Raw genomic sequence first — 71,558 nt, forward strand, 5'->3', positions numbered from 1 at the left:
TCATCCTTTGGTACTTTCTTTCCTTCAACTTCTTTTGTGATGATATAGGATCTATTCTCTATGGCTCTCCATACAAGAATCTTATGTTCACAAACAAAATTTTTAAACCTACATTTTCAGAATGAAAAATTTTCTCTATTGAAGTATGGGAGTCTTGAGGTATTCATGCCTTCTAGTGGTCCTTAGGTTGTGGCCATGATCTTTGACTCATTTAAGATAAATTAGTCTTATATATTGAGCTCTCACACAGATACCAATTGAAATAACCTAGAGGGGGGGTGAATAGGTTATACTAATGAAAACTAAAATCTTTTTGAATATATTGGATTCCCAAATGTGATTATGAAATCAAAATTAATATGGAATAAAAATTCACAATCACACTACACCGAGAGTTATAGTGGTTCGACTCAATCCGAGTCTAGTCCACTCCCTACAAGATCCTCTTGTAAGTTATTCCACTAGTTCTCCCTTTCAGTATAGTAGGTAGGAAAAAAAAACATTTTACACAATCTCCTTTACAGGTAGAGAGGTACTTTTAAAATCTCCTTTACGGGTAGAAAAGCACCCTTACAATATCCTTTACGGGTAGAGAAGCACCCTTACAATCTTATTTAGACAAGAGAATCCTACACTAGCCTAAGTATAGTCTAGACAAGTGTAATAGAGAAAATTGGAAGAAAGTTTTGAGTTACCTCGTGTGGTGTATACTATGAATATGAAATGAATAAACAATTGCACCTTAGTTGTCTCCTTTTGTATATGAAGGTTCATGGAGACTTCTAACCAACACTTGAGTTCCTTGAAACATGACAAAGTTGAAACCCAAAGAATAATGCTTGACTGCCACTCAATGGTTTTGATAATGATTGTTTAATGCTCACTTAAATTGTTATTTAATAAAGCCATTAGTGGGGTATTTATATGGGAGAGGGTTGGGCTTAATTTGGGTAACAATATCTTCAATTTAGAAATAAGTTTAAACTCAAATGGGCAAAAATTGCCTCAACTGGTAGGTACCGGATCATGTTATCGTTGCCCACATTATAGCCATTAGACTCATAAAATTAGCCATTGTGTCCAAAATATAGCCGTTAGTGGTATTCAGGAGGTATCCGGTAGGTATCGGTTCAATCCAGTAAGTACCAAATGGCCTCTGTTTTGTGTTTTTAAGTGTCTATCAAATATGAACATGAGACCAACTTCTTAGGTTGCACTAAAGGTCTTTCTAACACGTATATGTATGAGTGTGGTGCGTGTCAGTGTGTGCTATTACAACCTATTCTAGAGACGAGTCTCCAAGTCTTTGTTCACTTGCTTCAAGTCTTCGAGTCTTTGATCACTTGCTTCAAGTCTTCATTCGGTTTTGAGCTCTAATTTCTTATATTTCTCCATATTATTGAGCTAGAGGTCAAGTAACCTTGTGTCTTGATCCTTCACATCAAACTTGGTATGAAAATGATTAGTTGCACACACACTTGTTTGTTATCATCAAAATCGGTATGGAGAGTGGTATTCCCAACATATATTGCATCAACGCTTTAAGACGATGTGTTGCAGTGACTCAAAGGTTGGGAACAATCTGAAATAGGTAAACAGCCAAAAACTAGATTACTTATCGATTTTAACAGCCTAGAAGATATTCTTCAATAATTTACTAAAATTATAAAAGAAGAATTCACGAGAGAAATTGGTGAAAAATTCTTTAAGAAGATGCAAATTATATTCTTTTAAAATTGAGACTGTGTTATATTTTTCAATTTAAAGATTTTTCTGAAATATTTCAAAAATATTTTTATCTACTAGACTAGTCAGGTGAATTTTTTTTGTTGCCACAACTTTTTCATAAACTCCCAAGCCAATAAGATGAGTAATTTTTAAAAGGTTATTCTGAATTTTTTGAAAATACAAATAAGCAAGATACTTTAGGATTAAGAATTGACTATCATCTGAGAATTATAGTAGATCACTGTCTTGAGGTAAAACCTAAAAAGCAAGTTAAAATCAAATTAGTACAACCTATAATTAAAGGTGTTGTGATAAAATCCTTAAAGAAAATGGAAATAGGTTGTCATATTTCTAAAAAACGTACTATAGAAAGTATGAAACGTTTTAAGTGGAAATTATGGAAGAATAATAAGTTTCAAAAATTAAGAAGTATATCAAAATACAAAAAGTTCTAGGCACACCTTTTCATGACCACATTTTTATTGATGTACCAGTGTTCAAAATTTCTTCAATGTTTAATTAATTCCATTGGATTTATATAATTTTGTATTTGTGGTAAGATAACCATTCTTCCACCATCAAACAATATTTTCAAATATAATTATTTATAATTTCTTCGTATTTTAAGCTTAATTTTCTTAATTTAAGATATCTTCTAATTTTTAATTTATAGGATTTTCTATCTAATAAGTTGATCTCTTATTTGTCGTAAATATTTGAGGGTGCAATAAAACAAATATTCTCCATACTTGATATGATTGACAAAACCTTGTAGGAGATGGTCTCTTAGCTAGAGCCGAATAAATATATACCCATATGTTTGATCTAGTGGATCCTAACTAAGTTACTGCACATTTTACAACAATTGACAATTAGTCTAATTGACCAGAGCTATTCCTATCTATTTTTAATAATGATGTTATTCCAAGTTCTATTGCTTGGATATTAAAATTAGTTGAATACCTCATAATTGAAGTATTTAATCCATCTCTGAATATTAACCGATCATACCTTTCTAGTAGATCTATGATCGATAAGTACATTGCTCTAATAAATATATTGTTTCTAACTTTGTCTAATTGAATTACCTTTTGGAGGGTAGTGGCTTTGTTCTCTTTTTCTTTTTCCTCATTTTTTTTTCTTTAATACTTGAATCATAACAATATTTAAGCTTCTATACACATGCTTTTCTAGCAATGATATAAATACCAACTCACTTTTCTAGAATTAGTGCAATTGAATTATACTGAATATGCATTGGTAAATAACTTTCAAGAATATCACTTTCAAGAAGAAAATGATCTTGCATATTAGGAAATGATAAAATTTTTGGAGTAATAATTTATCTTTATTAAATTAAATAATTATATTTTTAGCCTATAATAAATTAGAGCTTCCTTATTGTTAATTTTTTTTTTTTTTTTTAACTTAGTTTTTATAACTTCATCCACTTTTCTGAAGGTAAAGCATTTCACTTACAAGCACTAGTGGTAGAGCCTATATCAACAACAATACACATATTACATGACTTATAACCTGTATAATTAAATGTACCTAAGATATAATTATATTTTTTTTTATTTATTCTTGACATGCTGTTATATTATCAAATTTACTGAAATTTGTTCTTGGCGAATTAAAAATTTGTACAATTTGTGTTGTTGATGAATCTTTTTTAGATTCAGTAGTCTTATTTTTCTCTTTTTGTTCATCTTATTTTTCAAGATTTATATTAGAATTAGACCTTGACGTTGATTCATTAAGACTAAACTTAGAGAAAGAACTTGTCCAGTTATTTTTATTGGAAGATTCTCTCTTATGCAAAGAGTTTTTTTTTTTTTCTAAAACAAAGATTTTTTTCGTGTAACTATAATTTTTATTAGCTTATGAAGTTCCTCACTATCTTGAGTGAACTCACTGATGAACCATTCTGCTGGGATTGAAAATCTTTCGGATTAATCAATCTTGATTGAATTGTAGTATCAAAACTATGTGATTCATATAACTCAACAAATCTTTTTTTTTTTTTCTAAAGATTTATGAGCGATTGATGTGTGTGTTATTTAATTTAGCTCATGGATTGTTTTTCAATAAACTGCATCATAAAATAAAATCAGATTACAGATTTAAATCTTTTGTCATAATTTTGATTCTACTAACTTGATCCATGTTGGGATCATCAATTGAGACAAAATTTAGCCTAATATTAAACCAAACCACACCATTCACTAAATTAAATTCTATTCCACCAATTAATGCTCTGCTTGTCTAAAGCTACAATTAATATTGGACTACCCATGCCTTGTCTAAATAGAAAAAAAATTAGCTGCAACCCCCAGCTGGCAGCCAAAGAAATAGAATATTCACTTCCCCCCTAGGGTTCACAAATACCCTCCTAGGTTATAGTATTTTCCAAAATGGACCCTTTTAGATTCCATTTCTTTGGCTGTCACAGGGGTTGCAGCCATTTGGCTACAACCCAGGCAGCAGCTACTTGACTGTAACCTCGGCAACAGCTAAATTTCGTCCGTCTAAACAAAGCGTCAATATAACCTGTATATTATAAAAAATGAAAATATTGGATAGACATGTGGTCATGAAAGAATCTAGATACACCTTTTTGTAAGACCTCTATAAATAAAAGATGGTTGACCATTATTTTTATTCTCATTTAAAGGATTTCAAAATTGTGAATTTTTTTTCTCTTTTTTTTCCTTTCTTTGGTTTTGTTGAGTATTGAGTACAATCCATAGTGTAATTGGATGGCTTAGTGAATGAGTGCAGTACTACTTGATAGCCTCACATTTTGGGGTTGATTGATAAGTAAACTGTTAGCACTATTAGAGGACCTCTACAACCTTAAGGAGAGTGACCATTGGGCTTGATTCAACTTATATCAATGTTGCAGAATCTAAATCAAGTGAAGTTAATACATTCTTTTTTAATTAGTGGATGTTACTACATAAGAGATATGTCTTATATTATGTTGCTGTTACCATATTATTACAACTCTTAAGGTGGTAGATTATGCTTATAAGAGACTATGGCTTCTTCTACCATGTTTGCCACAGCTCTTACCCCTGCCATGGGCCCATGATCAAACTAAAAAATTGTTTTATACTTCGACTAGATGGAGCCATTCAATGACAAAAGCTTTAAATAATAGAAATAGATGTTGCTATTTGCATTAGCTCAATTGGGGGTTTCTTTTGCTTTGTTTGAACCAAATCTTGATGAGAGTGATGACCTTACACTCAAGGCTAAGACTAGAAGTTTGGATTCAAGTGTGGACAATCAATGCAATAATAGCATACTGAATGTTCTTTTGTTCAATTATATATTATTTTATTCACAATATGAAAACGCGGTGGTGAATAAATATGAATGTGGTGATCAATGTAAGAGGCAATTAGTAAACTTCATTGAAGAAAAAGAAACATAACTTAATCAAAGAGATGTACAAAGAAGAGTTATCCATCAAGACCATCACCCACAATGAAGATAAAGGAAGAATCTCTTCACTCATGAATTCTAATACTTGGATGAGACTTTCAACAACAACCATAACGTTCAAAGCCTTATTCCAACTTAATGGGATCAGTTACATATGGATTCCATGCAAGAATGAACACAAGGATCCATGGAAAAAGATTGACAAATTATGGCAAATTATAATAAGTGTCAGCTGTTAACCTGATGCACCACTACAAATCAACCACAGACTTATAACGACATACTATAATAAGGTACTGGCTATCTACCGGACGTACCATATAAATCGGTCAAGCCAAAGCGTCCTATATGCATTATGTCTACCACCAAGATAATCCATCACCCTAGATTTTTTATTTTTTATTTTTAATCAAATGAAAAAAAATTTAAGATGGATTATTGAAAATATAGTGTTTTGGGATATAAATATACATCACGTTTTAGCTAGTTTGAAAAAAAAAAACCTCATTATAAGGCCTGAGACAAAAAAATAAAGTTTTGTATAGATTTATACACATCCAAGAAAAGGGGTGCTATGCTCAAAGGCCATAAGTTAGTGGTTAGGTCAAAAGACAAGTTAAGTAGGGCCTTTGAATTGCTCCAAACTTCCTTCACCTCCCACTTCTCTTGTAATGCATGTTGCACCCCAAGAAGTAGAGCTCTTACGTATCCTTCAATGATATTACATGTCAATAGGTAATCTATCATTAGCAGGGAGCATTTTCCTTCAAATAGAAAACATACTGCCCACCTGATCATATTGTTAGTGGGGTTGGAAATTATAGCACATATCATAATTGTGTAGTTGAGAGTTGGGACTTTGGGAAGCATAGACCTATAGGGAAAAGGAGATACCTGATTTTGGAGATACTTGATTTTGTGATGGCTCATGTGTGGAGGTGTAATTTAAATTAGTCCACCTAAGCGCCGGTTTTAAGATTAGAAAAGGATTATGTTTTTGTTTATTAAATGTTATATTATTTCTATGAGACCAAATGAAATAAGAGAAAGTAATAAAAATAGAGAAGAAGAAGTTCTGGCCATTCCCAGGGATTGAGAGAGAATTAAAGAAATACATAATTAAGTTTTGAAAGGATTGGGCACAAAGAGAAGTAGTTTGTAAACCCAGTGGGCTAGCTGCCCAGATGTGTTTGGTAAATTCACATGAGAGAAAGATATACCACACAGTCTCATATTGGTTGTTGTAAAAGACACAGTTAGTGTCAACATCCATCACCCAAGCTATTTTCATAAAAAGGAGGAATGAGATAACGAATTCTTGATAGCCTTGCTAAGCAAGAGAGTAACAATTTGAACACACAACTCTACATTGAAAAATACATAATTCCACACAAATCCACATTAAACGCTAGATACACAACACACAACTCCATGTTAAAGACTAAAAATGTAACTCACAACTTGAGTCAGAGGGATCTGTGAATAGTAATTCAATGCACCAATATAAAGTCCATCATCACAAGCAAACCAATTGCAACTCACATGCGTTATGTCTACTACCAAGACGATCCACCATCAACCCTATTATTACGTAATAAGGATTTGGTAGAAGAAAACTTAATAACCCCACTAGGACACCGAATAAGAGGGAGGACATTATTCACGGGATAGAGTCATAGACTACGTCATCCAGTCTCGGGCCCATTTATGGTTGATCCGACCCGAAACAACCAGGTTGTTGGGTCGACGAGGAATGAGAAGTGAGAGGCAACAGTTTTCAAAGTTCAGAACACCTAGCCCCCACCCAAAAAAAAAAAAGAGCGTCAAAGCTCTTTCTATCACCCGTTCATCACCTCGCGTTCCTTCTTTGTATCTGCAACCTATCCATTATTCTTTAACTGGATTTGCTTTCTTCTTCGCATCCTTTCCATTAATTTGGGTTTCTGGCTCTATAATGGTGTATCGATGGCGAAGCGGTCACATTTGACGGAAGTTGGCTGCATCGCCTGTGAAGAATTGTCCGAATTTGGGGCTGGCAAGGAAGGGTGGTTGGTCGAGAACCCCTCCCTTCTCGCAGCCCTAGACACTCATTCTATCGCTCTTTCTGATCGTTCTGTCGTTCTCATTCTCGACTGGAATGAAGATGATCCCTTCAATCGTCCCGTTAAGATCAGACCCTCACTGCCCCCAGCTGAGGGCGAGATTACCGCCATCGAATGGCTTGTCTTTGATGATATTCGTGTAATTTCCCTGGGCACCTCTAATGGGTATCTGCTCATCTACTCCGTGGGAGGCGATCTAATTCATAAACAGGTATCTTCAATGTCGAAGTAGATTCTTTCCTCTTTTGGGTTTGTGTGTGGTTGGGTGATGACACGATTCTTTTGACTCTATAATTCACAATTCGATGCTACAATGGAAGGGATGACACTGAGTATATGATTGCTTGGGAATTTGAATTTCGATAAATTTGAACATTGTTACTTGTTAAAAGGAATGTTCTTGTCTCTTGAAATTTTTTTGTTTAACGCACTTAATTTTTTTATTTTTTGGGAGATTATATTCTTTGTAAATGCCAAAATAAGGTTGCTTGGGACTGTGAATTGTGAAAGGACGATAATAATAGTTGCATGTTGTTTGTTGGAAGGTACACTACAATGAGATATGATGTTTATACTTCACTCTTAACTGAATTGGAACATAAGATCCTGTATACTTATGCTAAATCTATGATAAAAGAATGTAGTTGTTATGTAGCAAGAACTTAGTTTATGTAACTAATGCTATTTCCCAGGAGGATTCTTTGTTATCCACGGTAATATTGCTTTCTGAAGCACATTTTTATAATTAAGATAGTGAGTACTGTATACTTTTTGTATTGATAAAAATGCCCTTAGAAGAATTCCATCCATTATATAAGAATGCCTCTTCAAATTATTATTTCCCTCTGAAAATACTGCGCCAGTTGTAGCATTCCGGCTACAAAATTCGCTGAACACTAATTGTAAAGAGACTGATAATTCAGAGTGCAAAGCAATTTTCCTTTTTAAACATGTGTTTGGCATTAATGAGGCTGACCATTAATCCTCCCTGTCACCTAACTGAACTATGGGATACATTTCAATGAGCTAGATGGCTTTCCATATAGAATTTTAGTGAGATTAAAAGCTTCCAGATAAATTCTAAATTATACTCAGCAATATTCTTGTAACCTCATAACGTTCGTCTACTTTTAATTGCTTAATCTGTCATTCTAACGGAGCAATCGAGAAAATCAACAAACATTCTGCAGCAAAGTTTCATACCATTTTTTTAATGGTCTTAAAGTTTCATATGAACTTTGAAGCCAATATCTTTGTCATAACCATTCTTATAGCTGGATCTTTTGACATGCTCTTGATTTGAAGGCTATTGATGCTGCATAAATCAACAATAGTCCTTGAGAGAAGATTGATCTCTGCTTGGTTATTGCTAATGTTTGAACTGACTTCTTTCTTCCCTTTGTGGGTAACATGCTTCACTGGGTGAAGTAAGAGGATATGGAAAGCAGATCTAACCTTATCTGGATGAGTGGAATTCTTAATGGCAAAAAGCTTTCACAACATACTTTTCCTTGTTTACGGTAGGCACGGAATTAATTGGATCCCTTTCAATAAATTTTGACATTGTTGAACTTGAGTTTTGAGTTTCTGGAAACATGTTAATTCCCAAACAGAATATTTTACAGTATTAGGTTCTCCTGACAATGAGATATTCTTCCATTTGTTCAATCTTTCTGGCTGAGGTTATAAACTTTGCACCCTTTTGTTTGGATTGGTGACCACAAGAATTTTATTAGGAAGGAGAGGTGGAAAGGAAAAGAAAAGGCCGAGAGAACTGCGTCCAAACATGAAAGGGAAACATGACTCACATTCCCCATCATTCCACGTTCTACCACAGATTTGAATCCCCCTCCACCTACTAGCGTCCTCTAATTACAGAACCTACAGAAAATCACCGCAGCTGAAACAGCCCTTAAAGCACCCAGAACAAGTTCATTAAGGAAAGAGTTTTTTATTATTTTTTTATGATTTTTTTTTTAAAATTTTTTATCTGAAGGAAAATAGACAATAGCAAAGGAAAAAAAAAATATTGGCACTACATTGAGGATCTTCACTTACCGAAGAGCAGTTTTTTCTCGCTGCATTTAAGGTTTTCTTTTTGATCTGCCATTTTCCCAGGCATCTAAATCAACTTCACTTTCTTACCCCAAAAAAAAAAAAAAAAAATACTCTCTACCCCGACTTGATCTCAAATGTCTGTCATCCCAAGGTCCTTGCCACCTAGGACAATCATGCCAAATTTCTTGCCCACTCCTTGGGTAATAGAGACCATTTTTTTCTCACTCCTCTTTCTTGTCTCTAGAGAAGTTTTCCTTCATCTTATCTATTTCAATGTGGGGGATTCACCCGTCTACACCTTCTACTTGGATTGACCCCTCCACATCTCTAGTGCCCTATAAGTGTAACTCTCCATTTTTGCACCACAATAGAGACAAGAAATATAGAGATCAAAGCCAGTAGTGCTGATACCATGTGTTCATAGTGTGGAAATAAGTAATTATGGAAAAAGAGGGTCAATAATGAAGAGGATTACACCTTTTAAAAGATTTTCTTTATCATCTAGAGAGGATTGAATTAATGAATTTGTATTTCATATGTCATCATTCTTGAATAATATTATTGGGCAAGAGAACCCTGCCCGCTTGTGCGCGGCTGTGCTAGCAGGCCAATGGGAAGCCACGTGGAGGGATTTGGGCGGGGGGAGGGGGCATAGAGACACGCAAGTGGGAAGGTTTTTTTTTCTCCAGTATTATTTTACTCTAAGTCTGTATCGTTCTTCAATATTCCATTTCTAATCTTAGAAGTGGAAGACCTTTTATTTATTTATAAATTTTTTTAACTCTTTGAAAGACCTTTTATTATTTATAAATTTTTTTAACTCTTTCTGAACTTGGTTATGTACAGATGATATATCCTGGACGTGTACTTAGGTTGAGAGCCCGTGGAACCAGGAATGGGTTTTCACAAAATACATCCTCAGAGGAGGTTTCTATTGTTATGCCAGGTGTAATAGCACGCTTTGATGGATCAGATATTCAGGTATATCTTGTCAGTAATATGTAAGAAGTGCTGTGATAATATTGCATTTTTGATATGTCAATGACTAACTAGCACCGGCAATTGTGAGTTGTCTTTTTTGAGAAGGGAACTGTTATCACTTGAAAATAGACTTACGAGAATAGGTTGAACTCTATTCACTGCAATATTTTATCTATAAGCTGTATATTTTTTTAAACTGAGACATCTTGAGAGCTTTCTGACTAGTGCACCTAACAAAAGCTACATGCTTGGGATGTAGAACTTGCTCCAACGGTGGTTACAAGAAGCGCGCTCACAGTTTTGGGATCAGAAATTGCAAAAACAAGATCCAGAGGATCCAGGAAGTTCATATGGTAGACTGCGACACCAGCTGTGGAATGTCAGCAAGTATGGAACGTGTCTTGATGCGGCAATTACAGGGATAATGCCTCCTCCACTGATGGAAGTCCAGGTTAAATAACTTTTTATTAGTTTTATGAGTTGATTGATGGTTATTGAAAAAAAAAAAAAAAAAAGCCGGGATCATGGGCTCTGGACTAGTCTCAACTGGCTATGCCTTTTCCGAACTACTACTGGTTGGCGACATGAATTCTGTTCCACCAATTTCCTCTATTAAGCATAGTTCTGCTGTTATGTCGTGTTTTCTTGCCACTTTGACCGAGGTTGTTTTCAGTCTCAATTTTGTTGTTTTAAAATTTTTTATTTGCACCTCCATATTACTCTTCATGCTTAAAAGTCCTCATCAGACATGTTTGAACGACCTCAAATGACTTTCTTCATCTCGGCACATATTGGTTTTTCTTCCCTTGGATTTATTAACTTTTTGTTTTTTCGTTTGTCTTGCTGCTTATCCATCTCAACATCCTTCCTTAGATATGCCCATTATGTGTATTTGTTGTTTCTTCAGCTTTGTGTATTTTTTCTGGTCTTTAGCCATTTTATGAATGTGATCATTGTTTTCAATAAAATGTATTAAACACATAATATTCCAGAAGCTTCTCAGTTAATCTGCCTGCAATGATTCTAAAAGCAGCAACCTCTTCAATTTCTCCCTCCTTCATTGCTTAATTATGATTTAACCAATGTAATTAAGACACCAGGCATCTCTTGATCATTAGTCTTTACCACCGTTGCATTCCTACTCCTATTTTTATCATTGTTTAGTTGTTTACAGTCAATGTTGTGTTTGTACTGCTACTCTTACTTATATTTTATTTTTAGTCTCACTTACCTCAAGTCCTCTGATTGTAAAGCATTTCCTGATGGTTTAAATTTGGCGTGTACCCCGTGGTGAGGTTTACTAGACTGAAGAGAAACACTAGAAAACCCATTAAAAAAATCAGAACCGCAGACCAAATTTGAGAACATTAGACGGAAAATTGGAAGGACAATATCTCCCAATCTACCCAACTGGTGAGGCTGCAACCATGGTCGAATGGAGGTCCTAATAGGTCAATGTAGTACTGATTTAGAGGAATAAAACAGTACCAAACAGGATTGGAAGCAGAAAATAAAATTCCAGATTATGGAGGAATTCTGACAACTCTAGGGAAGGGGTGAAACCATAGAAATTAGGGTTCAGAAAATTAAATTAAGTTACTGATTTCAGTTATGGTGTATTCCAATATCAGTAGCTTAATCGAAACCTGCAAACAGAACTGGTTATGGAAGATGGAAGGCCTAAACAGTGTTCTAATGAGGGTAGGGGCAGAATTGGTATTATCAACATATCTCCAGTTGAATACAATCGGATGGCTGAATTGCTTGATTCGAAAAAACATACATCCAACCTTCTATTCTCTTATTTCTGCTGCTGTCAATTAAGTATTATTTTTAATTTTATTCAACTTGACCTTTGGCTTCCGAAGAATGGAGGGTAGGGGAATGGCTATCTCAGTTTGGGTGTCTCACCTCAATTATCCTAGTTGATCAACACAACCTATCTTAGACAAATATTTGCAAATAGCAAGAAAAAATTTCATTCAATCCATTCGTGTACAAGTAGCCCCTTACAACCTTATATAGAATACTCAAAACAGACTGAAACACTAAAAAATAAAAGCCTAATCCAATTCTTAACTAATTGGGAAACTGTTTGGCAAAATATTATGCAAGTGAACCTATGGAAGGTTTGTATTGGGATTGTAGATGTGCTAGAGTCATACAGATTTGAGAATGTGTCTAATCAAGAGATGTGAGCACTCCTTTTGCCTCTATGGCTCTTAGAAATTTTAATGTTCTTTGCTAATCGTGATGCATGGATTGAAAAGATAAGGACAAAATATGATAAATTAAAGACAAAGATGAATGGATTGTGTGATTTGTTGTCGTTCAACATACCAGAAACGTGATCTGTTGTCTCTGTTAATGTTTAACATACCAAAAACGTGATCAGTCCACTATAAACCATACAATGTAAGTAACAAGATTATCTACTAGTCAAGAATTGATTGGTTTATTGATTCTACACTTTAGAACTTGAAAGGAAATACAAAACTGAAAGGAAGTGTCAATGTACTGAGTAAAACTAAAAAGGCAATGAAAAAAGGAAAAACAAGAAACATGAAATAAAAGATATGCTTAATAATTTGTGTGATTAGTTTGATGATGCTTTCTTTCTCCTGCCAAAATTCCTTCTATAGTTTTTGAGAGATCCTGCTCTTTTGGCAGTTTCCTAACTATAGGGACCTACATTTTATGTCCTTAGTGGGACAATTATTGGATTTCCACCCCCTTCATTGGTTGTAACTGCCTTAACCACTTAAACCACGTGTTTGCAACTTCCTTGGAATTGAACCACCTCAGTACGGATTATGTTGACCGAAAATTGGTTAAGATGACCGAAAAGTCAGAATCAGTTAAACTAATTGAAAATTTGAAATCGATCAACTAATCGAAAAAATTTGTATTCAACCAACTAATCCAAAAACATCAAAATCGGTCAAGTTGACCGAATATTGGTCAATTTTTAATATCGGTTCCTCATTTATCGGTCAAGTTCATAGTTGTTACGGCGCCAAGGCGAACCAAGGCGGTGGAGGGTTGTCTAAGTGCTTAGGCGAAAAGGCGCACGGCTTGAGGCTACCAATTGTTATTTTTTATTTTTCCTATTTTCTAACATTATTTAGTAAGCTATATATACCTTGTATCATAAAAAATCAAGATTAAGCAACATCAAGTCATTAAAAATCAACATTTAGCCATATTAAATCATAAAAATTAACATTAAATCATATTAAGTTATAAAAAATCAAAATTTAGAGAAATGCTCTGGTTCTATAATAAGTTTGACTGGTCAAATGATATTATTTTTACATGAGACTTTTTGTATCAGTTATAATATAAACCAACTTTCCAACAAGTCTAAGATTACTTAAATCTAAGTTGTAATGACAAAGTTATGTTCCGGTCAAACTTATTTTTAAGTGCGCGAATGCTGTTAAAATCGTCTGAATGAAAATAATTTTATGGATATCAAAACAAAAAGTTATTTTACCGGACTTTTGGTTTTTAGCAATGTTTTAACGTGATAGAATTTATAAAATTTTCATAATTGAGAAAAACTCCAACATTTAAAAGTTGAAAATTGCTCCTATAACCAAAATCCAGTTTTTCTTCTTGGACTGAGGGGTTGACTTTTTATCCTTTTGGAATTTGATTTTTAAACTATTTTTATTGGATTCAAATAGGGGGTATTTGCTTATTTATGAATAATATCTTAAGTAAATGAAATAACAAAACACAAGGCGACATGCAGTGCAATTGTCGCCTTGGCGATGCCTTGACAACTATGGTTAAGTTGACCGAAATCTTTCCTGGAACCAACTTACATTGGTATGTATTGATCGACCTCGTTGACTAGCTTAGCTCACATACTCTAATCGATCTCTTTAATACAAGTTTCTTATCATCAGTCAAATAGATTGAAATAGGGTGTAAACAATGCCTCTCACAATCCTTTGGATGATTCTATTTATCAGTTAGTGGGTAGTCTAATAAGGATTATAGATTAGGATAGCTCGATCTATCTCCTTTTGGCAGGCCTCTCCTTGATTGATAATTTGGACAAATCTACGCTAAGCATGTTGAATGATGGGAATGGATTTTCATCAACTAATTCGGCTTATAATAAGTTCCCATGGATGGTGCTTTTCTTTGCCCTCTTCTTTGAGGAGCAGTTCATAATTGGTTGCTTGTATAACCAGTTGACCGAGGTCTGTGAACTTTTGACTAGCAAACCTGTTTTGCAGCCATCACTTGGGGGCCGATCAAGTAACTTAGCTGCTATACGGGAAAACGCCATCCAATTGGGAGGTTATCCAACCCAGATCCAATATGGATTATCATCAACAATGGGAGGAGAAATCCAGCGATGAACCTGAGGCCGAATTGAATATGGCCAAACGTATTTGAAATACAAACTGAGGGACTTGATGACCAGAGTGGGAGACCAAACGCTATACCATTCCTCCCTCAGAACGGTCTAAGGCCACAAGCTGGTTCAATGCCCAACTATGTTAAGGCACAAGCCACACAGAATCTCTTGGTCAGGAAAACCGAATGCTGATTGACCAAGATGAGTTAGCATAGATAATGCAGGACTAGATAAATCTTGCTTATAGACCAATAACCAGACTGATTTATGGGAATCTGTACCCAGAGCATTTAGATCACATTGATTTTGGTTGGGACCATAAAATACTTGAGTTTACGAAATTCTTGGGGGAAGACAACATGTCAACCTTAGAACACATTGCCGATTCACAACGCAATGTGGTAAATTGGGAGCCAATGAGATCATTAAACTTAGGCTCTTCCTAAGCTCATTGATCAGATCAACATTCATTTGGTATTTCAACCCACCGACGAATTCCATACAGAATTGGAAGGACATGGAAGACCGCTTCCATGCAAAGGTTTTCCAGTCAACAGTTCACAGACCTCGGTCAATTGATTATACAAAAAACCAATTATGAACTGCTCCTTAAATAACAAGAGCAGTGAAAAGCAGCATCCTTGGAAACTTATTATAAGGAGCCAATTTATAATCTGAATGTAATGGGGTCAGGCGAAAACAAATCAGTTAGTGTTGCACTAATTCCATTTCTATCTCCTACGATGCGCTAGCCGTATTCGTTCTTGTTTAGGCATGCTAGAATCCCCTTTTGGATAGAATCAAAATAAATCTGACTTCGATCAAGGCGAATAGAGTCCTCTGGTGCCCCAATTGCTCCAGGGAATTAATGGAGATCCAAAAGATTTGGGATAAACCAAAATCAAGGGTGAACAAAGGAATTTGAATCCCAAAGAACGTTATTCATTGCATTAAGATAAATTCTGAGAAGTACAAGAGTTTCACTAGTGGGGAAACTTGTTGAAATTACAACTAAAGGAAAACAAAAGTCCTAAATAGAATCTATGATTGTAAAAGGGATAAAACTTGAAAAGGGTTGCATTTTGTGTTGTTTGTTGAGTTGATCCTTTTACATGAATTTTTTTCCCCCTTAAATAGTGGCCTCGAATTTCAAATGCAAAGAATTAGTTGAGAAACCGCTCCCACTCTCTTACTTTTCTCATTACCAGGGAACATCTGTCCAAATAATACTGGACTTTTGACACGTCTTCATATTCCTCTATGTAGTTGTGCCACATGAAGAGTTATCCCATAAATCCGAAATTCACCACCAACGGTTAGTTATGTAAGTTGTGAAAAAGCTATCGCTGACGGTCAGTTGAAATTTCCAAACAAAGAAAACGGAGTGATGTTAGTTGATGAAAAATCCATTCCCATAGGTCAACATAGTTAGTGTAAATTTGTCCAAACTATCAGTCAAGGAAGGGCATGCCAAAAGGAGATAGACTGAGTTGTCCGAGTCCATAATCCTTATTGAACTACTTGCTGATTGATAAATAACATTGTCCAAAGGATTTTGAGGGGCAATGTTTACACCCTATTTCAGTCTATTTAACCAATGATAAGGAACTTGTATAAAGGAGATCGATTCAAGTATGAGAGTTGAGCTGGTCAACGAGGTTGGTTAATGCATAGCAACGTGAGTTGGTTCTAGGGAAGATTTCGGTCAGCTTGACTGACAATGAGGAACTAGTATTAATAATTGACTGATATTCTCTTTCCGGTCAGTTGACCGATTACGAATTTTTTTGGTCAGGTGACCGATTTCGACTTTCCGGTCAGGTGACCGATTCTGAATTTGTAGTCAGCTTAACCGATTGTCGGTTAACATAATTCGTACTGAGGTGGTTTAGTTCCAAGTTGTGAATACATGATTTAAGTGGTTAAGGCAGTTATAACCAATTAACGGGGTGGAAATCCAATAACTGTCCCACTAAGGACATGGAATGTTGGCTCTTGTAGTTAGGAAATTTCCAAAAGAGCGGGATCTCACAAAAACTATAAAAGGAATTTTGGCAGAAGAAAGGAGGCATCATCAAACTGATTACACAAATTATTAAGCCTGTGTTTTATTTCATTTTTCTTTCTTTTCTTTTTAGTTTTACTCAGTATATTAGTATTTCCTTTCAAGCTCTAAAGTATAGAATCCACTAGTCAGTCAGTTCTTGACTAGTGGATAATCTTGTTACTTACATTTTATGGTTCATAGTGTAATGATCATGTTTCTAGTATGTTGAACATCAACAGAGACAACAGATCACACAATCCATCCATCTGTCTTTTAGTTATCGCCTTCTGCCCTTATCTTTTCAATCCCTACGGCATGATTAGCGAAGAACATTAAAAGTCCTTAGAGCAATTGAGGTAAGAGGAGTGCTCACATCTCTTAATTAGAAGTCAGAAACACATTCTCGACTCTGTACGACTCTGGCATGCCCATAGTCCCAATACAAACCTTCCATAGATTCACTTGCAGAATTTTTTTTTTCCAATCATAAATTGGCACACCCGGTGGTGATGTAGATCCATACTTTGGGAGGATCTATTAGAGGAAGAAAGGCCCAACCAAGAAGGGCCTAGCGATCCACACTTAAGTCCACTTCAAGTGGCTGAATTAGTTGTTAGAAGAAGGGCCAATTGGGCCCATCGATTCTAGCTATAGGTATTTATTTAAATGTTTAATAAGTGAGGCCCATTGGGCCCACTGATTGTAATGTTCTATATGGACTCTTAGTTAAGTAACTTATTCCATGTTGGAGTTATAGTCCTAGTCCTATTATGAGTCCAAGTCCTACTATGAGTGTCTAGTCTTAATTGGAAACTAGCTTTTAGTTATGTCATGATTGCTATTCTGCTCTCTTTAAATAGAGGAGCCCATGTACTCATATTTTCAGATTTGAATAAAGAAAATGGCAGTCAATTGCTTAGAACAGCCGGGATAGCTGTGGGTGAGAAGCCCGAGCCAAGATAGCCAGTCCTCTCCCACTTTCCCTTTGTTATTATTCTCTTGTTCCTGTAATCGATCACTTAATTCTGTTCACTGTTGTTGCCCTTATTAATTTTATACAATTGAGTTCTGTTCCTTGAGATCGATCAACAAGAAGCACCCCTTTTGCCAATATTGAGGATCTGATCTGCTTGACTATTGGAGTACCTGTTCTTCACCATAAGTGGACTACGCGATCCACCTTGGAAGACTGTTTGAAGCTGCCAGCTGCTGTCCCTGCAGAATTCTGACAAATTCTCTCTCCTAGGTCTGATTTTCAAGAAAGTAATTATATCATCAACCAGCCGTCAGAAGCCCTTCAATTTTTTAGGTTTTTGTACCCTCCCTAGAGACTACCTACACCCAAGATTGCAGCTCATTTTGAGCTCCACAACTGCAGCGGCCCCTCTCTCTGTGGGTTTATCGCAGGTTAGTTTCTCTCTCCTGGCCGATTGGTATTTTCTTGGGTTTTCTTTGTGGGGCTGTCTTTATCTTGTGTGGGTTATTTCTGGTTGCTTTTCCCTTGGTCTCCCAAGTATTCTTGAGTGCAAGTAGCTAACCTTTAGTCATTAGTTGTATTGTTTGGGGTTGTAACTTGTAGGGTAGTTTCTTGTAACCTACTCCTACATTAAGTGGTATCAGAGCTATGGCTGAAGAAAGCTCAAAACAAATCACTCTGGAAGATGTGTGGAAATCCCTTTAGACTTTGATTGAAAGGCTGGATGGTCATGATCAACAATTGGCATAACTAAGACAGTCTATTGCTGCTCACTCCAATACTCAGGCTACTGCTGCCCAAGTTAATGCTTAGCCTACTGTCAACACCACTGCCTATGTACCTAGAAGGGTCACCTTACAGGCTCGAAGGAATCTACCAGTTCGAGGTGGAGAATATGAGGAATATGAAGGTCTCCAATTTCTCTAGGATGATACATATAAGGTGATGTTGGAATTGAAAGAGTACAACGGAAAACATAATCCCCTCTACTTCCATGATTGGCTGAACTCCTTTGATGATTATTTCCATTGATATTGTATGCCTAAAGAAAGGAAAGTCCAATTAGTTATCACTAAGATATAACAGGTGGAGCTAAGGACTGGTGGAGAGCTGAAGAAGAAAAACTCATGCACATGCGTTAAGGACCTCCCAGTTGGAAAGACTTGAAACCAAGGTTCAAGGTATGGCGTTTCGACCCTTGGGGATCCCAAAATTTCGGTCGAAACTTGGGAAATTCGAGGAAACCAGGGAATTTTAGACATTTCTAACACATTCACATCATTAGTTTTATTAAAAAAAACACACACACACACACACAGTCATACTTGTGTGGTGAATCAAAGGTTCAGTAATCATTACACTGAGTTGTTCACTGAAATATGTTGTAGGTAAATGCATTTTCAAAAACAGAAAAAAAACAATAACATCCAAAAAAAATTGGGCCACCGTGAATGCGTAGATCGGGTCCTCCTAAGTAACATATAAAAAATTTACATAATTCTACTTATTTATAAGTATATTCTATAAAAAAAAATAATTTTTAGGGAAGTTGGGACTTACCTTTTTGGTCCAAGTTGTCTTTCTTAGATGAAGCACGAACCACCCTTAGATTCAACTTTGTTAGGCAAAAAATGGAAATCTCCACTGTTTCCCTAAGTTTTCCACTCCTAAGAGAATAACCTAAGAAGAGGGTCAAATTCTGCTAAAGAAGGCTTGGGTTTCTTTTCAAACTAACTTATATAGGACCTTTGGGTGGAACCAGCTAGTTTGGTCGAAATTTTCCATGTTTCAACCGAAATGTGGGAAATTTCTTTGAAACATAGTCGAAACCTGTGACTTTTAAAAGTCACAGGACATATAGTTTCGACCCTTAGGGATACGGTCGAAACCTGCAAAATTCTTGAACCATGCTTGAAATTGATCCTCAGTGATAGGTTCCTACCACCGACTTATAGACGTCGACTCTATGACATGCTAAATACCCTTAGGTAAGGTACTATGACTGTAGAAGAATATGTCAATAGATTTAATGAACTACTTTCACGTACAGGTGCCTATTATGAAGATGAAGAACCATTTCAAATTGGGATTAAGGCATGACATTGTGAGAAGCTTAGTGTGATACAACTACCCTAGTACCCTCTATGAATACATGTATTGAAAAATCACTAGAGGCAGAGGATCTGATTGAAACATCCTCTAGGGGGTACAACTAGCCTACTGACAACAAGAGACAGTTTGCACTAACCAAACCCAGTGGATTCCCTACCCGAGCTCCACAAATTACATAGGATAAAGGTAAGGCTCCAATGGGGGGGAGGGAGACAGGAGTTGTGACATACTATAGCTGTGGGTGAACTGGTCATGTTGCAAAATTCTGCCCCAAGCGTGGACGATCCAACTCCATCAATCATGGTTTTAAGTATTGGTACGTATCGTACCATATTGGTCGATACGTATGTGTATCGGCCCTTACCGATACGATACACACTGATACGATACATGAAATTTTTAAAATCCTTTCGTATCGATATGTATCCTACGATACATACCGATATGCACCGATACACCATCGTTACACACCGATACGATACGATATAACACTGATACGCACCGATAAGTATCGATAATCTATGGAAAAAAGAAAATCGAGGTGAAATGTATATTTTGGTATGTATCGATACGTATCGGTGTGTATCGATACGGTATGATACGTACTGATACAGTGTGCTACGATTATATAATGGCCAAGTTGGGTAATTTTTCAGAAAATAGGATTTTTTGAGGGGTTTTTGTTCAAAAGTTGTTGCTAGCCATATTTCTCTCTAACTAAAGTGGAAATCAAGATTGGGAATAAGGATTTTACATTTATGGAACAATTACAAACCTTCAATTCTTAGAGCCCGTTTGATAACATTTCAAGAAACTTGTTTCTGTGTCCAGAAACGGCAGAAATGGAATAAAAAGCGTTTGATAAAACTGTTTCGTTTCACTTGTTTTCAGAAATAGAAATTGAAATTTCTAAGTATTTATGGTTCAAGAAACAACCCAGGCGAAACAAGTTACTTGTTTCGCCGTTTCTGGAAACGACTTGTGGCCATTCTTTCGTTGGTTACTAATTGACTTCTAGAAACATGATTTATCAAACACCTTCAATTCCGTTTCTGTTTCTATAAACGGAAATTTATGTTTCTGCCGTTTCTTGAAACAGAAATGGCAGAAATGTTATCAAACGGACCTTTAGTGCGATACCATCAATTTAGTGTTTATGCATAATACATGTTATCAATAGCTTTTTTTAACAAAATTTTTATGCAAAAGTGTATAAAAAAATGTTTCCTATCCATTTATGTGCGTATCTTTAGCGTATCTCCGATACGATATGGTACCCTCCAATACGTATTTTAATTTTGGCCGACCGATATGGCGACTGATACCGATACTTTAATCCTTGTCATCAATGCCATTGAGTCCAACCCTGATTTGCAAATCCATGAACCTCAAGATGATGCTTGGGCTGTTAATGTTGCTATTGAAGGGATGGAAGATGAACTTGAAGATGAGTATGCACCAGAGGATGATGATCCTTATGCCTATGTCAATGTGGTTGCAAGAATCCTAGTGGCTGAATCTAAGGGGGAAGACTGGAGGAGGCACAACATCTTCTACACTCTGATGTCTTGTGGACCTCATAAAGCTTAGGTGATTGTGGACAACGGGAGTTGTGTGAATGTAGTATCCCAAGCCTTCATGGTGGAAGGAAAACTAATGACTGAAACCCATCCACAACCATACAAGGTATCACTGCTAGACAACAACACCATGGCTCTAACTCAATGTTGTTCTGTACCACTGAAGGTTTCAGATTATGAAGAAAATGTATAGTGTGATGTCATTCCCATGGTCTTCATTGATGTGCTACTTAGAAGGCCTTGGCTCTATGACAACAATGTTCTAGTTGGAGGTACTAAGAATTAATGCTTCTTCGATCACAAAGGCAAGCCATTCATTCTAAATCCACTCAACATTCCACAAGTGAAGGATAAGTTAAGGGCTGCCCAAGTAAGAAGACAACCTGTCTTAAAGAATGTTGCAAAGACCTCTAATGCAAGAGTAGATTACAAGAAACTACCCCAGCAGCTTATAACCCCAAACAATACAAATAGGACCAGGAAACAAAGAAATATGACCATCAAACAAACCCCCAAGGATACAATACCCATACAGGAGCAAAATCAGCCAAAAACCTAACCCGATAGGAGAGAAAGACTTGCTATAGAGTTAGAGAGAGAGAGAGAGAGAGAGATGCAGCCAGGTCTGTAAGAGTCCGATTGAGTTGCACTCTTGGGCATAGATATCACTAGGGAGGGTACAAAAACCCCTAAAGTTGAGAGGATTCTGACGGTTGGTTGTGAAGTTACAAGCTTTCTTGATTTTCTGACCTAGGAGAGAGAAAACTTCTAGATTCTTCAGAACAACAGCTGGTTGACTTCAGATGGTCTTCAAGAGAGGATCGATTGATCTTCTAAAAGTGTAGAACCAGTCCCCAAAATGATCTGCAGACCAGATCTCAGACTTGGGCAGCAATGAGGGTCGATTGGCTTCAAGAACAGGAACTCTTTGGCTGATCGATTCTGGTTTTTTATGCTTGGACAGATCTGAACTTCTTTAATACTCACAGCAGCAGTAAACATAAACAACAACAATTGAGAATGAAAATAGAAAGATTAAACAAAGAAGAAACAAGGGAAAGTGGGGGGAGGAGGTGGCTATCTCAGCCTGGGCTTCTCACCTACAATTATCTCAACTGCTTTAAATTTAGTTGTAAACTTTCTTTTTATTCAAATCTGTCCAATAATGGTACATATGCCTCTCTATTTATAGAGAGGAAGTTTACAATCATACTAAAACTAGGAGCTAGTTTCCAAAGAGGATTAAACACTCCTATTACAACTAGGAATTGAAAAAAGACTAGGACTTGACTTTATGACTCCAACATAGAGTCAGACTAACTAACTACTAGTCCATATAGGACTTTACAACTGACCAGTGGCCTAATGAGCCTTTATTGAATTAAATAACAACTAATTAAACTAATGACTTAAATCCCGTTTTCCTACCTTCTACCCATATTTTAGGCCCATTAAAGTGGCCCATTTCAAAGAAAACCCATGGGATCAAAGGCCCAATACATACATAACACAACTCAAGACTTATTTGCAATAAAATAAGCCCAAGCGACTTATCTACATCAACCTCTCCCAAATGAACGACTAAACAAAAGAAGCAACCATTCAAAGACAATATCAACAGGAAGCCCTCGTTAGATAACAAGCTATGCGTGTTGCCCCATTGGGAGTTCTTGACTACTAGTGAAGAGACCGGACTGATCTTAGCCCTCGTTACTAAAGCAGCTGAACCGGTGAAAGAGGTTGCACACCCACCACAAATCAAAGAGTTACTTGTTGATTTTTCAGATTTGGTGCTTGATGAATTGCCAGATGAACTACTACCTATGAAGGACATCCAACATGCCATTTACCTAGTGCCTGGGTTAGTACTCCCAAATCTGCCCACTTATCGTCTCAGTCCCACAGAGCATGCTGAGCTCAAGAGACAAGTGGTGGATGATTTGTTGAGAGAAGGTTTCTTTATTGTCATCAAAGAAAAATGAATCATAGCGTATGTGCATTGACAGCTGTGCTATCAATAAGATCACGGTAAAGTACAGATTTCCTATTCTTCATTTGGATGATATGCTAGACATGTTGACAGGAGCCTCTATATTTTTAAAGATTGATCTCCAAAGCGGCTACCATCAAATTCGAATCCGTCTAGGGGATGAATGGAAAACAACCTTCAAAACCAAAGAAGGGCTATATGAATGGAAGAGTATACCTTTTGGACTCACCAATGCACTTAGCACTTTCATGAGGGTGATGACACATGTACTGCGCCCCTTCATTGGCAAGTTTCTTATAGTATACTTCGATGACATTAATCTACAATAAAGCACAAGGTGAGCATCTTGAGCATCTGAGACGTGTCATGAGTTAGAATATATGAAAGGAGAGGAACAATGAGATGTGAGATGAGGAAGAAGTAGAAGAGGGAGTGATGTAGGGCCTTAGGGCCTTAGGAAAGAAAGGGAAGAAATCCTTGAGTGAACTCAGAGTTGTAGGGAGAAGAGAAGAATCACACAAAAGGGGAGGGGGAAGAAGGTCTCATGACTAAGCAAACCACAAGGTTTCAACCAATTAATTAATTCATCATTCAAAATCTGTCTAATTACTTGGGTTACATGCCTTTATACAATAAACTAAAATTAAAACTTACCTAATAAAATCTAAAATAAAATTAGCAACTCTTAATTTGCTTCCTAAATTCTAACTAATGAAATTAGAAACAAAATAAAACTTAAATTGGTAACTCCCTAATTGACTATTAACTACCCAAATTAAAAGATTGCAAATAATCCCAAACAAAATAAAATCCTAAATTTCCTAATGGATATAAAAATCCAATCGGACCCGGTTCATCTCGGTTGAGGTTGCCCGAAGGGTTAATCCGGTTCAACAACATCAATTTTGCATCAACTCCTCCGATGTTGAGAAGAACTTATGATGACAACAATAAAAACTCACGAACGGAGGTGAATTGCTCGTCGTCTGCATCGTGAACAAAATCCATGATGTGAAGCTTTGGAGGTGCATTCAAGTCTAGAAAATCTCGGGGAAGAATAAATTCATGATGGTGAACAAGTGGCGCTGCATTAATTTCCTCCATTACTTGATCCACAATTTTCTCTCTTTCTATTGTCATCACTTGTTCCACAATAAGATGGTCTTCCACTTGTGTTGATGCCTCTTGATGTAGATAAATCACTTAGGCTTATTTTATTGCAAATAAGCCTTGGGTTGTGTTATGTATGTGTTGGGCCTTTGATCCCATGGGTTTTCTTTGAAATGGGCCACTTTAATAGGCCCAAAATATGGGTAAAAGGTAGGAAAATGGGATCTTGTTCATTAGTTTAATTAGTTGCTATTTAATTCAATAACGACCCATTAGGCCATTAGTTGGCTGTAAAGTCCTATATGGACTATTAGTTAGTTAGTCCTACTCTATGTTGGAGTCATAAAGTCAAGTCCTAGTCCTATTTTGAATTCCTAGTTGTAGTAGGAGTGTCTAGTCCTATTGGGAAACTAGCTCCTAGTTGTAGTAGGAGTGTCTAGTCCTATTGGGAAACTAGCTCCTAGTATTAGTATGATTGTAAACTTCCCCTTTATAAATAGAGAGGCATATGTTCCATTATTGGACAGATTTGAATGAAAATTAGTTTACATTTATGAAAAAAAGTTTGCAACTAAATGCTTAGAGCAGCTGAGATAGCTGTGGGTGAGAAGCCCAGGCTGAGATAGCCACTTCCTTTATTCTCTTTCACCCTTCTCAACCCCCCATCCGTTTTATTCTTCTTTTTTTATTTTATTTGCTGTAACATTCAAGAGGTATAATTCAGATTCTAATAAAAGCCTGCAGAAATTAGAACCGATCAGCAATCCTAGTGGGAATAGAGAGATCGATCTCCTCTCTTTCTCTCTTCTGTACTCTGTTCAGCCAGGTCTTCAATCAAGGTATTCCAGGCCTCATAAGGGTCCCATGATCCTTACCTAGTCACTATTGGAAGCATTCAGCTGCTGTTCTTGAAGGTTCTTCTCAATTTTCTCTCATAGGTCAGAAAATCAAGAAAGCTTGTAACTTCACAATCAGCCATCAGAATCCTCTCAACTTTGGGGGTTTTTGTACCCTCCCTAGGGACTATCTACACCAAAAAGTGTAGCTCAATCGGACTCCCACAAACCTGACCGCACCTTTCTCTCTCCAGCTCTATAGAAGGTTTTTTTCTCTCCTATCGGGTTGCGTTTTGGACTAGTTTTGCTCCTATATGGGTATTATATCCTTGAGGGTTTATTTGATGGTATTATTTCTTTGTTTCTTGTTCCTATTTGTATTGTTTGGGGCAATTGCAGAGTTTGTTACTTGTAATCTACTCCTGCATTACCTCTGGTTCAACTTGTGGTTGTACTGAGGGTATCTCTTTCTCTGACTTAACCAATTCATGGAGATCAAATTTTCGACCCATGTGGTAAGCCTAGAGGGTGCACATATTGTTGTCACGATCAAGAAAACCGTCTCGTTCCAACCGCCCTCGACCCATTTTAATGATGCGCTGAGGAGAGTTAAACACTTCACAAAAAACACCATCATAATAAGGAGGAACAGAGAATTCAACAAATACGTTATCCTCCGACCCATAAAAATCTGACTGGTCTTTGACAACATGTCCACTACAGATCTAGAGACAAAATTTTCATTTAGATGCTCATCAATTAACAATTTAGCAGACTTTTCATTGGGCAACCGCACTCGAAATTTGAACACAAAGGAATCCATGACCAATCTTGTGTCAGAATTGCTATGGGCATAGTTGTCACGGCGTCAAATCGATCCAAGGCGGTGGAGGGGTGGCTAATCGATTTGGCGATTAATCGCCCATTTTGGCGTTGCCATGGCGGTCAAATCGCCCGTGTGTCATTTTTTATTTTTTCTATTTTCTAAAATTATTTAATATGCTACTTTTTTATTTTTCCTATTTTTTAAAGTTATTTAGCATGCTACAAGCCTAGAATATATACCCTATAACATATAAAACAAACATTAAGTAACATCAAATCATCAAAAAATCAACATAGCCATATCATGTCATCAAAAATCAACATAAATTATTGACTTATACAGTTATACATCAATTCATCACTCATCAACATAGTTGTCACGTGTGGCATAGGGACAAACAATCAAGGAGCATTCTTTTGATTACTAAATATAGGGGAAAATGAAGCTTGAAAGTAAAAAATCAACATGTACATCACACAAAAGTAAAAAGTAAAAGGCTAACCTGTGATTGAAGCTTGAAAGTAATGATTGGAAGTGAGTGAGCAACCTGAACAAAGTAAAAGGTATATATGTCAATATATCATATATGAATGACAGAATGAGAAATATATATTTGGAAACCAAAAAATAGAATCATTAGATCAAATGATGAGATAAGTGGCTAACCTGTTAAGCTATTAGTGACTTACTGAAGCAATAAAGCTTGATAGCAAATGAACTCAACATAAAAAAAAAACTTAACTAATCATCCAAGTTCAAAGTTTAAAGTTTAAACAATATATAAAATCCAAACACTCAAACAGTCAAACACAAATAACTTAATCATCATAATCATCCAACAAATCAACAGATGGCAGATTCCTTTGTTGTCCTTGTCCACTAGAAGCATTTGCATTTTCACCAAAATTATCTATGACATCCAAGTCATCATTCACATCATCCTCTTCTTCCAAATCTTCTTCCCCATCTGATTCTGATGACTCCCCAACATCCCTCCCTCTACCACGGCGTGTGTAGCACAAATTTCCTCTAGAGGTTGATGATTGAGCTCTCCTGGGTCGATTGGGCCCCTCCATTGTTGCCCCCATTGCTCTACCAGCAACGTCCCATGTGAGATCAGCATCGGGATGGACTACATCATCCACTTGCTCGTCAATCATCCACTCACTACTCCAATCCAGTTCATCAAGCACAAGTGGATCATAATTTCTGTTGAGGAGACGCCTTTGTTGAAACCTTTCTAGGCGGAGATTGTATTGAACATAGACTAGATCATTCAAACGTTGATGTTCCAGCCTATTCCTCTTCTTGGTATGAATCTGAATTCATAAACAATAGAGAACAACAAACAAAGTTATTGTTCCAAAAATAAAAAGTCTAAAATATGAAATAGAGACTTGAGACCCAGCTACTTACAAACTCAAATGTGCTCCAGTTGCGCTCGCAACCAGAAGAGGAGCAACAAAGCCCTAGAATACGTCTTGCAATCTTTGAAAGCTCAAAAGCATGACCTCCAAATGAACCCCACCAAGTAACTATAAAAAATAAATATATATAAAAATAGTTAGATTGATATTTAATATATCACACAAGCAAAACAACTAAACATTAAACAATGAACTCTACTTACTAGGACTCATGGTTGCCCGTGATCTAATTGCCATATCCGAGGCAAAACCACCTCGAGAATATCTATACAAAGTGGCTTGAGTATTTATCTTGTCTTGTAAAGCTGGTTCATGTATCATTCTTTCAATGACTTCATTAAATGCAAGCTGTAGAGAAGATATAATTTGGTAGCCACCATCATCACCTTCCTTATAAGAAAAAAATTTGCCAGGATTAAGAAATAGTGCTGCCCCATACAAAGGACGCCCCATCTGAATCTCCCAACGCCTATTAACAATATCCAACACTTTCTTGTAGTGCCTTTCTTTATCTCCAAAATTTTCTTTTATTTTCTTTTTTGCCTCATCCATGGCAAATTGAACCTCAGGCATAGAAGGCCTCTCATCACCATCCACAATCCTCAAGACAGTAAGAAGTGGCTTTGAAGCTCTAAGACAATTTTCCACACCATTCCAAAATGCTACAGCAAACACCGTCTCAACCACTTTCTTCCCAGCTTCGGTCTTTGCCAAATTAGAACTAGTCCATTCTTCAGAAATAAACAAATGTCTCAAGTCATCTCTATGTTTTAACAAGCTTTGAAGTGTCAGAAATGCAGTTGCAAATCTAGTAGCTGCTGTCCTCACAAGATCCCTCCCATTTGTTCTAGCCCTCATTGCATCAAGAATGCGTGTGTGCCTGTAGATGAAGTTGGTTACTTTTTTTGCCTTACTTATCACAGTCCTATTAGCATTCAAGAATCCTATTTCCTCCAACATCAGGTCAATGCAATGCGCTGCACAAGGAGTCCAATACAGCTTTGTCCTCTTCTGCATAAGCATTGTACCGGCTAATTTGTAAGCCGATGCATTATCTGACACAACTTGCACAACATTGTCCTCACCAATTTCTTGAACTTTGTTGTCAATCAATTCAAACAACTTCTCTGCAGTTTGAGATATGCTAGATGCATCAACAGATTCCATGAAATAAGTCCCCTCTGGACAGTTAACGAGGAAATTAATTAAATGCCTTCCTCTTTTATCCGTCCACCCATCAGTCATTAGAGTGCACCCATACTGCTTCCAATACTCTTCATATTTATTCTTCATCTCTGCAGTTCTATCCTTTGCTGCCTTCAACAATGGCACTCTCACTTCATGATAACTTGGGGGCTTATATCCTGACCCGTACTGTGCAATAGATTCTACCATCACCTCAAACCTCCTTGACTTAATAGCATTGAATGGAATACCACACTGATAAACCCAGTCAACAATGTGATTATCAACTCTCTTTTTTTCTTCCGCTGATCTAAACCGGTTCTCTATAGTAGTCTGAGTATTACCTTTAAGATGCCTCTCAGCAACCACTTGCTCAGGAGTCCGTCTAACATGAGCATCCATGGGGCTCCTTACTTGTGGCTGAATGACTACTTTCTTTTTCTTAGCAAATGTCCCAGAGCTAGGAATAAGTCTAGAGGTTGTAGAAGAAGGAGTCCTACTAGACTGTCTTTGACCTTCAACTTCTATATCAACATCAGCACCAACACCAGCACCAACACCAGCACCAGCATCAACATCAACATCAACATCATCATTATCCAAAATGTCTTGCATCCTTTTCTTCTTATTGCGCATAAGAGCTGCATTCATCTCTGTAGCAATCGCTACAGTTGTCTTGGTACACTTAGCAACATCTCCATATCCACCCACCAAATGTTGCTTTAACCTTTTAATTCCACACTTGAGGTTTTTTCCACAAAGAGTGCATTTAACAAGGTTCTTGTCTGACAGGTCAGGCCAATACCCATACTTCCACCCAGGGTCATTTGATTTGGCCTTCCTGGTTGGGTCTTTGGATGGATCATATGCAGCCGTGCTTATATTATCACCCCCACTACTACCAGGTCCACCAACAGTACCATCCATTATGAACTCCTATAGTCCTATCCTACAAGTTACAAAACAGAGTAACAAAGTATGTTAAGTGTTAACCAATAACATTAACATGATAACATAAAAAAAAAACAATTAAACACTCACAAATCCAACTTAATCATTTCACTTAACACAAATACACAACCAAGACCATTGTCAAGTTCTTATATTTTTTTTTTTCCAGCAATCTAAAATATATGATTTCCCATCTTTAGATCAAGATCAAACTCTAGATAGTAGATAACTAGATATACAGATAAAGAGGAAAACATATTATAAACATTGAAGATTTGAAGTTACTAGTAGGTGGGGCCCTTACCTGGTTGTCGCTCTTGCTGCCGAAGGAGAAGATGTCGCAGGCGATATCGTATTGTGGTTGTTGTCGTTCTTGCTGCCGGAGAAGGAGCAAAGAAGATGTCACTGTTGGTTGCTGCCGGAAAACCAGTCCTATATGTTGGTTGCTGCCGGAGAAGGAGAAGAAGAAGAGTTGCAGCGGTGGCTGCCGGAGAAGGAGAAGGAGGAAAAGAGTTGCAGACTTCCAGTGGTGGCTGCCGGAGAAGGAGAAAGAGGAAAAGAGTTGCAGACTTGCAGTGGTGGCTGCCGGAGAAGGAGAAGGAGGAGAAGACTTGCACGGTGGCTGCCGGAGAAGGAGAAGGAGTAGAAGAGTTGCAGCGGTGGCCGCCGGAGAAGGAGAAGGAGGAAAAGAGCAGCGGTGGCTGCCGAAGAAGGAGAAGGAGAAGGAGAAGGAGGAAGAAGGGTTGCAGCGGTGGCTGCCGGAGAAGAAGAAAGAGGAGAAGAGTTGCAGCGGTGGCTGCCGGAGAAGGAGAAGGAGGAGAAGAGTTGCAGGCTTGCAGCGGTGGCCGCCGGAGAAGGAGAAGGAGGAAAAGAGCAGCGGTGGCTGCCGAAGAAGGAGAAGGAGAAGGAGAAGGAGAAGAGTTGCAGCGGTGGCTGCCGGAGAAGAAGAAGAAAGAGAGAACAGTTGCAGCGGTGGCTGCCGGAGAAGGAGAAGGAGAAGAGAAGAACCAGCGGTGGCTGCCGGAGAAGGAGAAGAAGAAGGAGAGGAGCAGAAGACGCAACAGTGGCTGCCGGAGAAGGAGAAGAGAAATCGTTGCAGCGGTGGCTGCCGGAGAAGGAGAAGAAGGAGAAGGAGAGAACAGTTGCAGCGGACCAGCGGTGGCTGCCGGAGAACGAGAAGGAGAAGAGAAGAACCAGCGGTGGCTGCCGGAGAAGGAGAAGAAGAAGGAGAGGAGCAGAAGACGCAACAGTGGCTGCCGGAGAAGGAGAAGAGAAATCGTTGCAGCGGTCGAGGGTTTTCGGTTTTCGTCTCTTCGAACTGTAGAGCTTCGATCGAGGGTTTGTGGCGTTAATTGAAAATTTCAAATCGACCGAGGGTTTGGTCTCAAATCATAATAGAAAATGTTAGTAAAAAAAAAAAAAACCCAATTAAAATATAATAAATAAAATATTGTTAGTAAAAAAAAAAAAATCGACCGCCTAGGTACTAAAACGTGGTATGGCGTCCATGGCGACGCCAAGGCGTCGCCTATCCGTCCAAGGCGACCGCCAAGTGTGCAACCATTAATCGTTGTACTGCCATGGCTATGATTTACCGCCGGGACGCCAAGGCGCCGCCTAGGCGACGCCTAGGCGACGCCTTGACAACTATGGCTATGGGCCTCACAAAATAAGACACCAACTCCAATATCCAAGTGGGTGGCAGTTTTATAAATAAATGGAAATTTAGAAAGGAGGGGTAGACTTGTAATTAGATGGAACTAAAGGCCTAAGTAGTGGGGACAATATGCTAGTAAAAGGGTAATTCAGGAACCAGGGATAAAAATAGAACAAGAGATAATAAGAAATAAAAGGTGAGGGTAAAAAGGGAAAGTAACAATAAAGGTGAAATAACCTCTTCTTCTGGTCGTAAGAACCAGAAGCCAGCGGAGTGCTTGCTGGTCTATGAATGCGATTATTCTTTGATAAGAACCTAGTTGACCAGAAATTAGGAATGGATATCTCGACTCCTAATTCTCTTGATTATAACCAGCAGCAGGTCGATTCTCCGACCAACTATTGGGAATGAATCTCTGAAATCAGATTTGATCACTGAATAGTTGCAGGTTCCAACAGTAACTCGAATCGCACCACACATGAGAGTGGAGGCCAAAATTTCCAGGTTGCATCGCCCTTAGGTAAGAATCAAGCATAACAATTCTCAGCCTCAACAATCGAGCATGTAATAAGCTCGGTTCAGATCTGATAGTTCGCAGACACCACCCAGAACAGTGAATGTTTAGGTAAGGAAAGAGACAGCAATGGAAGAAGATTAGAGATGGAAACAGTCGCAAGAAATAAAGAACAGAAGTAAAGGAAGAAAGGATGGGTATTTCGCTGGAAGAAGAAGGGGTTGGGGTTCTGAGTGAGAACGATGGGGAAGAGAATTATTTATTTATTTATTTTTTTGGGGCTACGGCTAGGGAAACCTAAAACAAGGGGCTGTGATCGAAATTATGCAGGCGGTGGGTTACTGTGGAGGGATCAAAGAGGATAGAAAGGGTTTTGTGTTGCTGCGGAAGATGGGAATTTTTTTTTTTTTTTTTTTTTTTTTATTGTTGTTGTTCTCAGTTTCTGCAGAAACCAGAACTGAGAAGGGGAAGAAGATAGGGAAGGAAAAGAGAACGAAGGAGATGGATCCTTCAGCTCTGATACCACTTGATGTAGGGCCTTAGGAAAGAAAGGGAAGAAATCCCCGAGTGAACTTAGAGTTGCAGGGAGAAGAGAAGAATCACACAGGGGGGGGGGGGAAGAAGGTCTCACGACTAGGCAAACCACAAGGTTTCAACCAATTAATTAATTTATCATTCAAAATCTGTCTAATTACTTGGGTTACATGCCTTTATATAAGAAACTAAAATTAAAACTTGCCTAATAAAATATAATAATAAAATCTAAAATAAAATTTGCAACTCCTATTTGCTTCCTAAATTCTAACTAATGAAATTAGAAACAAAATAAAACTTAAATTAGTAACTCCCTAATTTACTATTAGCTACCCAAATTAAAAGATTGCAAATAATCCGGAACAAAATAAAATCCTAAAGATCTTAATGAATCCAAAAATCCAATTGGACCCGGTTCATCTCGGTTGAGGTTGTCCGAAGGGTCAATCCGGTTCAACAACATCAATTCTACATCAGGGAGAAGAGAGGTAATCGATGGTATGTTGGAATAGTGTTGTGAGAGAAATCTCACATACACCAATATATTCTTTACTAATATATTTACAAGGTATTACACAAACCTCCCTAAGGAGGGAAATTACACATACCTCCCGAAGGAGGAAAAGAAAAATAAAACAGAATGAGATAAATTGGTTTGTATCATACTTGGGATAAATAAAACATAATGAGGCTCTAGCTCCTCCTTTATCCATCAGCTAGCTTGTGTTGACAGACCCCAACAAAATGGGGTTGCTGAGAGGAAAATCGTCATTTATTGGAGGTCAGTAGGAGTCTTCTCTTTGGCATGCATGTTCCTAAAACTTTTTTGTTTGATGCTCTTCTTACAATATTGCCCTTAGAGTAACATAACTAATATCTCTAACATCATGAGGGTACTACAACAGGAGAAGCTATATATCAACTTGAAGAAGTGTTCTTTTATGCTGCCCAAGGTCATATTCCGTGGCTTTATTGTGTCTTCACAAGGTATAGAAGCTGATCCGGAGAAGGTGAAGAGCATTGTAGATTGGCCCATTCCAAAGACCTTAACAGAAGTTCGCAGTTTAACGGTCTTGCCTCATTCTATCGATGGTTCATACGGAATTTCAGTATTATTGTAGCCCCCATCATAGAGTGCACAAAAGGGGAAAAAGTTCCATTCCAATGGACTCCAGCTGCCACTAAAGCATTCAACCTGATCAAACAAAAAATGACCGAAGCACAAGGATTAAAGTATCGGTATCGGTCACCGTATCTGCCGGCCAAAATTAAGATACGTATCAGAGGAAATCGTATCGTATCAGAGATACGCTAAGATATACACATAAATGGATAAGAAACACTTTTTTATACATTTTTGTATAAAAAATTTGTTAAAAAAAGCTATTGATAACATGTATTATGCATAAACACTAAATTGAGGGTATCACACTAAGAATTCAAGGTTTCTAGTTGTCCCATAAATGTAAAATCCTTGTTTCCAACCTTGATTTCCACTTTAGTTATAGAGAAATAAGGTTGGCAGCAACTTTAGAATAAAAACCCTTCAAAAAAACGTGTTTTTCTGAAAAATGATCCGTCTTGGCCATTATATGATTGTATCGCACTATATCGTACCGTATCGATATGTATCGGTCGATACATATTGATACACACCGATTCATGCCGAAATGTACATTTCACCTCAATTTTATATTTTTCATAGAGTATCGGTACGTATCGGTGTGTTGTATCGTATCGGTGTGTATTGGTGGCATATCGGTATGTATCGTATGATACATATCGATACGAAAGGATTTTAAAAATTTCATGTATTATATCGGTGTGTATCGTATCGGTAAGGGCCGATATAGATACATATTGGCCAATACGGTACTATACGTACCGATACTTAAAACCATGCCGAAGCACCAGTGCTTAGACTACCCAATTTTGATCTCATGTTCGAAGTGGCTACTGATGCATCCCATGTTGGGATAAGAGGCTTGCTCATGCAAGAGGGTCATCTGATTGCCTTCTACAGTGAAAAGTTGAACGATGCAAAAAGAAAGTACTCTACTTATAACTTAGAACTCTATGCCTGTTGTTCAAATTATCAAGCATTGGAGACACTACCTAATTGGAAAAGAGTTTATACTTTATTCGAATCATGAAGCACTCAAATACTTGCATTCACAAAAGACCATTAGCGATCGACATGCTAATTGGATCTTATATTTGCAAGGACACGTATTTGCTCTCAATTACAAAGCTGGAAAAGAGAATCAAGTAGCTGATGCACTTAGTCGGAAGGTGCCAATGAATACCTTTGCAGTACAAAGTACAGGGGTGGGACATATCAAAGATGAGTATGCTACTGATGCTGATTTTTCAGAAGTGTTCAAAAAGTTACAAGGAGGAAGAGATGACAAATTTTCCATACATGATGGATACCTTTTCAAGGGCACACGTCTTTGTATTTCAAACACCTCTTAAGGCATCACTTGGTTCGAGAACTACATGGCAGAGCAATGGGTGGACAGTTTGGCAAATACAAGACTTACTCTATGATGACAAACTTGTATTATTGGCCTCAACTACAGAAGGATGTTCAACATGTTATTCAAAGATGTCGTACTTGTCAACTGCTAAAGGAGAGAAGAAGACTGCGGGATTGTACACACTGCTGCCCATTCCACATGCACTTTGGTTAGACATAAGCATGGACTTTGTCCTAGGCTTACCACCTACACAGGAAAGGTATGATTCCATATTTGTGGCAGTAGATTGATTCTCCAAAATGGCACTCTTTATCCTGTGCAAAAAAACACTTGATGCAAGTCACTTAGCCAAACTCTTCTTTAAAGAGATAGTGCGTATACATGGTTTGCCATAGTTGATTGTTTAAGATAGGGATGTCAAGTTCATGAGCTATTTCCGAAAGACCCTATGGCTGAAAACAAACACTAAACTCAAATTCTCTACAACATTCCACCCTCAAACAGACGGTCAGGCGGAGGTAGTGAATAGAAGACTTGGCAATCTGCTCTGTTGCTTAGTTCATGATTATGAGAAGACATGGCCATGTATTCTTGATATAGCAGAGTTCGCATATAATAGCTCCATCAACCCCACCACCGGTCGTACCCCATTTGAAATTGTTCTTGGACTGCTGCCACAACGATCGGTTGACATGGTATCATTACCACCTCATGCCCGTGTTAGTGTTTAAGAGGATGAGTTTCTTAGGCATATCATAGATGTACATGCTGATGTTCGTCGTTGCATAGCCATTAGCAAAGACGGGTATCAAGCAATTGCTAACTGTCATCGACGCTACGTGGAATTTTAACCTGGTGATATGGTGATGGTTCGAATTCCACCTGAGAGGTTCTCTCCCTGCATAGTGCACAAGCTCCATCCCTGGAATATGGGTCCACATAAAGTCTTGAAGCGCATTGGTCCCAATGCTTACATGCTGGAATTACCTCCTACCCTGAAGATCAACAGTGTATGCAATGTGGCTGGCCTTACACTATATGTGGGACACCATTCTGATGAAAGTGACACGGAGCATGCCTTAAAGCTTCCCCAGTTTGTGACTCCGGAAGATGATGTTATTGAGGATGTCTTAGATAACAAGTTCACTACAGTTCGTGGGGGCAAGGGTTACTACTTGTTCCTCGTCAAGTGGAAAGGACAACCACAACAAGATTGCACTTGGATCCATGCTGATGACTTTCGGCATCTTGACACGGATCTCTACGAGCACTACATGTCCTTCATCCATTCATCGGAGATGAATGATTCTAAGAAGGGGAAGCTGATGTAGATCCACACTTTGGGAGGATCTATCAGAGGAAGAAAGGCCCAGCCAAGAAGGGCCTAGCGATCTACACTTAAGTCCACTTCAAGTGGCTGAATTAGTTGTTAGAAGAAGGGCCCATTGGGCCCATTGATCCTAGCTATAGGTATTTATTTAAATGTTTAATAAGTGAGGCCCATTGGGCCCACCTATTGTAATGTCCGATATGGACTCTTTGTTAAGTAACTTACTCCATGTTAGAGTTATAGTCCTAGTCATATTATGAGTCTAAGTCCTACTAAGAGTGTCTAGTCCTATTTGAAAACTAGCTCCTACTTATGTCATGATTGCTATTCTGCCCTCTTTAAATAGAGGAGCCCATGTACTCATATTTTCAGATTTGAAAGAAGAAAATTGCAGTCAATTGCTTAAAACAGTCGAGATAGCTGTGGGTGAGAAGCCCGGGCCAAGATAGCCACTCATTTCCCACTTTCCCTTTGTTATTATTCTCTTGTTCCTACAATCGATAACCTAATTCTGTTCACTGTTGCTGCCCTTATTAATTTTATACAATTGAGTTCTGTTCCTTGAGATCGATCAGCAAGAAGCACCCCTTTGTGAATTCAATTGATCTCCCTCATTGCCAATATTGAGGATCTGATCTATTGGACTATTGGAGTACCTGTTCTTCACCATAAGTGGACTACTCGATCCACCTTAGAAAACTTTTTGAAGCTGCCAGCTGCCTGCTGCTGTCCCTGCAGAATTCTGACAAATTCTCTCTCCTAGGTCTGATTTTCAAGAAAGTAATTATCTCATCAACCAGCTGTCAGAAGTCCTTCAAATTTTTAGGTTTTTGTATCCTCCTTAGGGACTACCTACGCCCAAGAGTGCAGCTCATTCTGAGCTCCACAACTACAGCCGGCCCTCTCTCTCTCTTGGTCTATCGCAGGTGAGTTTCTCTCTGCTGGCCGATAGGTATTTTCTTGGGTTTTCTTTGTGGGCTGTCTTTATCTTGTGTGGGTTATTTCTGGTTGCTATTCCCTTGGTCTCCTAAATATTCTTAAGTGCAATTAGCTAACCTTGAGTCATTAGCTGTATTGTTTGGGGTTGTAACCTGTAGGGTAGTTTCTTGTAACCTACTCCTACATTAGGTGGAGCCCTTCAAGGCAAAATGGTGGTTCAAACTCGAAGAAATACTAGGAATTCCGATGAGGGGCACACTTTTAGTCCCCTAGAATCCCTTGATCCAAATCCTACTACTGAAAAGCAAACAGAATTGCAGCGACTCAGTTATCAAAATCAGGAATCAAATCAGAAGCTTTGGAGAAGCTATTTGAATGCAGAATCACAGAATAGAACTGAACTTATAGGCAGGAGCAGCAGAACTGAAACTAAATCAAGAGCAGATCTGAATATCGACTAAGATAATTTGGAGAAGCTAATCTGAATGTTTTTGAGATGTAGAACATGAGAATCAAGAAACTGAAGTTAAACCAGCAGAATATTACAGTGATAAGCATAGTTCTCAAGGCGACTAGTTCACCCAAGGCGTTGGAGGAGCGCCTACGTCTTAAGCACACAATATATGTAATATAGCATTGATTATTTTATATAATCATACTTATATGTAAGAGAGAAGCATATCAATGCAATATGACAGTATTATGCTAATAATGGCACACTATGAGGAAAATAACAGATAATAAACAAAGCATGGGATACAATATAAGAATATTCATCAAAAAACGTTAAATTAACGTAAACTAAACTGATATATTACAAGGCGTGCTATCACAAGGCTCCAACGCCCCAAGGCCATGCCTAGGCCCAAGGTGTCTAAGGCGGGTCGCCTTTCTTGCCAAACAAGGGATGCTGGCTCCGTAAAGGCGTAAACCCAAGAAGGTGCCTGGACGGCTAAACAATGCAATATGATATAGTTATGCTAATAATTGCCCAATATGAGGAAACTAATGTATAATAAACAAACTATAGGATGCAATATAAGCATAGTCATCATAAAACAACGCAATGAACATAAATCAACGCAAACTCGTGAAGTGTTATAAAACTAATATAATATAAGGCATGTTGTCACAAAGCCAAAAGGCGATGCCTAGGCCCAAGGTGTCTAAGGTGGTTGCCTTTCTTGCATCAGACAAGGCTTGTCGCTTTGGACCCAAGAAGGTGCCTGGACGGCTAAGCGATGCCTTGACAACAATGATAATAAGCTAATGGAATAGATTCTGAAATTGTACTGAGGCAGTAAAATCGTAGGATATAAGGTAGGTTAGATCTGACTTGAATATTTAGAACGGAGAGATGGGTAAGAAGGATAGTTAACGGGCTAGGAATCCACCAAGTCCACAGAGTTGGTCTGAAATCCATAGAATCAAATCAGAAAATCTGGAAGCGTTATTTCTTCAAATCGATGGATATGGCATATATCCGGTACATTGTTCATATATTTATAGCTACTCTGGAAGCCTGTGATTGGCTTAGCAAAGAGCTTCCATCATCCAACTGATAGGAAATTGGTGCTTCCATCATCCAACCAGTAGGAAAGCTCCAATATAATCTACTATGTTAACAACCAATAGAAAAAAGGAGCCAACTCTGGTTGGCATAAAATAATCCCATGCTGTCATGTCTCAGAAAATCTGTCTGTAATGCTGTCTGTGAGCTCTCCTGGCAGTCAGAGGCTACTCTTATGTGACAGATTTCAATATCTGATTTCTTAGTCTTCCTTTGCTGGTACTGCTTCTGGAACCTTGATTCTTCATCGCCAGCTTATCTAGTGCCCCCCGAAATGTTTCTGTAGCATTTATTTGGAGGCATACAGAGAATTTATCCTGTATTGCAGTGTGGCCTCCTTGTAGTTTATTATCTACTTCAGTTGTTGATGGTTGTAATGGGAAATTTCTGAAGTTATTCTGGTATTTGAATTCAGCTGCTTTTATTCTTGGGCAGTCAAGTCAATGTTACTATTCTGCAGTCACTATTGGAGCGGATGCTGTACTTTCAGCTTACAGGTGAGAGTGGTTGCATTTGGAAAATTTGCTATTTTGCATTAGTTCATTACCTTTTGAGGCTCACAAAAATGCTTATCTTACATAAAGGACTCATTCTTTTAGAAGTGCGGATGATTTAATGTTTGGGCTTTAACTTGCATTTCACTTGGTAACAGGCTTTCGGAAGACAGAAGCAGATCTTTAGTTGGAACCATTCTGTCAAAAGTTCTGCCTGCTACATTTTCAACTCTGGCTTCCTTCTCCAAAATGATATGGCGAAGTGAGCAAACATCAACCGGAAAAACAGATGTGAAACCTCAGCCATTTGCTAGAGGTGAAGCCAATAATTACATTACTGTCAATATCATGTTATGTGTAGGAAGGTTACTTTTTTTTTCACATTCCACCATGTGGAAGAGTGTGAAAATGATCTATAGATGACTTCATTAAAAAGGTTAGAGAGTGCTAAGAATTGATCTATGGTTCACATCTTAGTTGCAACCCTGATCTGATTCTATGTTTTTTCATTTCAACTTGCAAAACTTTTCATTTTGAACTGAACTGTTTTCTTGATTGGGGTGATATATGAAGTAGGATAGAACACAAGTGGTTTTCACAAGAGATCATGTCTTTTGTTTTTTCTGTGTGGTTGGAGCTGGGGCTAAATTGATTGCAGATATTTGGTTCTGCACTAGACGCACAACCTGCTCAGGTACATGATCCTGAAATGCTGGTTGGTTTGCATCTTAAAAATCTCATATGGTGAAGAATATCACCTAATTGTTTTCAAGGCCTCTATGATATCATCCATAGTTAAATTTGACTTAATGTGGCCTAACTTTGTTGAGTATTGGATTTTAGAATGCTTTAAGTGCATACATTCTAGGGTATGAATATTGTTAGCTTGCTCTAATGTCCTCTCCTGCAACAGATGATTAGGTGAGTTTTTTTTAAGGTAATTTAGAACGCCACCCCCTGGAGAATGTCAATATTAGAGGGACACTCCCTCTCTTTCACCAAATTAGACTCAGACCCCCTACCGTCAGTCTCTTTAAGTGCTGTTGTGAAATGACACTTTAGCCCTTATGAGTAAAACACTTCTTCTTTATTAGGAGCAACCTGACCATTTCTGAGGTTCTACTGTTCGTCGTCGTCGATCTCTTCACGTTGCTGGCTCCCTCTTTCTCTCTCTCTTTCAAGCCGTTTATTGATGATAGAATCCGCTGCCCAACGCCTTGGATATCAAGCCACGCCAACGCCGGAAAAAGAACCTCCATTGTCTTCATCCCCAAACTGTGAAAAGCAGCGAAGCTTCCACTTCGGATTCTCATTCTCCCTGTTTGAACCTTCATGGAGAAATTGAAGAGGGCCTGCACAATCACTGAAATCCCCTGCTCTCTGGCAATGGCCTGGACCCTTTTATGGTCGGTTGTGAGGTTGAGCAAGGTAGTAGCAGCGGCAATTTGGGCATCGAGGGAGGTGCCTTGCCGGAGGAGCGCCACCACCACCCTCCGCCCCAACAGCCCCACCAGAGGAAGAGCCCTATAATATCATCCCCGTGCATAACCTCCTCCATGACCACCCTTCCCTCCGCTACCCAGAAGTCCGTGCCACCGCTGTCGCCACAAAGCCCCCTTTTTCGTATGGCACGATGGCATGGATCTACTGGATTGGCTTGGTGCTTTCTTTGGCTTCCAACGCGACAATGTTCGGAACCAGAGAGAGCACCTGGTCCTTCATATTGGCACCAATGGAACTCTGTAGGCCTTCCATTCGCAGCCGAATAAACTTGGCAGACGACATTCAAGACCACCGCTTGGTTACCAATACTCTGACAGAGTTTCCCCCTTCTTTCCTTCTTCAATCGCTTGATATACAAGAAACAATCTTCCTCTTTCACGATTGCAGCAAAATCTGTCTTCTCCGTAACTGGTAATCTACGGCGTTTATCCGACGATCTTGAAACCTTCTCACGGATTAACGATATGGAGATTTGATGAGGAGAGATTCCGATCATCTAACAAATTACCGATTGCAGTTTCTTGAAACCTAAGGAAGGATGGATCTCAACATTACCTAACTCGATCTCACATTCTCCGTTGAAGAAAACAACCGGAAAAGAAGCAACTGTTACGACCTCCATCATTGGAACCGGAGAGATATAATTTAGTATTTCATTAGAGACGAACAGAGGGGAGAGAGAGAGAAGCATTGGAGAGGCCGAGAAAATGAGGGGTGTGGGTGGTGTGGAGGTGGCGGATCTTGTTGGGGATGACGGAGAGTACGCTCGGAAGGCGGCGAACGTGGGCTGCCTAAGAGTATGTGAGCTTGATGGAGAAGCCGGTGGTGACATGGCTGTAGGTGTAGATGATTTGTGGTGGCAATTATTCCCTCTAATATTGGCATTCTCCAGGGGGTGGCGTTGTAAATTACCCTTTTTTTATTATTTTTTTAATGGAAGATTCTCCAATAATGGACTCATTGTTGGCCTGTCCAAATATCAGAGCTGGCCTCTTTTTCTTTTTCCAGATAATCTGGAAATCTGGAGAGATGGAAGCCATGAAGTGAGGTTCTTGACTTGGTTTGCATGCGTTCCATAAGCAACATTGTTGTCATCAGCTGATAATGATGCCAGTGAGAACGGGGGAACATGATTTGATGAAGCTAATACACATGACAGAAATTTCATGCAGTCCACATCATAGTTGTCACAGTGCCTAGGCGAACCAAGGTGGTAGGGGAAGCAAAAATTAAGGTGACACCAGCAAGGCGCCAAGGCGTCTCCTAGGAGACCAAGGCGCCAATCCAGACAGTGCCTGGATTAAGTGACGCCTTGACAACTATGGTCCATGTACTGACATTGGTAACTTGCAAAAGCTACTATCCTNCAAAATCCAAAGTCACCCTATACTTTAGGTTCACACTCGGTTCTCATAGACTGGTAACTCCAAATTGAGTCTGGAATCACAGATTTTGTCTAGTGAAGACTTCTATTTCTGAAAATTTTTTGGCCCTATCATTCCAGTTGATTATCATTTTTCTTGGAATTTTCATATTATACAGCAATGTTCGCTTGAGAATCTGTTTTGAATCTCTATGTATATTATCAGAAACTTATTTGCAGGGAATACTACGTTTTATCTGCTGAAACCTTATGCATTTGTCTTCTCTTCTATGGATGAAGCAGATAGTAACTCTGGAAGATATTGTTGAAGAAATTGTTGGTGAAATCTTTGATGAGAATGATTCAAAGGTAAGACTTGAAGTAGGCCTTTGTCTGCATTTATGTACCAGTGGTGTAATGACTTATTTTACCTTTGCTTGATTGTCCTCTTGGTGGGATCATTACCAAACCTACAAGGTATGTGATGCAGATTTATCACCAAAATGGGTTTGTTTTCTTAGGAATAAGTCTATGGTTGGGTTATATGCATGTTGGGCCTTTGGTCCAAGGGTTTTTTTAATGTAATAGGCAACTTCAATAGTTTAATGAGTCTAAACCATGGTAATAGGTATGCATACGGGATTAGTTACTCTGGTTTACATGTTTTGGTCTAGCAGTGGTTTGGTTCATTAGTTGAACCAGTCATGGGATCAATTGTAAGCATTCAAAGACAACTCAGAATTTGAAATCAAAGTTTGCTTATGCAACTCTCTTCTTGTGTTTGATCAAGAATCTCTTGTGTTTGATCAAGAAATCTCTTGTGTTTGATCAAGGTAGGTTGGTGTTTGATCCAGTCGATCCACCTTGCGGTGTGAAGCCCGGGTGTTATATTATTGTTTATTGTTCCATCTTTTTTTTATCTTTCAACAAGTTTTAGCAATATCCTATTCTCCATATCTAGAATTCCCTATTCTCTGAGAAAAGATCCTACCCTGGTACTGTTTTGAGCTTCCTCAATTTCAGTATTACATCAATTGGTATCAGAGCATGGCAGAGAATGAGTCTCTGAGGCCACCGCCAGATCCACCTGATCCAATGGCAAAAGTCATTGAGATGCTTCAACAGCTCTCTACTGGACAGAAGATCATAAGTGCGAGGTTGCAATCACTTGAGAATCAAAGTACTACTCATAGTTGTCAAGGCGTCGCCTAGGCGACGCCTTGGCGTCCAGGCGGTTTGCCTGGGGCCTAGGCAACAGCCGCCTTGTTGCACTGCATATCGCTTTGTGTTTCGGCACTTATTTATGCCAAATATCATTCAAGTAAATGTTTTTAATATTTGTTATTTCATTTACTTAAGATATTATTCATAAATAAGCAAATACCCCCTATTTGAATCCAATAAAAATAGTTTAAAAATCAAATTCCAAAATGAAAAAAAGTCAACCCCCCAGTCCAAGAACAAAAACTGGATTTTGGTTATAGGGACGATTTTCAACTTTTAAATGCTAGGGTTTTTCTCAATTATGAAAATTTTATAAATTCTATCATGTTAAAACATTGCTAAAAACCAAAAGTCCGGTAAAAAAATATTTTATTTTGATATTCATAAAATTATTTTCATTCAGACAATTTTAACAGTATTCGCGCACTTAAAAATAAGTTTGACTGAAGCATAACTTTGTCATTGCAACTCAGATTTAAGTAATCTTAGACTTGTTAGAAAGCTGGTTTTATATTATAACTAATACAAAAAGTCTCATGTAAAAATAAAATCATTTGACCAGTCAAACTTATTATAAAATAAGAGCATTTCTCTAAATATTGATTTTTTATAACTTAATATGACTTAATGTTAATTTTTTATGATTTGATGTGGCTAAATGTTGATTTTTAATGACTTGATGTGGCTTAATCTTGATTTTTTATGATACAAGGTATATATAACTTACTAAATAATGTTAGAAAATAGGAAAAATAAAAAATAACACTTGTTCGCCTAGTTCGCCTTAAGGCGGGCGCCTTCTCGCCTAAGCGCTTAGACAACCCTCCACCGCCTTGGTTCGCCTTGTCGCCGTGACAACTATGACTGCTCCAATACAAGGTAGCAATGTACCATTCGAAAGGGAGGACAGGTATCAACTACAATCTGCTGTGCATCGTCAACATAGGAGAAGTGCTGAAAGGGCACAACAAAGAACCCCTACAGCACCACCTACCTTCGAGGAGCATATAAGATCTTATTTCAATGGTGATCTTGAAGCACCTTGTCGACGTGCTGATGAATCACAGAAGGTCAAGCTTGAATTAAAGGAGTTCAGCGACAAGCATGATTCCCAGGTAATTTTTGATTGGTTGGTTACTTTAGATAACTACTTTTACCGGTTTGAATTATCTGAGTCGCACAAGATGAACCTAGTGCATACTAAGCTAGTTGGGTCAGCCCGCGAGTGGTGGAGAACCAAAGAAAGGGATCTAAAAGATCGTGGTAGATCTCCCATTACTTGGGAAGAAATGAAGTACGAGTTGGCGGGCATGTGCCTATCTAAACATGAACGAAGAATGTACTTCCCTCCACCCGAGTCCCCTTTAAAGTCTTCTTTAGATTTCCAAAAACCACCCACTGGTGACAAGAGCATGAAAGAATTAACAGACCACATGGCCATTCTTGTGCAACAATATGCAAAGGAGCAACATGAGAAGACACCTCCCATCAGCGAACCAAGGTCAGAAGTTGAGGTTAGTGTGGAAGAAATTCCAGCAATTTCTACTGTCAAAGAGGGGTTAGACAATGATGATCCCATCACTAAGACTCATGTGGAAGAAATCGACATTGAAGACATTGTTCTTGAAAAGTTGGAGCTTATGCCTCAAGTCTTCGCCAAGGAGATTACCAATGTTGAGGACTCTATAAATTCAACATTCACAACCTATATTGATTCAGAGGATGATCATGTAGAGTTCATTATGCCACCATGGTTCTTTGAAGAGAGAACTCCACACGTTGAAGACTTTATCCCCAATGTTCCTACATCACCCGAGTTTTGTTTGGGAATGGTCAAAGCTGCTACTCACATGTGGTTTCCCCCTCATCACTACAAAATTTGAGGACGAATTTTTTCAAGCTGGGGAGAGTTGATGCAGATTTATCACCAAAATGGACTTGTTTTCTTAGGAATAAGCCTATGGTTGGGTTGTATGCATGTTGGGCCTTTAGTCAAAGGGTTTTTTAGTGTAATAGGCCACTTTAATAGTTTAATGAGCCTAAACCATGGGTAATAGGTACGCATATGGGATCAGTTACTCTGGTTTACATGTTTTGGTCTAATAGTGGTTTGGTTCATTAGTTGAACCAGTCATGGGTTCAATAAGTATTTAGAAGGTGCTTTTACTTTTACTTTTTACTTTTGTAAGTAATGGTGGGTGAAGACTTTCCCATACCAACTTTAAGAGGTGATGATTTTTCCACCTTTGGTAGTTGGTAGGTGAAGACTTTTCCACCTTTGGTAGTTGGGGGATGAAGATTTTTCCACCTTTGGTAGTTGGGGGATGAAGACTTTTCCACCTTTGGTAGGTGGGGGATGAAGACTTTTCCACCTTTGGTAGTTGGGGGATGACTTTTCCATTGTAACTTTAAGAGGTGAGGATTTTTCCACTTTTGGTAGTTGGTAGGTGAAGGTTCTTTCAACTTTAGTAGTTGGAAGGTGAGGATTTTCCTACCTCAACTTTAATAAGTGAAGACTTTCTACTATTGTTAGTTGAAAGTTGGGTATGTAATGTTTTGTTGAATTGGTCCTATAAATAGGGATCAATTGTAAGCATTCAAGGACAACTCAGAATTTGAAATCAAAGTTTGCTTATGCAACTCTCTTCTTGTGTTTGATCAAGAATCTCTTGTGTTTGATCAAGGTAGGTTGGTGTTTGATCCAGTCGATCCACCTTGCGGTGTGAAGCCCGGGTGTTATATTATTGTTTATTGTTCCATCTTTAGCAATATCCTATTCTCCATATCTAGAATTCCCTATTCTCTGAGAAAAGATCCTACCCTGGTACTGTTTTGAGCTTCCTCAATTTCAGTATTACATCACTGGGCGACTTCTTGTTCATAGGTTGTAACCCAAGAAGAAGGAAGGAGACGAAGAATTTCATCTCGTGAAATTTGTCGTGGAACATAAGTACAGCAAGGGACTTGATTAGAGTCCATGGTTATGAACAGAGCATCCTCGGAATGGCCAGTAAGAAGATCAAAAGCATGATTCTGCAAGCGGAAATGGAAACCAAAAAAGTTCTCTTCCCGCTCTCCAAAGTTCAAGAAAAATGGAGATTTCTTCGGAAAAAACAATTTAGAGGAAAGCACAAGTCAAATTCTTGTTACATTTGTGGAAAACCTGGACAATTTGCAAAAAATTGTCCCATGTCTTGGAAGAAAGAAAAGGTCATGCACATGTTATCTTTCCTTCATGATGCAGTACCAAGGGTTTACACAAGGAGAACCAAGACCAAGGTCGACCCAAGTGGCTGACTGGGTCGACCCAGATCTGGTCCAAGTCAGCCCACGATTTGGGCTGCCGATGGGGTTACTAATTAGTCATTTAGTTAGTAATTTAGTTTCTATTTTGAAGTCTTAAATTAGTTTCTAATTTTCAGTCTTAAATTAGTTTCTAATTTTCAGTCATAAGACTTTCTATTTTATAAGTTTCTATTTTCAGATTTAGTAACTAGTTAAGTTTCTAATTTTTAGTTTCCTATTTCAGTTTTTGGAAACTAAAGTTAATTTCTATTTCATGTAACCCCTATCACTATTATAAATAAAGCTATGGCTCTTTTAATGAGCCACGATTTTACAATTAAAAAAAAAGAGAAGCTTCATGCTGCTGCCGCTGGGTTTTCTCCATGGCTAAACCTTTGTGTTTGATCAAGGGTTAGGGATTGGTGTGTGATCCGATCGACACTCTGCAGCGAGAAGTCCGGGTGGGTCTTTTCTTTTCTGGTTCTCTTATTGGATTCTCTTCTCCAGCAGTACAGGCAAGTAATCTGAACTTTTCTGCAGAAATTTCTGGGTTGGTTTTCTCTGTTTTCCTTCCTATCGGCCTAGCTGTTTTTGGAGAACCAGCCACCCGATTGCTTTGAGATTTTGGTCAATTGTTAGGACCATTAAGAAGGGGACTCGATCCAAGTTTGGTACTGATCAGACCATGGGTTTGTCAGTTTCTGAGTTTTCAGTGCTGGTCGATGGTGATTTCTGCCCAGAAATTATTGCCTGATTTGTGTTATCTGCTACTGTTGATTGTTGCCTATGTTTTTCTGAGGGAATGGACCTGCTATTCAGTATTCCGATTTGTTTATTTGTCACTTAAACATCTGCTATTGAAGATTCTGAACTTGTTAGGATCGATTGCCTATTCTCATAACCTGCTGTCCCAGAATCGAGTTCTGATTTGGTTATCTGGTTCTGCTATGTTTGATTCTGATCCTACTTATTCAACTACTCTAATTTTATTGCTGGAACTTCTAATTGTTGCTGCAAACTCTGCTTCCTGAAATTCCTGATTGTGGATCTGATAATTCTGGTTTGTTTAAGGACTGTTGATGCAGAATCGAGGCTGAACTGGGTTGATCCGTCGGGCAATCTCGACCGAGACGAGTCGGGTCTGATTAGATTTTTGAAATCAATAGGATATTTTAGGAGTTACTTTATTTAGGAAGAATTGAGTTATTTAATTTGTGACGATATGTAATCTTTTATTTTTGGGTAGTTTTTAGTCAATTAGGGAGTTACCAATTTAAATTTTATTTGTTTCTAATTTCATTAGTTAGAATTTAGGAAGCAAATTTGAAGTTGCTAATTTTAGTTTTAGATTTTACTAGGCAAGTTTTAATTTTCAGTTATTATATGAAGGCATGTAATCCAAGTTATTACACAGAGATTAAAAAGATGAATTGAGTTTGAGTAGTTGAGAGCCTGCGGGCGTGTGTGTGATTCTTTTCCCCCTTTCTTAGTGCGATTTCTCCCACTCCCATGCAACTCTGAGATCCCTCTCTGGGATTTCTTCCCTATCCCTACCGGCCCTCCATCAAGTGGTATCAGAGCCGAAGGATCCTCTCCTTCGTTCTCCCTCCTTGTTCCATTCCTTTCCCTTCCCATCAACCTGCTCTTTCCTTTCCATCTTCTCCCTATTCTCTCTTCCGGTTTCTGTCGAGACAGAGAACAATCATTTAAAAAAAAAAACCTTCAAGATGCAGATCTCGAGTCCTTGTATTCCCTTGATGATACACCCACAGATCTCTCCCTTTTTGCTATTGATTTCCCAGTAACAGACTCAGACCCAGAGTCTTCTTTCTCCGAGTCCAAGGAATCTGATCCCCTCTACCAGGTTATCTCTTTTCTTCCCCTTTCACAATCTTCTCCTCTTCCATGTCAATCAGTTTCTCTCCCTCATGTTTCAGTCCACAAGGTATATCAATGCCCAAATTATTATGTATGCAAATGATTATTGTGTATGATTTAATGTCTTGCTTTATCATATTGTAGGGAAGTATTATGTTGTAGACTCAGGATATGCGAGTAGGAATGGATATTTGACACCATTCAAAGGAGAGAGATATCATATACCAAAGTATAATGGAGGAAGAAGACAACCCAAAAGTTCTAAGGAATTGTTTAATTATAGACATTCTTCTTTAAGGAATCATATTGGGTGTTGTTTTGGGATTTTAAAATCAAGATTCCCTGTTTTAAAAAACATGCCTCAATTCTCACTTAGTTACCAAAGTTATATTGTGATAGCTTGTTGTGGACTCATAACTATATCAAATCTGAACAAATAGCAGATGCACTTTTTCAACAATTCGGGGAAGATGACTACAATGATCCTAATGAAGAGAGAGTCAGGGTAGTCAACGTTCACAAAAAACAAGATGGTGATGTTGCTGGTACTTCTACTACAATTCATCAGGGCAGTCAACGTATACAAGGAAGGCAGATGAATGAGCTAAGGATACCAATTGCAAATCAGATGGCAGTAGATAAGGGTTACCCCCTGATTTGATTGTTTATGTAATAAAATTTCAAGACACCTATTTGCAGCTATGATTTTTATTTTGTAATTCCTATAAACTTGAATAGTAAACTGTTTCTTTTTTATTAAGATAAATGTGGAAACTCTTTATGCTTCTATTTTATTATTTCCTTTAAGTAATAGTATTTTAAAAGATAATTTCATAAACAAATTATTTCCTTATTTAAGTTAAATTTGACCATAATAGCATGTATGTAATTATTGATTTTATTGTTCAAAAGTGAATTTATATAAAGTGTCTATCAAACGTTGTTTCTGTTCTTTTCCTGTTCTAAGGACATTTTTGGAATAGTTTTACCAAACGTTGTTTCTATTCCACCAGAGTGTCCTCACAGCATGGAATCAAAAATAACACTTCTGTAAAAGAACACTCTCCAGGAATAGAAGTGTTATCAAACGGCCCCTAATTGTTCTGTTTATAAGCTTTGGAAGAAAAAAACTCGAGGAAAAAAAGGGAAGAATCAGGCATAACTTAAGAAAAGTTGAAACAAGCAGGAAGCACTTACCTTCCTTCCTTTCTTTTCTTCCTTTGACTCTTGGCCATGAGGTCTCCTCTTCGGTATCTCAGGTTTTGTGATTGGTGCTTTCGTCACCTTCTCCGCAACAACTTTTCTACTGTGAGGTAAAAATTCAACTGGAAGCCTCTCCTTTCCACGAAGAGAAATAACATGCTCGCTGGCAGCAGCTTTAGAGACAGTTTCAGCCAGTTTCTTCTTTCTACCATACTCTGGAGCTTCAATTTTCCCAGGGTGGTTATCAAGATTTGAGTATGTTGAAACAATAGTTTCACAGTCCCACACCTCAGATTCTTCACTACTTTCCTCTAGAACCATCACATCCTCATTATCTTTGTTTTCATTGTACATCTCAGCATACTCTGCACACCGGCGGATCACATCAGCAGCAGAGTCTACGAGTTCTTTACTGTCTGGACCACCACTTTGGTGCAAGAAATCAGCAGGAACTTTGTATTTGTCAACAAGATCCAACTCATCCACAACATGATCTTTAAGGACATGATTAAGCTTGTCTGCAAGGGTATCACCTTCTGCAACTATGGAACCATCATTATCATAATCATAATCACAGTCTGTACCATATTCCTGAAGTGTGAGCTGCAATACAAACAAAAGGTTGTAAATGACGGAAACATATAAAATGCCACAAGAGAAAAAAATAGAAAACATGCATTACTTTAACATTCAAATCACAAACAGAATACTGAGGTCCTAATTTTAACATCCAAGATTATTCGCACAGTGGACTCATCATAAATTTTGGATTAAGGAACATATGAGAATCTAACAATAAAACACAATGAAAATTTTCTGTTCATATAATCGTATTCAGATGACAACTTAAACCAAGACCAAAAAATCACCCAGGTCAATGAATAGTTAATAATGCATGGAAATTAAGCCTCAACAAGACGTATTCACAGAAAAGATGTGTTGCATGGAAATTAAGCCTCAACAAGACGTATTCACAGAAAAGATGTGTAACTGAATTCATGATCTCAAGTTATTAATGGGAGAATAAAGAAGTGTAGGCATGGGTTTAACATAAATCAACCATCAACCATGCAAAGTTGGCACCCCTTTAAATGGATAAGACAGGAAATGATTAAAGCCAAATGCTTACAATCAGAAATGAAGACGAGAAACTTGTGGAATAACTTTGGGAAGTTTCCCCATAGGCACATATACATCCAAAAATGTCAATTTGCCCAAAAAATCAAACAATGTAATCACAGCAAAAATTAAAATTCATGATGCAGAGACCGTTTTGTGAAGCAGCTGGTGAAATCAAGGTAGCAGTCATCAAGGGAGTTAGTGAAGGTACAAAGGAACAGGACTTTGATGTTAGTGTGGAACCTTGGACCACGTAAGGAGGTTCCTGCAACTAAAGCTCATATAATTTGCATTCTTGAATGGCGTAGAAATTTTAAATGGACTTAAAATTTTATTTGGAACTTCAAAACTTTAAGTGAATAAAGGACCAACGGAAAAGAATAGGTGGAAAATTTTCTCACCATATCAAATTGCTCATCCAAAATTCGACGAAACCTTGGCTGCTCAGTAACAATCTCTTGCTCTGCTTCATGGCTTCTTGATGCATCACAGCCAAGCAAATGAGATCCCTGTTGTTCAGCATAGCAAATAGCATGCTTGCTGACTTCTTGTCCAGTTACCCTGGATCGGTCAAATGAATTGATATTCTTATCCAGAACATCTTCCTTTTCTTCAGGAACGTTTGCACGAACAACAAAATCTTCTTCCAAGTCCTCCACATCTGAGCCAAACCGAGACAAATCACCGTCGTCAAGTAAAGCTGCAACTTCAGGATCAACAGCCTTCTGAATCTTTAAACCCACAGTCTTCGCTGCAGTAGTGTACATGGAATTCTCATTTGCATCATCATTGGCAAGTGAACGAGGCATGCGTACCTTCGAAGCATCATAAGCCTGAATAACAGAATAACACATTAAAAAAATATATTATATTAACTCTTACGATTGAAGACATAAAAGGACCAATCTTTATTCACAGTAATGCAATTTTACTCACCTTCACATCAAGTGGGAGCTGATCAAGCTTCGCTTTACTGTTATGGTAAAAGGCAGAACCACCTCCAGTGTTCTTAATCTCCCGAAGATGAGCAAGATAGTTATAACCGTCGTCAGGAAATCCAAGCTCCAAAATTTCTCTCCTCGCATGATCTGGTAGTGGCCCTGCACCAGTCACCAGACTTTGATTTTGGTTTCCATGGATCTCAAATCTGTCATAGTCAGCATCATCTTCATCGTCACCGTCACCAGAAGCATCGGCAAAAATGGAGTTCGGATCATTTGTGACATCAGTTTTGAGGGAATAACCAGAATGAGCAGTGCCTCCAACGTCATGGACATCTTCGTCAAAGAATCCATTAACCGAGTATGGATTATCATCAACCCTAACGAAAACTCTGTCTCCAGAGGGATCACCATCATAACTGGGACTGGATGAGTCCCTTGCAAGTAGCTGAAAAGTAGCAGATTTTTTCTTATCGATGAACTTCTTCTTCCCCATTCTCTTGTCAGAATGTTAATGTTGGTACTTGACAGATAAAACGGGAGACGAACCCAACCTATCAAAGGCAGGCATAGTAGTATTCATATATCAGAATGAGGAAATAAAACAAAAGCCCAAGTAGAACCCCCTACACACACAATGATACAACTAAGTCAGAGTGTTTTCAGGTTATTTGAAATTTTTTTTAACCAATTAGGTTATTTTTGTTTCAAGTAACATTCTTGTAAGTGAAATCAAGTGGGAAAAAAAAATTTGCCGTTAGTTTCGTTTTGTCAAATTCAAAATTTGTTAGGAGAAAACAATGGCAAAAATTGACGATAGGATTAATTCAAGAATTATGCATCTACATTTCTTAGGTGCCGTTTGATAACACTTCTATTCCTAGAGAATATTCTTTTCCCATAAGTGCTCTTTTTCGATTCCATGCTGTGAGAACAGTCTAGTGGAATAGAAACAATGTTTGGCAAAATTGTTCCAGAAGTGTCCTTAGAACAGGAAAAGAACAACAGTGTTTGGCGCACACTATACAAAACCACTTCTTAGCACTAAAACAAATAATTATGAACATGCCATTATGCTCACACTTAACCAAAATTAATATGAAACAGTGTTTTGCTTTCAGGATGGTTTGTGAGTGTGTGCACAACAATCTGTTATGAGGATGTGCACATAGCATTTTTTTTTTGTGTTCTTGGTTCCTATGATGGTCCTGTGGTGATCTCATTCTCCTACTGAAAATGATTGAGAAATCACTAAGCCGGTCTAGTTTGGCTGGCTAGGAAAGTAGGAATTGTTCTTAAATGGGCTGCAATTCTAAGACCACAATTGCAAACTACAAATTCATGTTTCCTCTGTTTTCTGGGCTTGCACTCCACTTGCTTAATTGGTAGAAGCCATTGTGCGTAAATAGATATCTACTTGTTTTATTCTCTTCTTCTTTTTCTCCATGGGAGGAGCTCAAGAACTGCAACTCCAGGTCATTCATAAGTTTATTTATGGCTTTCCCTATTCTGTTGAATCAATTCATGTCATATATGCTTTATGTGGTACCGCAAGAATCCTTTATTGTCATATTAGAATAACTAACAACCACTTCATAGACTTGGACAAGAATGGGTCTCGGCTGTTTTTCCATACAAAGAGTAACTCATTATGGATGGAAAGCCACACTCTTGAAAGCTCTATCTTTTATATGATGTTGGAGGTTTATCACAATTAAATGGTCTGTTTCTCTTTTCAAATCTATTCCAATAAGAACTCACTTTATGTAGTTTGATTATGAGGCATCCCATTATGAATTTTATTTGCAGAAAAATCTGTAAGAAATTAAGATGAAGAAACTGATATTTCATTTTTTTCTATCAATAAATGGTGAAGGCTGCAGGGAGTCTTAGGAAACATGAATATTATATTAGAAAAGCTACATTAAAACATGTAGAAAACAAGCCTTAAGATGCATCTGAAACACAAAGGTGATTTGTTTATGCTAAAATAGAAATGTTTGTAGATGTAGGGATTCACCTTCTGTGTTGTAATAATCCTTCCTTTGTCTGTTTTCTTAATGATTCAGAAGCGCAGGAATCAAACCTGGCTAAAGATGAAGCTGCCATCACCCAACCCCCACTTCCTACACCAGAAAGAGGCTATAAGTGGTGGCTCTTAATGGCACTTTACATACTCTTTGTTCTCTCAGGCCAATCCATTGCAACTCTTGCAGGGAGACTCTACTATAACAAAGGTGGAAATAGTAAGAGGATGCAAACAATAGTTGTAACTGGAGGCTTTCCATTTGTCCTTCCCCTTCTAATCTACTTATACTATAAACCTTCTATCCCAAACCATATCAATACTTCCAACAATGAAGTTATCCTCTATCATCACCATTGTACTCCTTTTCACTTTCTTTGGTATATTCAGTGCTGGTGATAACTTGATGTACGCATATGGGGATGTACGCATATGGGTTGGTATATCTCCCTGCCCCTACATATTATCTTGTTTGGGCAACCCAATTGGATTTTAATGCACTACTCTCCTATTTCATCAACTCCCTTAAGTTCACTCCTGTTTTGCTTAATTCAGTAGTCCTTCTCACCATCTCTGCCTCACTCCTTGCTCTCCATCCTGAGTCCAATGGAACAACAGGAGTTACAAAGGTACACAATGCAATCGAAATTTTATGCACCATAGGTGCATCTGCCCTGTTCTCCCTATTACTTTCACTTACCCAACTTTCATTTGAGAATGTTCTGAAAAATAACATTTTCTGTGATACTGGAGATGCAAATATACCCAGCAATAGCGGCAACATGTGTTTGCTTGGTGGGCCTTTTCGCTAGCGGGGAATGGTGGAGTCTAAAGGGAGAGATGGAGCAAATTGGAATGGCAACTCATGCAATGATCTTAGTTCGGACTGCTGTGGCATGGCAAGTTTTTACTGTTGTTGCACTGGGTTTAATATTTGAGGTGTCTTCAACCTTTAGCAATGTCATTAGTACAGCCTACTTGCCCAGTGTTCCAATCTTAGGTGTGATATTTTTCCATGAAAAAATGGATGGCGACTCAAGGATTAAAGTATCGGTATCGGTCGCCGTATCGGTCGTCCAAAATTAAGATACGTATCGGAATGTATCGTATCGTATCGGATATACACTAAGATACGCTAAAGATACACATAAATGGATAGAAAACATTTTTTTAAACACTTTTGCATAAAGAATTTGTAAACAAAAAGCTATTGATAACGTGTATTATGCATAAACACTAAATTGAGGGTATCACACTAAGAATTCAAGATTTGTAGTTGTCCCATAAATGTAAAATCCTTGTTTCCAACATTGATTTCTACTTTAGTTTGAGAGAAATATGGCTAGCAACAACTTTGGAACAAAAACCCCTCAAAAAATTGTGTTTTCTGAAAAATTACCCATCTTGGCCATTATATGACCGTAGCGCATTGTATCAGTATATACCGATACTCACCGATACGTACCGATAGATACATACCGAAACGTACATTTCACCTCGATTTTATATTTTCCATAGAGTCGTATTGGTGCATACGTATCGTATCGATGTGTATCAGTGGTGTATTGATGCATATCGATATGTGTCGTAGGATATATATTGATATGAAAAGATTTTAAAAATTTTATGTATCGTATCGGTATATATCGTATCGGTCAATTAAATTTAAGATACGTATCGGAGGGTATCGTATCGATATCGGAGATACTTTAAACCATGCGTGAAGGTGGTTGCTTTGATTTTGGCTATCTAGGGTTTATTTCTTACATGTATCAAAATTATCACAGAAATCAACAACGATTTCCCACCCTAGGATTTCGCAGTATAAATTAGAGAGAAGGAGCAGCGTGCAGGTGTTTTGATGGTTCTCCTTCGAAGAAGAAGAAGAAAAAGATGGAGAAGCAAGAACGACTGACAAACGAAAGAGAGAGAGATGTGATGAAGGAGGTAGCATCTCGACCTTGTTAGGTTTCCTTGCGAGGGATGAAGGCAGAAGGTCAGAGAGAGAGAGAGAGAGTCGAACACTCACCTGCCGTAGAGTCGACCTTCACCTGCGATCGACTTCCATACAAGAGCGGCTGGGAAGAAGACGAGGTTTGCCAGAGAGACTAACGGCCAAAGTTGGAGAGGATTAACAACAACTGCTTAGTGCAGTTGGTGAGCTGTGGTGTGTATAAAACCCATGCTCACTAGGAGGTCTCGAGTTCGAGTCTCCTAGCTGTTACCTACTTCCCTCCCTACCTATCAAAAAAACAACAACTGCTTAGTGCAGTTGGTGAGCTGTGGTGTGTATAAAACCCATGCTCACTAGGAGGTCTCGAGTTCGAGTCTCCTAGCTGTTACCTACTTCCCTCCCTACCTATCAAAAAAAAAAAAAAAAAAAAAAAGTTGGAGAGGATTTATGTTTGAGAGGGTTTTGGGTTTTTGAGGTGTATTTGTTCCTTCAAGTTGTAAAACAGAACAAACAAACGAAAGTGGCTGCTTCGGCTTGAAAAGCCGGCGCCCATAGCCGCAAATAATTCTGAATCTTCAAACCTGGAACCCGTAATCACCCTTGAATCAGATTCACTTTTCCAGATTTTACTAGATTAGGTTGGCACAGCTTATGCTTAACCGGAAATTCTTATATTCATATGGGATTTTTCGACCCTTGTTTCCTAATTTCTTAATGTTCTTTGAGAATACAGGTATCAAGGTTGTAGAAGAGGGCATGGAAATTCGATTCATTACAGTCATTACTTATTACCACAATCAAACTCGGGAGATAGATATGGAGATAAATATACGTGTGATTATATAATCAGCTAACCCATACCCGATGCTTCTCTTTACCCATCCAATCCTTCTTTCTTACGAACCTTCTCGCTTTGCTTCTGCTTTCTGAGGTTTCTCTTTCTCTATCTATCTCCCTATTTCTTCTTTTGTTTCTGTGTGTTTGGTTTGGTTTGGTTTAGGAAAATGGCGATTGGTATGGGGGTTATTGTGATCTAATGTTTGTGCTTGATTCCGGGAAGAGAATGTTCAGGAGTTTATTTTGGAGGGTTAGAGCAGAGATTCGAAGGCAAGTGAAGGGAAGATCGAAGGAGAGGCTTAGCTTCCACTAGGACCCTTTCAGCGACGCAATCAACTTCGATAATGGCGATTCCGACTTTTTCTGTTAAAATTTAAAGCAACCACAGCAAGGGCATTAGGTTCACATTCCTCTATTTTCTTTTTTCTTCTTCTTCTTCTTTCTTCTTTATTTTTTTTTAGGTAATCAGAACAGTAGTAAATTTCTATCGAATCTCTGCTCTAACCCTCCAAAATCACTTATGCTCAAAGCTAACACAATAAAATCACTTATGCTCAAAGATTTTATTTGCTGAAAGTAGCTAACACAATAAAATCACTTATGCTCAAAGATTTCATTTGCAGGGAAGCGGCGAAGAGAGAGAGGGCAGCGGCGAAGGAGAGAGAGGGCAGCGGCGACCGAGAGAGAGGGCAGCGGCGATCGAGAGAGAGGGCAGCGGCGACCGAGAGAGAGGGCAGCGGCGATCGAGAGAGTGAAAACCTGCAATAGGTTTTCCTTAGGACATTAGAAAAGGGATTGGGGGTTTTTAATCGTGAGATGGAGAAAAGGGATTGGGGGTTTTGAATAATTGTGTTCTTTTAAGTTTCTAAAAGAATAGAAAAGCAACTTTTTGGTACTCTTGCAATGTATTCTTTACTCATTCTTTTTCATTGGTTCATTCCGGGGGAATACAAAAATGAACCGGACGTGCCAAACATATTTCTGTTCTATTTGCATTCCCGCAGAATAGAAGAACACCAGAAACATTCTCCCAGAGTGTTATCAAACGGCACCTTAGAGTACCCTACCCCAGCAGCTCAGAGAACTTTTTATCTTTTTCTTTTATTTTTAAGTTAGTCAATTTTCCACTTTTCACAAAAATTTAGCCGCATCTCAAACACAACTCCAAATTTAGGGGAAGACTTGTATTCCAAAAAACATTTACCAACCCTACGCTCTATCGACTTTGGTCTTGGTACCCATATTGGCCTTGGTAGATTGGGTTTCAAATCGACCGTATCAGTTCATATCAGAGAGTTATTTCATATTTGTAATGGGAAAATCTTTCCATCATGCTTGTAACATGTACAGTGTATACTAATCCTACGCATCCATTACATTACAAAGGAGATAGGTTACAAGAGATGAGTGAAACTGTCCGACACATAAATTACACTACAAAGGAACTATGTCACAAGAGAGGGCGAGGGAGAACATCCATTACATCACAAAGGAGATAGGCTACAAGAGATTAAGTGAAACTGGTCCTACACATAAATTACACTACAAAGGAGATATGTTACAACAGATGGGAGAGGGAGATAGGGGTATGGCTTGAGGAATCTATCAGATTAGAATTGGCCTTGATCGATCCAGATTCTTGGCAGAAAATGGTTTTCTAATTTAAAACAGGGGTATTTCAATCCAATCCAGATTGGTATCAGATTGATGTCTGCCTTACTGATCCCATTCCTGATACCGAGTAGAGGGGAATGTTTCTTGCAAAATGAAGTTGTGCGGTCCCTTGACCTCCTAGGACCCCACACCAATAGTTTACATTCTACACAAAAAACTGCAACATGGTTCTGGACTCCGGCCCTCCCTCACATACAACGCAAGTCCATACCCCTTAGTCCACATTGCCTCACCTGTAAATCAAAATCAACAGCAATTTTGAAATTCAAGCCTCAATACCTAAATCTTTTTTCATTTTTCTTGCCAAGATTAACAAACTTAATAGTGTTCTGAAGCAATAAAAGCATCAATATATATATTCTGAGGCCTATAAGGAGAACATCTTCAGCCAGGGGATTGACGCAAAGACAGATCCGCAATGCCAGCGAGTAGATCACGAAGTGCTTCCTTATTTGAATTAGTGCCATGACCACCTGGAGTTGATGGTATATCACGCAGCGAACTCTCAGCAAGAGCCTCCTTCAACTGTTTGATGAGTTCATCTTCCTCGGTAAGTGTATCCAGATCCCAGACCTTGAAGATGCCATCACAAGACGAATGAATCTCATTTGTACAGCATAAATCAACTCCACCAGTGTTACAATTTTCACCACGATTATAAGGTTTCAACAAGAAGTCACTTCTCAAGTAACTCCGGTATATTGCAGTTTCAACCTTTTCACTTGCAGGAACAAGGTCATCATCAGTTCCCTCTGGATATGGTGCAGCTCCTGCTTCCTCATCCTCAATCATGGTTAGGAGCTCACCAGAAGTTCCTCTGGAATGTGAAGCATTTTCAGTTTCCATAGCCTCAAAATGTGAACAAAAATCATTTTCAGTTTCCATGGTCTCAAAGTGTGAACGGGATTGTGAATTGACAATATCTAACAACACATCTTTTAGAGCATCCCAACCACTAGCAGACAGTTCAGGATCATAAACCAGGCAAGAATCAACCCATGCCGCATCTTCTGAGGAGATTGCATCCCCAATCTGGTCAGAACCTTTTGAATTAGAAACAAAGCCTTGAGAAAAATCACCTTGCAATGCCATGGCTACATCACCTTGTAATGCCATGTTGCCTACAAAAAATGTTGGCAATAATGTTAGTAAAGGGAAGAATAACTGGTTAACAGCAGTAGAAATCTACTATACCCAGAAAGATTATAAAGAGATATTTGGGAGAAGTGAAGGGAAAAAGGCATTGCCCCTCTGGCATGCAACTGTTGGAAGACATGGATCCTACCCTAGGTTAAGAGCTTGACCTATCAAACACCAACAACTTCGTAAATATTTAGTTGGAACATTCCAGGAAACACACTCTCCGTGAAGCGGGGGTAAGGATGCGTATATTATGACCCTCCCTAGACCTCGTGCATTGGGTACGCCCTTATTTGGTTGGACCATTCACCATGTTATTTCCTATTCCAACAGCCAAAAAGAATGTTTACTAGTAAGTCAATATTAGGCATAAGATGTGTCGATCTTGGGATCTCTGCCCATAATGCATGTGTGCATAGGTAGGGGATGGCTTCTAATTTGCTTCAATCCTAACAACTGCTTCTAAAAAAATAAGGAACAAACAAATAAATAACTGCAGCAATATTAACAGTTGAAATGAACATGAATACCACAAGGTATGAAAGGGAATTCAGCTAATGAAACAGCACCAGCAAGAAATTGCAGAACAGTTCCTAAACTCGCAGTTTTACAATTTTGGCACAATCACAGTGATTTTGTTCTAACAGGATGGCATTGCAACTCCAGCAACGTGATGCAGGTCAAGATCAGCACAAGAAACAAAGCCAATCCATTCACAAAAGCAGAATGAAATAATGGCATTTCCGGATTGAGATTGAGACTAAGCATCCGGCTGAGAGATGGATATTTACCATAAGACCATTCATAAAACTGCATAATATGAACTATGCACACCTAGGGCACGTAGGTGTTAGGCCCCAGATTAATGCACCGCCTTGGGTCGCCTTGTCGCCATGACAAATATGAAATGAACACTAAATGGGTGGTAAGGTTATCAGACTTCTCAGACTGCCCATAGAATCTCAACCCAAAAGTCGATAATACCAGTTAACAATTATCGATTCCTCAAACTCGGAAAAACTTAGTAGTGAAGTTTTCATCAAACGCCTCAGCTCAACATAATTTTCCAAATAATTAATTTCAGCTAAGTGTGATCATGACGATAAGAAGGGAAGAAAAAACCCAACACAGAGAGCCCTACAACCGGATTTCACCGGGGATTGGGTTGCCATCCTTTTCTCTCTTTTTTTCCCTTTTTTTTTTTTTTTTTTTGGCTTTAGATAGAGATTTACCAAACGTAACGATGGTTACAGTTCTTGACTTCGCATACAGGGGCAGAAACAATTTTACAGGTTTTCTCACTACGAATAGAAAACATAAGATCCATGAGAGTCGATAGAATAACATCAAACGAAGACAATGAGGTTTTGAGAAGAAGAAAGAGTACCACTGTTGATGGGGAAGTGCGAAACGTCCGCTTTCAAGTTTGAGACCCTAAGCTTTGAACTGCAGGTCGCGCGCGCATAGAGACGAACTCAGAAGTTTAAAAAGGATAAAGGAACTTCCATATAGCTAAAAAATGGAAAGGCACATAATCCCAACTGATAAAGGAGAGGTTGTGTGGGACAGGCAGTCAATCTAGAACCGGAACCGAATCGAATCAAACTGAAAACAAAAACGATTCGGTTTTGATTTTGAAAATGAACTCTCATTCGGTTCAACTTGATTTTATAGCAAAACCGGTTGATTTTGAATCCAACCGAACCAAATCTCAATCAGAGTAAACCTTTAAATCATGCCCTTTGCTAAATTGTGGGACCGTATCTTCATGAGGTTATAATTTCCTTTCCAACTTCATCTGTTTCAACAGGTTATTTCCGCTTAAACTGAATTATCAATAGACCAATATATGAACCGAATGAGATTGAATTCAGAATTTGAAGGATTCTATCTTCATAATATATGAACCGAATGAGATTGAATTCAGAATTTGAAGGATTCTATCTTCATCATGTTATAATTTCCTTTCCATCTTCATTTGTTTCGATGTTGTAATTTCCTTTCCATCTTCATTTGTTTCGGTGTTGTAATTTCCTTTCCATCTTCATTTGTTTCGGCAGGTTATTTCATTAAACCAAATTTGAACCAAATTACTGAATGAAGTAACCAAAACGATTACAGGGTTTGTGAGGAAATCTCTACCAATAACATATTTGGGAGCACTTCTTTACACGAATAGACTAAAAATTTATTTTTTTGACGATATGCTTGCTAAAATTAGACACAAGGTGGCAGGCTGGAAAAGAAAATTGTTATCCTCTGGCAGTAGGCCAGTTCTTCTCAAGCATATGATTTCCTCTATGCCAATTCACATCCTTGCAAGTTTGGATATCCCAAAATCGGTTATGCAAAACTTTTACAGTATTTGTGTAGATTTTTGATGGGGTTCTTTTGAATTTGGAAAGCGCCATCACTAGGTGGGTTGGCACAAGATTTGTAGACCTTTAGATGAAGGAGGTCTTGGAATTTGTTTATTAAAGGATATTAGTACATCTATGTGATTGAAATGTCTGTGGCGTATTATTTCAGAAAATTATTTTTGGAGTACCTTCTTCAAGGCTAAACTTCTAAAGAGTAACCATATTGTTTTAGCAGAAAGTAAACTAGTGGGTTCTAAAACTTGGCAGGGGGCTTTGGATCTTAAATAATTTATTTTATCAAAATCTAAATGCTAATTGGTTCTGGCGAGGTGAATTTTTGGCTTGGTAATTGGTCTAGCAGTGGCTCCCTAATTGACTACGTTGATGGGATCATAAATGTAAATCTGAAAACTCAGGTAAAAGATGTGCTTAATGATGATGGTGTTTGAGACCAAAATGTGCTAAATATTATTGACTTTTCAGAGGTTCGTGATAGTATTCTCAATTCCAACGTTATCTTATCAAATAAAGTTGATAGATTAGTGTGGACTCCAACGAGCAATGGCTTTTTTTCAACCAATTAGGCATGGAATGAGATCCGATCTCACTACCCTTTGGTTCTTTACTCTAAATGGTTATAGAATATATCGATCCCTCCAAAAGTGGGTTTTTTTGTTTGGCAAATCTTTAATGGGAAAATTCCAAGAGATGACGCCTTGATGAGTATTGGTATTTCATTAGCTTCCAAATGTTTTTGTTGCAAAGATCCTTGGAGGGAAACATCTACCCACATTTTAATGGTGGGTACAACTGCCTCTAAGATTTGGGATTTCTTTGGAAGAACAATGGACGTTGATATTATTCCAACTTAGGATCTCAGTACTATAATTCTTTATTGGCAATTCCTTGCCAGTGTCAAAGATATTTGTGAATAAATAACTGGTCTATTACCATCATTTATTATTTGGGAGTTACGGCAGAAAAGAAATAATAAAAGACATAGTGAGGGCTCTCGTGTTGCAACTACCATAATTGAGAGAATCAAGGATTGGATTCATGAAATCATTTACTCAACTAATTTTTCTAAATCACTTTATTTGAAAGATAATCTTATCTTGCAGGTCTTTAAATTAGACCCACCAATTAGTAGGGTTAAGACTCTTGTTCCTATTTATTGGTGCCCTCCCTTTCATGCTGTTAAACTAAATGTGGATATCACTAGTAAGGGAAATCCAGGCATTAGTGGTGGGGGAGGCATTATTAGAAACAACAATGGAATGTTCTTGCGGCATTCTCCAACTGCTATGGGGTGTGTTCAAATTCAATGGCTGAGTTCAGAGCCCTTAGAGATGGATTGAGATTGTGTAGGGAATTGGACCTCTTTGATTTTTATGTTAATTCAGACTCCTCTTTGATTGTGAAGCTGATTACCCAAAGATCCTATAATTTGTGGAGATGTTGGTATTGGTTTCAGGAAGTTATCAACCTCTGTGATTCTCTGAGAGCCGACATCTCATTTTCATTTCGGGAAAGCAATCGAACAGCGAATTAGTTAGCTAATTTTGCTTGTGAGTCGACAAGAAATTTGACTTTCTATAGTAATGATCCTCTTCCAGGTGATCTTAGTTGCATCATTCGAGAAGACAAAGTTGATTTACTAGTCTTTCAAATGTAATAGTTATTTTATAAATGTTTTCTTTTAGGTTTTGAGAATGATAGAGTGACTTGTCTCTCCTAGGTTAGGGTAAGGCGGGTTATGTCCCCCCTTGTTTTTTTGTTATTAATTTATTTTTTAATAAAATTCTAGGGGCTATCCCAGGTCCCATATAATATTTGGGGTAAAAAAAAAAAAAAAAAAAAGTAACCGAAACGATTTAATTTCAGCTTTGGAGGTTATGACTTCCGTTGGGAGGATTGTCCATTGTAACCTGAGCTGGCCTGAGATGCCGTTTTTGCCTTGTTAATTAACCCAAGCTTGCATCTGTGAGCATGAAACCAATCAGTGGTTTACCGTGCCCTGTGTTCCTCAGAGCATGGTTTTAGGTATTGATCGGTTTTGTATCAGTATCGATCACGGTGGATATCGTTGAAGTGATTGTAGCAACCAATCTTAAGGGAAAGGATGGACCAGAAACTCGCAGGAAAAGGATATTCCATTGTATATATATAATTACAGGTGATATTCAATCAAATACAATGTGATTTGAGTATCAATACTATACAATTTGTATTTACATATTTCTGTACAATTTCCATCAATTCTTGTTGCCCTGATGACAATTAGTAAAACAATGCTTCACACCAATAACTGTACAGTGTACACAATGCAAGCATTCCCTGCAGCAAAGGAATCCCCAAACCAAATTAAATTTGATAAGAAAACCAGGAACCAACATGACAATGCCCAAATTAAACCTGCACTGATCACAAAAGGACAAGTTGGGATCCAAGTTAACCCTAATCCATGTGCTCATTCTTTGTCTAAGTGACACATTACTAAGTTCTACCCCATCCGAAGTTTCATTCAGAACTTTTGATGAACAAGAAGGAAAAGTAATGAATTTTAATTGCCCATTGATGTAATATTCCATGAAAATAGAAAAACAAAGCCATAATATAAATAGCTGCCAATTTTTCCAAGAGCCAAGGCGAATGCTAAAGACAGGGAATCTTCAACAGCTACAGATCAACCCAAACATGGTAGGTGGACATACCTGGTGAAATTTCGTCACGAGTGGAAGAGGGTTACAGTGGCAATATACCCATTTTTCATAACCTGAAAAAACTTTGTGAGCAACCGTTTAACGACCCATAATGGAGGCATTAATCTCAACAAAGATAAGAGGTAATCTAATCCATACCTCAAAAGCAACATTTTGATAACCATACACAAAAGTAGATCCAAATGGATTGTTTATGGATCCTTGTGTTTGTATCGCAGCTCGCCCACAATCCCCAAGGATCTCCTATTATTTGATTACAATTCTCATCATTATCATTCCACGCAGCATGAAAATAAAAATAAAAAGAAAAAAGAAAACAAGTGACATGTGGAATAAAAGGAAACGATATACTAAAATTACTTCACATAAAAAACAGACGATTAGATAGAACTTGATGATCGAAAGAACAGAGCAGGGAGACATAGATAACATTGGTGGCTACCACAAAACATTTCACAAATGAACCGTCCATTTTGAATAGCCAGATCATTCCCATTGAAACAGGATAGTTGGACTCCTGGACTTGGGAGGTACTGTATAATTATATTTAAACAAGATATTTCTCATTTGAAAAAAATAATGACAGTCAAATGCCAGCACATAAGACCTGACCTCAAGGAGCCACAGATTCCAACCAACCATCTAATTACCACTTTAGGTGTCAAACAAGTTTTTTATTGCAAATGCTTAATCATATATCAAGCATAACTTTAATGATGAGACAGTCCTCATAATTCTCCCACATTGACAGATTGCCAAACTGCCGATTGTCAAAGCCAGAAAAGTTGCACAAGCCCGGTTTTAAAAACATCTCTCACAAGGTTGGAAGGCAAACCAAGGACAGGACAGTCTTGCACACCAGATCAGTGCATCTACCACTATCTGGATGCACCCTGAAAACAAAAACAAGAACTCTTCTTTAAACTCCAGCATGGATAACCCCTCTCAAAAGCACGATTTCCTGGTTTTGAGCATAAATTCCCAAAAATAGTGCTTCAAAATCCTAGAAGTGTAAGACTACTAATTCTGGATCTATGCTAACGAAAACTTAGGGGAAAACATGCTTCGAAATTCTCAATTTCAAATATCGAGCGAGCCACAGCATCTGGGTTTGCTGGAGATCCCGTTGCATAAACTCCAAAAGGCTCTTCTCAAAGAAAATAAAAATGTATTAATAAGTTCATTACTGTGTCCTTGAGTTACGATAACTTCAATCATCATTTCTTGGAAACAACCAGTTGATCCCCTTTTTACCATGAGAAGGATCCTAGTTGAGAATTTTGATCAGATATCGTAATCATGAAGCTTACAGAAATGTGGCTTTATGGAACAACCCCAGATTCAACTTCTGTTATGACACTTGGATTTGGTGTAATTAATGTGTATTTCACAGAATTTTACCTACCAGTGCTTTTAGGGACGTTATTGTTCTCTCTTGATACAGAATGAAAGAAGTTTATTGTTTCTTAGAGATGCAAAATATAAGAACTTCCGAAAGATAAGTTTGTAAATTTTGATGAAAGAGCAATTTACCTTTACTTGTTCCCATTTTGTGCTCGGGGTGATGCAGTTCTTCGAAGCATTTCCTTCCTCAAAATGTGCTCCAACTGCAAACAAGGCACAAAATTAAAAGGACAAAGAGTGGGGAACACGATGTGAGGACCCTTAATTTTAGGAAAGGCTGTGTGATAAGTAAAGGCTTTCAAGAAAACACTTACCGTTAGAACTGTAGATTATGAAGTTGCATTTTACATATGAATTGAAGTCCGCATGTCCAGGAAAGTTAGTATGCAAAACAAACTTCTTGATTTTATGAGTCTGCATGCGGACGAAGGTGAAATGAGAACTTCACAATGCAGGGTAATTGCATTAAAATAATGGAATATAACATCACTAAGAAGAAATAAGAGTACCTTCCCATCAAATAATATGTCCAGACCACGAGTAAAATAATTGTAGAAATAATCCCCCCATAGAGTTGTTTGTGGACGCAGGTCTGATGTAGAGTGAATAACCATTTGGTCAACCTACATAGCCAAAAAAACTGAGAGAAAAACAATGGCAACGTACATAAAAACCAACAAAGATTTATTTCATGACTTGAATGCAGGAAGTATAAAACTTCAAAAACATATTTCGAGCATATCACGTGAAACTCAAATTACAAAGAATCATAGACTGTCACAGAAATCCATACATAATCAGAGGATATGCAACCATAAGAGATCCCAAGGTAACATTATATTCTCGTTCTTTTTTAGTACTATTCTTATTCTTCTTCTCATTTCTCAGTTCAAATCACCCTATCACCATTGACTGAATCTGATTTATCTTTGTCATATTATAAACTCTACTTAATCTTACATACCTTCATAATGTCTTTAAGTAATAATCGTACATTATGGATAATGAAATAGTACATCCATCTTGCAGAATTAATATAATTCCAATTATTCCATAAAAAGCACAAAATTCTAAATCTTCTTGTGCAAGATAATCAACTAATCTTGCTAACATGTGAACCACGCTATGCTTGCTTTTGCAGATGTCTTTTGCCCACTTCATCTGCACCAGTAACCTCATACTTTACCAGAAAAATATGAAGTGGGAAAATAGCCAATGGGAACCACTCATGTTACAAACTTTGTAACAGTAAATACCCCAATGCACATGAAGCAAGAAATACAGCCTTTCCCCATAAGGGAGCGCTTCCAGAAACAAAGAAATTACCAAAACAGTACTTCATCTTTGCATAAACAATTAGTTTTAGATGTACATCAGTAATGTCACTTTTCTAACACACGAATATATTAAAAATTTATTCAAGAGTTACATAGCAGAAACATAAAAAATTTGCCATGTTTTTCAAAATTCGAATGAGGATAACAAGAATTTTCCAAAGCAACCAAATTCTCGAGCTTTAAGTTGTTGAACTATAGACTTTCTTCCAATCAGTTCATAAAAATCTCAGTTTTTTAATGAATAAATCTTGGATTTTCTTTGCACCTGCTTCTGATGGATTCCACAAGGACGACCAAATTCAGTCCACACATCCTGCAGGAAAATCATGGAAAACGTGTCAAGGAAATGTAAAAGTGATCACTACATCATCAACAATATGTTTGATAACCCAAAATTTTGAACACCCCACCCTCCAACCCCCCAACCCCCCCCCCCCCCCCAAAAAAAAAAAAATAAGGGAGGGGGGGTGGAAGAAAAAACAAATATTTGCAAGCAAGGAAAACTAGTGGTTCCCAAGGGGAATCAAGAACATAAAAGATTAGCAAAACAATTCTAGTAGAGCACCTGTCTACGAGAAAGAAAGAAAGAAGATGCATGGAACTCCAATAAAGTCTCCTGACAGCACTCAAGAAGTGAAATATTTCAATCAAAGCTTGGGAGCAACGAGCCCTGTATAAATAAGGGTTGAAGGAATACAATCTTGGATCAAAGAATCACTACATGGGTTTAGGACAAAGAGGGTGTAGCATTAGATGTAAAGACACCGGATGTTCAAGGACCAAATTTAACAATCTTGATCCTTCAAAAATTTTGAAGCACTCATTGAGGACTTCGATGTTGGAGATGAGGAATTCTAGTTAGTGATTTCTTGGAGCCCCTCTCAGGTCCAAAATGCAAAAATAAACTAAAAGAAGATGAGCAAACACATTTTACTTTCTCATTTTTTGTGATAAATAAGAAGAAATTTTTTGGGGAGGTCCCTTTTATGTCATAGCAGACATAGGTAATGGGAAGGATAAAAATGAAAGAATCCTACGACTGCTTTTCCAAGACAAGATGACCCCATTTGCACTACCATTGTGTTACCTAGAAGTGGAGGAAAAAGGTTTCAAGGCTAGTCAGAATACCAGAAGAGGGAGAAAATACAAGGAGAGAAGCACTAGAAAAGATTGATCACCCACAAAGAAGGGTGTACCCAGTGCACGAGGCGAGCGCCACTGCAGGGTCCAGGGATGGTCATTATGTACACAGCCTTACCCTCGCTTCACGGAGAAGCTGTTTCCTGACTCGGACCAGCAACCACTAGGCCACAATTACCCACATGTCTGGAAAAATACAAGGAGAGAAGATGAAACAACACATGAAAAGATTGATCACCCACATGTCCCACAACAGGTCCTCTCAGACCTGTTCCTTTTTTAAGTCATTAAATGGTTCAACATAGAGGAAAGCTGCAAAGGTTTACGAACAGTTAACTGGTTTGGTTCAGCACATAGTTATCTGAGAAGGAGGAAGCGATTTAAAATCAAGAATTAAAAACCGAAACCTAAAAGTTGGTAAAATACAAGAGAGGAGAAGCAATTAAGATGGGTTATGGAAGAAAATGAGAAATGGCTGGAAAACATTTGGAAGAGTAAAGAGCAAATGACTATGAATCGTTTAGAGAAGCAAATAAGATGCGCTTTGTGGAAGCATTCATCAATTCCAATTTCCTAATAAGAAGATTGTAAAATAGTGGTTGCAAGTCAGGGTTCCTGGTTTTGCCTGTGGACCCTAGATCTGTTAGTTCATCCCCGTATAAGCATAGTTTTCAAAATTGGATCAGATCAGTCAAAATCGCCTGAATCGGATCAGTATGACCGATACCGATCGAATGGTACGATGTTAAAGAGGTCCATAAAAAAAAAAAAAAAAAAAAAAAAAGGTAAATCTGTCCAATCCCAAGTTTAAATCTTGTGTGTAACTGATAAAAAAATATAATCAAAATACAGAACTTTAAGGCAGGATCCTTCGTTTTGGCTATAGACTCTAGGTATATGTATGACTTAGGCGAGAAATAGGCTAGATTTTATATATTATTATTATATATTTTTTTGGGGGGGGTGGAGGTTGGGGAGGGGGATTAAATAGGGTAAATTTTTGGGAGGGAGGGATATGGAAAGAGAGAGAGAGAGAGAGGCATGCGAGCCATCAGTTTAAAACTCGGAGAGGGCAGACAAAGTTGGAAAATAGGCTTACTCCTCCCCGCCCTCCTTCTCCTTCCTCTTCTCTCCTGCTTCCCTTCCTCCTCTCCAGTCCCCTGCCGCTCCTTCGTCCTCTTTTTTCCCCCTTTCTTCCTAAGGAGCGGATTCAGGGAAATTCTGAATCATTACCCAGAATTGGGGAAACCAAATGGAATAGGGAATTTCTGATAACTATGGTTTAGATGATTTACAAATGTTCTGTCAATGGTCATCGGCCTTCTGAGATCTTAAATTATTCCAAGAGGCATTCTCATAAATATTTCCAAATGAACTCTTGAGTAGTGCTTCTATATACCTAAATCCTAATGATTTGATCATGATATGGATGTTTTATCCTTCCTCTAAACATAATGCAAAGTCTTTTGCATGCCCAATCATACATATACACTGATAAGCCCCTTTTGGATCTTGTGTACATAGGGCTTTTGCCCCCAACCGGACCGCACCACCACCACAGTAAATTTTAAACAGTTGAGGATAGTAGCAATTTCTACAAGTAGAGCATGCAATGAAACAATGAACAATCTAACTACCACGAAGGGACTCCAACAGAAGTGTCGGCAACACACACACCCAAACAAAAATCATAGAAAAAAGAATCATGATGCAATAGAGAAAGAACATAATAAGATGCCTTATAATGATGATAGAGAATTCATAGACTGACCTGTGGTGATGCACCAAAAGGAATATGCTGACCACCTACAGTAAACCATAACTCTTCCCCAAGCTGAAAGATGGTCAGAAACAAATATTTTAGACACCTATTCTATTTTTCCTTTTTCTTTTTTTGGAGGGTGGGTTTTGGGGATAAATTGAGACAAATATGAGAAAGTGTGTAAAAAACCAAGCATAAAGATACGACAGGCATCTCTGTACTGTCTTTAGACACCTATTTCTACAGAAGTCTGTGTTTTCTACTACAACAGAAAATCCCTATGATAAATATTTAGTCGGAGCTTCATGCTACCTTCAGCATTTCCTCTAACCTAACAGGAATGAATGAACAATATCTGTGAATATGAATTTAGAAATAAACATAAATATAAATGTAAAGAGACATTTAACAGAAGATGAAAATGCTTAACTTAAGCAAGAGAAATAAAAATAGTCCCAAAGCCAAGAAGAAGAAGAAGAAAGAAAAGTGGCAAGACTCCACAGACAGAAGACTATAATTTCAGATATATAAGAACAAACAATACTATAGAAACAAAGGAATCTATGAGACATAAGATGTCAAACCTTAGCATGCACTTCTTCCATGTAAAGATCGCCAGAAGGTAATGGAGGAGCCAAAGCCTTATTCATTAAAGACCCTACACCAACTTTGCCGTCATTAGAACTATCATATATTGAGACACGACATGTAACTGGAGTTGTCCCATCTGGAAACTCAAGTGGCAACTCCGCTGTCACAGTTAAAGCAAAGCAGTGAGTAGAAAGAGATGACAATCCGATATGATAATAAATGCATCCGAATAGTTAAGGATCTAATGACCAAACTGCATACCTTCCACATCATGGCAGCAATCTTTATACTGTGTGGGAATTGGGAAGGCGAAGGACAATCCCTAATAAAATCATCAAGTACAACACCAAAAGAAAAGGGATCAATACTTTTTTCTTTTTTTTTTTTGGTGGGGATTGGCAACTATAAAGAAAAAGATGATTCAGTTAATTACCGGGTAGAAAAGAGTGTAAACCTCTCTGTCTTTGTCATAGATCCCAGCGAATGTTGGACCAAAAAGTGCGTAAACAGCTAGAAAAGTAGCTAAAGAGGATGGTCCCCTGTAATTATGGATCAGTATATAATGACTATGATTCATTGAAGAAAAAAAAACACTCGAGAGAACTTCTGACCCACCCTATGAGAGAAGTGGCATAACGCATTTGAAGTCGCTTGACATCAAAAACTTCAATGAGGCGAAGCCTCTGCCAGTAAGTTTGAAAGATCAGACAATCAATTACAAACACCATTAATCACATTTATTTTGTTACAAATAGCAATCTATAAATTAGATATTTGAAATAATACTGCATTGATGCAAATCCAATTTCAGTGCATATAGGTTATTTGCACCAAAATAT

The 71,558-nt window shown here is 38.0% G+C and overlaps 4 protein-coding genes, 1 long non-coding RNA gene and 1 pseudogene across 9 annotated transcripts in view; 3 read left to right on the plus strand and 3 right to left on the minus strand.

The window, feature by feature from the left end:
- Window positions 1-6,960: 6,960 nt before the first annotated feature.
- Window positions 6,961-40,119, plus strand: LOC122094077. Of its 2 annotated transcripts, none has more exons than XM_042664730.1 (5): window positions 6,961-7,494; window positions 10,188-10,322; window positions 10,582-10,773; window positions 39,197-39,258; window positions 39,414-40,119. In XM_042664730.1, the coding sequence occupies exons 1-5, from the start codon at window positions 7,147-7,149 to the stop codon at window positions 39,676-39,678; spliced, it is 1,002 nt and encodes a 333-aa protein (XP_042520664.1). In that variant the 5' UTR covers window positions 6,961-7,146; the 3' UTR covers window positions 39,679-40,119. The 2 variants fall into 2 exon arrangements, with proteins under 2 accessions (XP_042520664.1, XP_042520665.1); XM_042664731.1 differs by having other exon boundaries at window positions 39,177-39,258; window positions 39,414-39,565.
- A 5,848-nt stretch (window positions 40,120-45,967) lies between these two features.
- LOC122094341 lies at window positions 45,968-49,231 on the plus strand. The gene is made up of 2 exons (XR_006144741.1): window positions 45,968-46,029; window positions 48,952-49,231. It is a non-coding gene; the product is annotated as an uncharacterized LOC122094341 (long non-coding RNA).
- Window positions 49,232-49,645: 414 nt separating this feature from the next.
- Window positions 49,646-53,912, minus strand: LOC122093218 (protein LTV1 homolog). Of its 2 annotated transcripts, XM_042663501.1 has the most exons (4): window positions 53,792-53,912; window positions 51,767-52,325; window positions 51,232-51,663; window positions 49,646-50,314 (listed from the first exon to the last, which is right to left on the minus strand). In XM_042663501.1, exons 2-4 carry the CDS (start codon window positions 52,265-52,267, stop codon window positions 49,661-49,663), a joined length of 1,587 nt encoding a protein of 528 aa, XP_042519435.1. In that variant the 5' UTR covers window positions 52,268-52,325; window positions 53,792-53,912; the 3' UTR covers window positions 49,646-49,660. The 2 variants fall into 2 exon arrangements, with proteins under 2 accessions (XP_042519435.1, XP_042519436.1); XM_042663502.1 differs by lacking the exon at window positions 53,792-53,912 and having other exon boundaries at window positions 51,767-52,327.
- LOC122092935 lies at window positions 53,768-55,625 on the plus strand (annotated as a pseudogene).
- Window positions 55,626-58,518: 2,893 nt separating this feature from the next.
- LOC122093308 lies at window positions 58,519-60,923 on the minus strand. Of its 2 annotated transcripts, none has more exons than XM_042663600.1 (2): window positions 60,790-60,923; window positions 58,519-59,383 (listed from the first exon to the last, which is right to left on the minus strand). In XM_042663600.1, the coding sequence occupies exon 2, from the start codon at window positions 59,376-59,378 to the stop codon at window positions 58,647-58,649; it is 732 nt and encodes a 243-aa protein (XP_042519534.1). In that variant the 5' UTR covers window positions 59,379-59,383; window positions 60,790-60,923; the 3' UTR covers window positions 58,519-58,646. The 2 variants fall into 2 exon arrangements, with proteins under 2 accessions (XP_042519534.1, XP_042519533.1); XM_042663599.1 differs by lacking the exon at window positions 60,790-60,923 and adding an exon at window positions 60,635-60,783.
- A 2,974-nt stretch (window positions 60,924-63,897) lies between these two features.
- LOC122093224 (PHAF1 protein At3g51130-like) overlaps window positions 63,898-71,558 on the minus strand; it is a 10,442-nt gene continuing 2,781 nt past the window's right edge. The window contains exons 4-15 of one of the 2 annotated variants that reach the window (XM_042663506.1): window positions 71,335-71,402; window positions 71,153-71,258; window positions 70,981-71,041; window positions 70,713-70,786; window positions 70,138-70,200; window positions 67,492-67,539; window positions 66,399-66,512; window positions 66,204-66,303; window positions 66,019-66,092; window positions 64,624-64,728; window positions 64,477-64,538; window positions 63,898-64,099 (exon numbers count right to left, since the gene is read on the minus strand). In XM_042663506.1, coding sequence (XP_042519440.1) covers window positions 64,491-64,538; window positions 64,624-64,728; window positions 66,019-66,092; window positions 66,204-66,303; window positions 66,399-66,512; window positions 67,492-67,539; window positions 70,138-70,200; window positions 70,713-70,786; window positions 70,981-71,041; window positions 71,153-71,258; window positions 71,335-71,402 — 861 coding nt within the window. In that variant the 3' untranslated portion in view covers window positions 63,898-64,099; window positions 64,477-64,490. Of the gene's footprint in view, window positions 64,100-64,476; window positions 64,539-64,623; window positions 64,729-66,018; window positions 66,093-66,203; window positions 66,304-66,398; window positions 66,513-67,491; window positions 67,540-70,137; window positions 70,201-70,712; window positions 70,880-70,980; window positions 71,042-71,152; window positions 71,259-71,334; window positions 71,403-71,558 lie in introns of both variants that reach the window. The other variant, XM_042663505.1, reaches the window with a different exon arrangement.

Source organism: Macadamia integrifolia, chromosome 11 (assembly GCF_013358625.1).
Source record: "Macadamia integrifolia cultivar HAES 741 chromosome 11, SCU_Mint_v3, whole genome shotgun sequence".
In the NCBI taxonomy this organism is placed as follows: Eukaryota; Viridiplantae; Streptophyta; class Magnoliopsida; order Proteales; family Proteaceae; genus Macadamia; species Macadamia integrifolia.

Excerpts from the sequence above, each read along its gene's own strand:
- LOC122094077 (XM_042664730.1), top strand. The coding sequence starts at position 7,147 with ATGGCGAAGCGGTCACATTTGACGGAAGTTGGCTGCATCGCCTGTGAA. Across the intron at positions 10,323-10,581 it reads TTGATGGATCAGATATTCAG|AACTTGCTCCAACGGTGGTT; the intron begins GTATATCTTGTC and ends CTTGGGATGTAG. Across the intron at positions 10,774-39,196 it reads CTCCACTGATGGAAGTCCAG|TCAAGTCAATGTTACTATTC; the intron begins GTTAAATAACTT and ends ATTCTTGGGCAG.
- LOC122093218 (XM_042663501.1), bottom strand. The coding sequence starts at position 52,267 with ATGGGGAAGAAGAAGTTCATCGATAAGAAAAAATCTGCTACTTTTCAG. Across the intron at positions 51,664-51,766 it reads AGCTCCCACTTGATGTGAAG|GCTTATGATGCTTCGAAGGT; the intron begins GTGAGTAAAATT and ends TCTGTTATTCAG. Across the intron at positions 50,315-51,231 it reads TGGATGAGCAATTTGATATG|CTCACACTTCAGGAATATGG; the intron begins GTGAGAAAATTT and ends TTTGTATTGCAG.
- LOC122093308 (XM_042663599.1), bottom strand. The coding sequence starts at position 60,749 with ATGTTATTCTATCGACTCTCATGGATCTTATGTTTTCTATTCGTAGTG. Across the intron at positions 59,384-60,634 it reads TGTAACCATCGTTACGTTTG|GCAACATGGCATTACAAGGT; the intron begins GTAAATCTCTAT and ends CATTTTTTGTAG.